The following is a 72,089-nucleotide window of genomic DNA, read 5'->3' as shown; positions in this document are numbered from 1 at the left end:
ATATTATTTGTGAGTTTGTAAAATCCGTGTATTTGTAATAACCGTTATTATAAATTGTATTGTTTCTGTATGTTAAAACATAAATTGTGTTAAGAAGTAAAAGTGTGTATATATCAATCTTGTTGGCAAATACATAAATTCGATACACATTAACATTTAATTAACCTCTAAATTAAAATTAAAATTTCCGGATATTTAAAATCGCGATACGGAACATCATCAATCAAAGACTTGTCCGAAGTGAATTTTAATACGTAATAATTGTTAATAACTCCTTTATGAAGGTTAGCTCTATTATAGTCCAACAAAAATAATAACGAGCATTAATTCAGACTCAATTTAAAATTTGCAAATATGGACCAAATATGTTAACTTGACTGCCTATACCAATGGTCTGTACTGATTTAAAGGATAAACTTAGAAGGACCTTGTTATTATATCAATGGTCTGTGCTGTTTCAAAGGACAAACATACAAGGACCTGGTTGTCGTGCTAATGGGTTACACCAATTTAAAAAATGAACGTACAAGGACTTGGTTTTGACAGATCGTGAAACATCAACTAGCTGTGAGAAAGATTCTCATTTTGATTGGGTAGTGTATCCAGTACTGAGCTTTGAAGTGGAGATTTCACACAATATTTTAACAGAAAAAGGAGTGTAGTAACTAAAGAGGTTAAATCTCATGAACCAAGTTGTAACAACATAGGGCGCTTGTCTCACAATTTGAGCGTCAAGGGTTCAAATCACCGTCATACCAAACATTATCGCCCTTTCAACAGTGAAAGCGTTTTAAAGTGATGGTCAGTCCAATATTCGTTGGTAAAAGATTAGCACAAGAGCATGGTGGGTGGTGATGACTAGCCTTCTCTCTAGTCTTACACTGCTAACTTAGGGACGGTTAGCGCAGATAGCTCTCGTGTAGCTTTGCGCGAAATTCAAAACAAACAAACAAAAGCATCTGGAGGAAAGCATAAGGAAAAGACTAATTTAAAACATGAACCTTCTCTATGTCATTGCATACGAATACAAATACTTAAACAACAATCCACAATGAATTTCAATTCGAAGTTTTCTTTCCTTTCTTATTCACCGAAATATGAAAACGAGAATGCTATTTTAGATTATTTTTTATAAACTTTTTATTGAAGCTATTCAGTTTTTAACTAGCTCTGGCAATGTAATTTTTTAGGGTTCGTTCCTTGCCTGTTAATGGAGCTTCAACTTTTTTTTGGTCTCTTGGTCATACCCAAAACTTAGAGTAAGTGAGTTGCATTAACTTCCGAAGAGTTATTTTACAATTATTTTTAAGTAAGTAAATCCAGATCTTTCTGATTTGGGACGCAAACATTTTGTTGACGTGATTAGTTTTCACGTATTCGTCATATTTATTAGACTTTAAATTTTTGAGATTGTATGTGTTCAGTATACCCGTAAATTTTCACATAATGCATGGATGTGTTTGCACTTACTTTTTACAAAAACTGTGAAAGTAAACAGCACACCGAGAAGTTCCTTTTTGTTTAGTGTAAATGGCTGTAAATCATCAATATCTTGTACTTCAGATTCGAAACTCAGCTGAATGAACTCTGCTATACCTTCCGAAGTTTCATGTGTTTTCACAAACAAGAAACTAACAAACTTGATTGTGTCAAATTAATAAGCTTGATTAGAATAGTATATATGTATTTTTATGTTATTACTACAATAGAGTACATCAGGTTAAAGTATATGTAATGAGACTCTCGAATAATCAATTAGGCCACATCATGAAATATGAGAAGATGAAAGATACATGCATTTTGAAATTATATGGATTAAAGTATTAAAATAAAAATGATTATTCCTCTTTGAAATGTTTTGTTTAAAAACAACCTCATTACAATTTCCCATCTTCAGTTGGTAACTCTTTATTTTGTGTAAGTTGTGTTTCTTATGCATACTAACATTTACGTGCTTTTCCTGAATTTCGGAGCTAGTAAATCATTACAACATCATCTTTTGTCACAAAAGAATTATAAAAATCAGATATGAGTCACTTATAATTGTAGATTTCATAAATGTTTTCACAACTTAACATATTTTGAGATTCTTGTGTGAACGAGGTAAAATACCTTAGTTACTCAAAATGTTTTAGTTGTATATTGTAGAAACCAAGAGTAATCGTGTTGATAACAAAGAAGGGGTTTCGCCATGAAAATAGGAATTAAGCATCAAATGTGTGAGAAATATGTTAAACTTAAGATAAAAACGCTTAACAAGACAGAAACTTCAGAAATAAAATACACTACAGAGGTAAGAAATGACAAAATTAATTCCGGACTGAATCTATATTGATAGAATGGAATTAACATAAGTTAGTTGAAGAGTCTAACGCGGAAAACACGAAGAAAAAACAGCTAGTAAAGACTTTAACAGACAATGTTAATTGACAAAAAATATAAAAATAGTAAATTAAAATTTCACAATAAGAACTGATAAAGAATGTTAACAGGTCAAATAGTGAATAGATTCCTTATTTTAAACTGATACATTGAAGGAAAAGATAGATAGTCAACAACACCCATCACCAACTTTTGGAATACTCATACCAAATAATAAAGAAACGTAATCTGGTTTTCGCTTTATGTTCACTGTAGAACTACTACAGCTACAGAACTAACGAATACAGGGTGCTTCAAAAAATGTAAACAGTTCTGAGAACTTTTTTCTTCCCTTGCAGTTGACTGAAACGGCAACGAGATTGACTATGGAGCAATGTTGGATGGTGCTTTACTCCACTTTGCTTCGATTGTTCGATCTCATCTTAACAGAAAATTTGAGCGATGATAGATTGGCAAAGAAGAATCTGTGAAATGGCCAGCACGTTCGCCAGATCTCAAGCCTTGTGATTTCTGGTTCTGGGAGGTATGGTAATGGAATGTGTTTATACTATCAAACCACGTGATGTACAAGACCTCCGACGGAAAATTGAAAGTGTGGTTGGAACAATACCCAAAGAAATGTGCCTCCGGGCTCTGTAGACCACCTGGAGATAATTCCAAGCATATGTTAACAATAATAGCGAACAAATGAAGAGTCTTTGACTTTTTGAAGCTATTAACATACATTTGGTATCATGTTATAGTGTATTATCCGTTCTTTTTAGACTAAAAACGATAGTCCTATATAAGTGTTAACATTTTTGAAGTACCTTGTACAGAAATTTGAATGAGAGAATAAAACAAGTAAATTCATTTGTACTTATTCATGAGAAACATTAAATTAGCTTAAATATTTCAATATTCTAATTTTGCTTTAGGCTTAGTGTAACATAAAGTGATATTAAACACTCAGGCCTAGATGCTGAGAATATGATTTTGACGATCTTTCAAAATTGTATTTCAACTCATTATTGAGAACCACGATTAAAATTAGATTGCTTGAAGTTCTAGATTTAATTAGAATTATGGGAGAAAAATTCGAGAAATGGTGAACTTGTTCTTTATGTTTTGTCTAGTATTTAGTCATTAAGTCCGTTGTGGGCCTGGCATGGCCAAGCGCGTAAGGCGTGCGACTCGTAATCCGAGGGTCGCGGGTTCGCGCCCGCGTCGCGCTAAACATGCTCGCCCTCCCAGCCGTGAGGGCGTATAATGTGACGGTCAATCCCACTATTCGTTGGTAAAAGAGTAGCCCAAGAGTTGGCGGTGGGTGGTGATGACTAGCTGCCTTCCCTCTAGTCTTACACTGCTAAATTAGGGACGGCTAGCACAGATAGCCCTCGAGTAGCTTTGTGCGAAATTCTAAAAACAAAACAAAACAAACAAGTCCGTTGTCGTACATCCTATTTAAGCAAAGACTGAAACAGTTGATACAGCTAAGAAAAGAACGAAGAAATATACATAACACAAAATATACTTTATTTCCAAAGTCAAGTTTATTCTTTTAAAAAGTTTAATTAATTATAGCTTCTTTATTACTACCTGTTGCGATTTAGATATCGTTCGTTGTAAAACTTTAATTCTGAAACAGAGAGAATATCTACTCAGTTCACAAGCCATTTATTTAGTTTTAGATCATACTGAGTATTTATAATTATTAAATTTTATTTTAATAAGTTTCTGCTATAGGGCTACAACTTACACTAAACACTAAGTTATTAAATTTCATCAATAAAGAGTGTGTTTTGTGTTTTTCTTATAGCAAAGCCACATCGGGCTATCTGCTCAGCCCACCGAGGGGAATCGAACCCCTGATTTTAGCGTTGTAAATCCGGAGACATACCGCTATATTAGCGGGGGCCGTTAATAAAAAGAGAAATTGAAATTTTCAATACGAAAACGGTTTGAATAAGATGTTAGAAGAAGAAACTTATTTACAGCAAGTGAAACGTCATTTGCTTTATTAAGCAATAGAAAATAAATTATTTTATTATAGAAGTTAATGAAAGATGTTAGCATTAAGAGAGTTAAACCTAGATAATACTGAAAGAAACTATTGGAAGATTTTAACACACGAGTGTAAGTGGACTATTTTAAAATTTTGATGTAGTGGAAAGTTCTAACTCTTGGGTTTTGACAGACAAATTTTAAAGAGAAGTTACTGGTTGTATTGAGATGGTTTAACATATAACATCATGAAAAGTTTCACGCCATGGATGTAAGCGAACTAATCTCTAGTGGAAGGTTTCATTATTTGGGTTTTATTGAGCCATTATATCAAAGAAGATAGTGAAAAGCTTCAACGAGCGGTTTTTGGTGAGTTAACACATAAGACAGAGAAAGGTTTTACCATATGGGTATTGGTGAATAACTTTATAAAGGAAAGTTCCATTACTTGGGTCTTGATGAGCTATTCTAACGTTAAAGATAATGGAAAGTTTGAGTTTCAACACGTGGATGTTAATCAACAGCTTTAAAAAGATGTTTCGTAAGATTTCATCATGTAGATTTTAGTGAATATCTTGAACACAGAAACTTGTGAAAGGTTTCAGTGTTCAACCCTTTTCTAAAACTGCCAAATATTTCAGTAGTCTAAGAGCAAACAAAATGTTTTAACACAAACAATACTATCATGTTTTTTCACAAGTCAATCTTTAGGCTATTTTAATATAAAAGTTAGTGGAAAATTTTAACATATAGTCGATAATGATTTTTGTTTTAGCACAGAATTTCATGGAACAATTCAACATACAAATATTAACATACTCTTTAAAAATATGAAAAAGTGAAATGTCGGCACTTACGAATTAATTTGTATTTTATCCTATCGGTACTTAAATAATATTACTATCCAGGAGTTAATTTTTTTTAAAACAACATTTAAGAAAAATATTTTACAAACTAAATCATAGTACTGCTTGGGCTAGAAACGATGAACTGGAATCCAAGACCGAAGCGACATCGCAATAAAAAATAAAATCAGGACGTGCTAATCTTATATTTTGGACTCTTTTTTTGTTAAATGAATCTAATAAAAATCATCTTAGGTGTGAACAAAGGTTGCGGCTAAAAACGGACTGAGAGTGCAACTTAAAAGAATGAAGTCATAATTTGCGGCCAAACTTGTAGTTACACTTATAGTTTTGATATGAATTTTACAGGAAATATTCATTCAATAGCAAAAGTACTCAGCTTTGCTCGCGTTATTAGGTTGATATATTCCATATGACTATGAGTGTTTTCTGAACCAATATTACCATAAAAGTATATCATATATACTTTTGTTGCTCTTTTACGATGTCCCTTGCTAGTACAGCGGCAAGTCTACAGATTTACATCTTAAAATCAGCGGTTCGATTCTCCTCACTAGGATCAGCAGATAACCCGATGTAGCTTTCCTATAAGAAAGCACACACTGCTCCTTACGGGAGGTGGTGGCCTGTTTATAAAAGTAACATTCCCTCTGATTTGTCATTTGATTTTAATCGTAAATAATAATAAAACAACAAACCTATTTTAATTAAGAGAGAGAACCTCTAAATTAAAATACAACTGATAAATATGTATATATTTCAATTTTCTAGTTTATTCACTTCGTTTTATACTTTCAATACATTGGCTTTTAACATGAATGATAGGTTATATTTTTATTGTTAAGGTATATGATATAAAAGCCATTAAACGCATCGTTACTAAAGTACATTGGCTTTTCTATATATAAGATATTACTTTTATCTGTGTTTTTTTGCCAGATTGCCTCATCTAAATAATGCGCGTTCACGCATCTACGCAAGCACGTGCGTGTGTGTTTGTTTGTCTGTGATTTATATCTATATAATTTGTAATGTAAAGAACTCCATCTTTTCTAAATGGTTTTCGTTAACATGCTGTATTAGAATGAGGCACACGCTCAGGCGCGTACACTCGTGGGTAAGATAAGTAATAATAACCAAGCGCACACTCTCAGGGTCCACTTAGTACAGTTGCAAAAATGTTAGTAGGTTCTTTTTTATTGGAACTATGGTGGTCACATCTTTCCTGTATGTGGTTTTTCGCTGTCTTACGACATAAAACGATGTGCTTGTGCACATGTGCACGCACATGGATGGAAAGTAACACACAGATGCACAAATTCTTGGTCCACTCAATATGAATACAAAATTTAATGTTTCAAAGTTCTTTCCTCTTGGAATTATGGTGGTCACACACACTCAGACACATTCTTTTATTATTATAGATTTGTTAGCTTAGCCGTGTATTTTATTTTACCCACCATCATGCGTCAAGCTGAAAAAAAACTGACTGGACTGGTTAACTAATGTAAAGTTCTTATGACTGTTATACGTGTAGGTGTGACCATCAATTTTTATTTCATTCCTTTAACTCGCAGAGGGGACAGGCGGGATAAGGCATTCGACCCGTAATCTGAGGGTCGAGAGTTCGAATCCCCGTCGCACCAAACATGTCATCTTTTCAGCCGTGGGGGCGTTATAATGTGACGGCCAATCCCACTGTTCGTTGGTAAAAGAGTAGCCCAAGAGTTGGCCGTGGGTGGTGATGACTGCTACCTTCCCTCTAGTCTTACACTGCTAAATTAGGAACGCAGATAGCCCTTGAGTAGCTTTGCGCAAAATTCAAAACAAACAATAACTCGCACAGTCAATTTGTTTTTGGCTCCACCTTTTTTTTCACACCAAAAGTGTTTTTGATTAAGTATCACGACTCTTTGTTAACACACACCAACAAACTACAGCAAGTAAGAAAGTGACACTCGATAGTAACACACATTAGCCTGAGGACTGCAACCATTTTTTTTTATTTCTAACAGGCCTTTCCTTTAGAATAAAACTCTATAAAGCAGTATTAATAGTTTCTTTCACAGTAACACCATGGAATTTAAATAAAAAGTTTTTGTCTTCACCTGCATGACTCAGTAGAGACATGTCAAACAAAATTATTTACGCTAAATGCTTAAGTTAATATCACATTATGCTAAACATTTTTTAATTAGGAGGATTTTATAAAATTTAGTAAAGTTGTACTGAAAAGTTGGCAATGAATAATCAATATAACAGTCCACTCCTTTGATTCTTTTTGAAAACTTGAACTAGAAGTTTTAGTTTGATTGGTCTAACTAATAGTTCTGTAACTACAAGTTCTTTCACGTTACAGTTTTACTGCTATAAATAAGTCGTCTGTATCCAAATAACAAAAATCTTAAAAAAAAACTATTCAATTTTATCCTAAGTGAAGCTGTAGTAAAGAGTTAGACCGATAGCTCGCATGAATTTTTCATCAAATTTGAGGGATTTTTTTGTTGAATAACTTTGTACATGTAACTTTTAATTAAACCAAGTAAGACTCTTAATTGTAAGTTGTAAAGATCTATCGGTGTAAGTTGAAATATATCCATAAAAGTTAAATATGTTTTTGTATGAAATAAGGTTTCTGTACTTTTGATGCAAAGAAAACAGAAGGAGGAAACTCAACAAAAATTTAAGATATTTCAGGTATTATTTAATGGATTTATTGTGATGTGATGTGTGAAGCAAGGGTTAGTGATGCACATCGACTGAAAATTCATGATAGTTTGGGCTAACATAGCTCGAGATAAAGAAGGTAGAAATCATTAAATTATCAGTGTGTCTTGTAGTAAGTAGGCTGTTTTGGCCTTACGACATATAACCGTGTGTCCTGATTCCAAGCATGTTGAGCCTCATCTCCTTCTTACTTACTAGGAATTCAAGTGGTAAATTTTTGAAGTTCCTTGTGGACTAAAAGTAAGTTTGCAGAATTATAATGCTATAATCCACGAGAGACAGATCGCCTGTAATCCACTCTGTAGTTTTGTGTTCAAACAACAATGACAAACTAGGAACTTTGGAATTAAATAGAAATTTAATGCTCAATATTTCATCCAGATTAATTCTATTTATTGTTAATACGCTACTTTATACTAATATTGACATTTTCTTACAGTTTCTCTTTTGTAAAAGACAAAGGAAGAAAAACTGAAGACAAATTTTCTTTTATGCTTGTTAGTTTTGATTTGAAGTTAAGCACAAAGCAACACAATGGACTATTTGTGTTTTGCCCACCGCGAGTGTCTAAACACGGATTCTAGCGTCGTAAGTCCACAGACATAGTTCTATGACAATTATTTTTACCAACAATTATTTAATGAATACATTATTAATTCATTTCATGAATTATCTTAATTTTGATTGACTCACAAAGAAATTTGCCGACTGACTTGACCGCCAATTTCTGCCTTTTTTGTTGATAAAGCTTGATTTCGCAAAATTTATTTATTTAAGTTAACTGTGGGGTGGAGTTTTAGTACTTACCCCATCATTTTTGACAGGCTATACGCCAGTAACTATCATAGTTTCTAAATAATTATCATTGCTACAACAAAGCTCATGATCAGCAGTACCGTTGCCTCCAGAGGGAATAAGTATTGTTGTTTTTTATGTAACTAATCATACAACTGTGAAACTACCTTATAAGTTTAGTTTTACTGTCATGAGGGCATTTCTTCTTCTTTCCTAAGAAACATTCTTTCTTGTCTATCCATGCTCTCAATAGATATGTAGATAAAGTTGGCTGTGTTTCCAGGGGCAAAATGTTTCTTTGCTTTTTTCAAGTTGGATGTCTTTGAAGAGCCATGTGTGAGTTTGACTTCTTCCTTTATGATGAAGAGTGCTAGCTTAAGGTATCGCTGCAATGGTAATGAATAAAATAAGCTTCTAATGTGTTTAGGTATTTCTTAATCAAACTTGGCTGTTATCAAGAAGATTTTCAACCTTTAAAAGTACTTTTGATTAAATCCGCTTCACTTCACTAGCTTAAAAGCCCATGTTTGTTATCCAGTACTAGGTGTTCTGTAATGAAAAGACAGAGTAGTTATTTGTTGGAAAAAAGGTTTTTTGCCCTATTATTTATCCCTATAATAAAGTTTTTAGATTACCTGAGATATAAATTTCGTTACCAGAGGTCTTCAAATTTTCTAATGTTTCCTAGTACAGTTTCTCATAACTTGTTTGGAATAATGCTATTTGTTTGTTTGAATGTATAACATTCTCTTGGCTTTAGATGTGTACATGACTAACCTATGTTCTAGTTGGAGTTGTTGTTTTTTAAAATAGACAGTCTGTAAATAAACTTTACAACTGTGTACTAGCTACTGTTATTTATCTTTAATTTTCTCAATAACCTATCTGAAATGATAAATTTTAATTGATACACCTAAAAACACACTTAAATATTATAGTAAATGTCCCAATAGTTTTATAACCATAACTTTATATTCCGCTTGAGTCATAATTATATCAACTTTTTAACAACTTTTTATTTTTTGCTGTTGTATACATCGTTTAACAAATACGTCTGGAACACAGTAAATCTGCAAATGTTTTTTTTTTTTTAAATAAATGGCTTCCATTGAAGCTCTCGAACTTGTTTTGAAAAGTTGTTAAACATTAATATTTTCTTGAATATCATTTCTCAAAAATATATAAAATGTAAATGTGTTACAATGATCTTGAAGGTCAAATATAAGTTCTTAAGTGGAGTTGTATACATACCAACCAATGTTTGTTTGTTTGTTTTTGAATTACGCGCAAAGCTACTTAAGGGCTATCTGCGCTAGCCGTCCCTGATTTAGCAGTGTAAGACTAGAGAAAAGGCAGCTAGTCATCACCACCCACCGCCAAATTTTGGGCTACTCTTTTACCAACGAATAATGGGATTGACCGTCACTTATAACGCTCCCACAGCTGAAAGGGCGAGCTTGTTTGGTGCGACGGGGATTCGAACCCGCGACCCTCAGATTACGAGTCGAACGTCTTAACCTACCTGATCGTGCCGGGCCACCAACCAATGCAAACACAGTTTTCTACAGATTACAAAGAAACACAGAACAACACAACTATTTGCATCCTCACAATTTTTTTTGAAATGTACCGAAAAATTATAAAACAATTTAAACAGAAAGCATAAATGTATTTCTAAAACTTTTATTGGTGCTATTTCACTGTCCACTTTTGTGTAATTTCTCATACACCTTTTAGAGCGATGTTCCAACAGTATTTTTCTTTATAGTGAGTTTGAAATGAGACATTTACTAAATGTTTAATATGTTTGGGTTACCTTTGTGTTTTAATTAAATTTACCATCCTTTTTCTGTACAAAACAAGGTGGAAAGAAACTTAATTTATAGTTTCCAAATTAAAACTGCGTACTGTTAGTAAAGTGAAATTATAATCGATAACTTTTGGAAAAAATAGAACAAATACCTAATAACGTAATTAAAGATCAATAAAATACTGATTTCAACAATATTTAACTTCTGATAACTTTAGCAATTATTTACTTGCGACATTTTTTTATTGAACATTTGTTTTGTCCTATATGTTAGTCAATTCTTATTGGCAGTTTGCTATCAAACGTTTCCCATCATGCTAAGCGTAAAAGGCATTTGATGCTGCTCGAGTGTCTCATGCATTCTCGTATGAAACTTCTCAACATCACCTCCAAAATCCCTAGTAACCTACTAAATATGTATATAAGAAGTTTAAATAATCACCATTAGTTTTTCTTTTACAAGTTGCATTTACTTCACATACTATCATTTCCAGTTTAAATTTTAGTTTCAGCAATCTGAACAGAAAGTCGGTGCTTATTAAGTTACATTAAACAAGCCTAATTCTAACGGTTCTGGTAAGTGCCTTAAGATTGTATGATGTTATTTACTGTGTCTGTATTATCTCACACTTTTTTATGTACGTTTTACAGGTTGTTCTTAAACTTGTGCAGTAGAATGTAGCTTCAAAGATAACGAGATAAGATGTGAGATAAGTTCAGTGAACATGATTCTTGGCAACAGTATAATAGAAATGTAACTGTTGTTTTTATTTTAGATAACCCAAATGAGGATGATTCTAGAAACAGGAAAAAACTATTGAATTTCAATGAAAAATAACCATGAAATCCATGCTAGTTATCATTTGTATAGACCAGTTGTACATAATTCTACACCTTATTAGTAATCCTGGACAAAAATAATTAAGGAAAGCAAATTAAGCCCCTTAAAATAATTTTTCTACAACTATTATTTTTACACGCTTTATTTACAGTTTTAATTAAATAGTATGTTATTTAAATGTACACTAAAGTTCATAGAAATACACCTTAAAGTAAGGAAAACTTTTTAAATGTTCGGAATATAACACTTTTTTTGAAGTTACTTTGGGAACCTTCCTTATTATACTCTCTATGTTCATAAATATCCATATAAAGCTTATAAATAAAAATATCTCTATTTCTTGAATTCCTGTAAATGTTCTTATCGAGTAATCATGTATTTTAAATTTCGGAAATCCTGAAAAAAGTATTTTAGTTGAAATCTTGCATGTATTTCCAGTTTAATTTATCTTAAACAAGACCTAGAAGTGTATTTTTTTTAAAAAAAAGACACTCTTTAGATATGAGATTGTCATGATTTAAAATTATTGGATTCAAGTTACCTGAAAAGTCTCTTGAGTCAATAACAAAGGTAATATGGCAAGATTAAAAAGTGTTGTAAGTATGTTCATGAAATTTAATTTAATATACTGTTTACATTTTGTATAATTTGAATGTACGTGTAACCCTAACATCATTATACGGCTATTTAAGATATTTAAATGAAACCAGTAAAATGACGATTATTAACTTTTTATAATACCAAAGTCACAAAATATATTTGATACGTTTCGGATGCAGTAAGAATACACTAATAATACGTGTAACTCATAGAGATCTATGGAATTAATTAAAATGTTTCGATAGCTATCTTTGGTATGTAGTAAGAATATCACAAAAATATTGGAAACTTTGTGAAACGTTTAGAGTTCAATGATATTCTCATAATTCAAGTTATTTTGCGAGACCTTTGAAGTACAGTAGGAATATTCTGAAAATTAAAGTACCGTAAAGAGTCTTTTGCAGTTCAATAAAAATATTTTGAAAATACAAGTAGTCTTGAGGACATTTTATAGTTAGTAAGTGTATGCTGAAAATTTTACTGATCTGGACATAATGTTTTTATTCCAATTATTCCATAATTTTTATGCAAAAATTAGCTTATTTTCAATAGTAGCTTTGTAAGCTTTTATATTGAAACAGGTAACCTTTCGAGATGTTTGGAGTACAGAAGGTTATCCAAGCAGTATCGGAACAATATGGAATGTGGTGAGGCTATTCTTTTAAAACCAGTAACTTGTATGATTCTTAGAACGCAAGAAAATTATTCATATAAATGTTATAAATTTTCAAAATGTATAAATGTCGTGAGGTTACTGTTAGTGACATATTCTAGGTCTCTAAAGCCCATTGTGAATAAATGAATCATATCCGAGATTTACAAACTTTAGCAGCTAATTTTCATAAATGTGTTATTTAAATATCAGTATGTAGTGAACTATCTTCTGTTCCTCTTGGAATGGAAATTAGTTCCTTTCACTTTGCTATCTAGAGTAGAGGTTAGCTCGTGCATTTAAAGCTGGCAAGGTAATATTTAACAACTAGCTACCACAGTTACATCAAGAAGAAAACTTTTATGAATCTACATCTTACTTTTCTATTACCCAGTGATAAAATATTTGAATATTTAGTGGTAAATATGAGACAATTTTGAGTACACATATTTAACGTTTTATGCAAAATTAAAACCTAAATAAAAATATATCAAACACAGTTGCCTAAAAATACATCTATATCCTAATGCCTTATGTAGATACTTAACATAATGCTCTGTTTTGTGCGTTTTTGTACATGCTGTCGTACAAATGTCTAATATAGTTTTAATAATCCTAAAGATTTGTGTACACAGTAGATGTTTAACCTAATATCTAGAGCTGCTTGTGTACATTTGATTTAGACTGTTAAGCTTAACTTTAAAATAAAATTTTATCTTTAATGTTTCAATAATATGAAACATATTAATTCTACATATTTTGTAAATTTATTGGAATCAACTAAATAATCTTCCTACACTTCAAGAATCTCACGAGTTACTGGTTTCAGTTAATGGTATTTCTATATTCTAATAATTTCATAAGTGACTGGTTTCAAATAACGAACTTTATTGCCCTTCACATTCCAGGCAAATTTTCTGATATTACTCAACTTACTTTACCTGAAAATTCAGTATGAATAAACGTAATATTTTCAGCCGGTTTAGCGCAACGTACAGAATCGTACTATTACTCAGGAAAACATTAAAGGGTAAAATCTTGCTTTAAAGATAAGTTTGATAAAGTAGATCGTGTTACTGTCGGATATTATAGGCATATAGTTTAGTTAGTTAGTTATCACCATTAGATTCCATCAAGGAACATAGGGTCGCAATCGCTTGCGGATTCTTCAACAGGTATTTAAGTGAGTAGGTTGTTAGCCCAATGCACCGAGCCATCCCTAATTTAGTAGTGTAAGACTAGAGGGAAGGCAGCTAGTCATCACCACCCACCGCCAACTCTTGGGCTACTCTTGTACCACGAATAATGGGATTGACCATCACCTTATAATGCCCCCACGGCTGGGAGGGCGAGCATGTTTGGCGCGACGCGAGCGCGAACCCGCGACTCTCGAATTATGAGTCGCACGCCTTACGCGCTTGGCCATGCCAGGCCATATAGGCATATAATTTGCTGTTAATTAATTTTTAATTAAATATTTTACTACAACCGAAAGTCTACCTTGCATATACAACCTAGAATAATTTCGATATTACACTTTTTGAATCTCTAAATGAATTTTACTAAGACTAATGTTTTCAATATAGCTTATTTATTGTTCTCGTTAAAGTTTGATATTAAATTAATGTTTTACCTTATACTCATACTAATTTTTTAAAGAATTTTCCATTAAAAACGTTCCATGTGAAGATTTTCTTTGCTATTGTTTTAATAAAAAACTATTAGTCATGAGCAAGTATTGTTTGTTTCTTTGAATTTCGCACAAAGCTACTCGAGGGCTATTTGTGCTAGCCGTCCCTAATTTAGCAGTGTAAGACTAGAGAGAAGGCAGCTAGTCATCACTACCCACCGCCAACTCTTGGGTTACTCTTTTACCAACGAATAGTGGGATTGACCGTACATTGTAACGCCCCCACGGCTGAAAAGGCGAGCATGTTTGACGCAACGAGGTTGCGAACCCGCGACCCTCAGATTACGAGTCGCACGCCTTAACACGCTTGGCCATACCGGGCCCATTAGGAAGTAAATTTAATATAATCTTGGTTTATTTCATTTAGAAGACTTGTATTTTTCATTCTTAAAGTTTTTGAATAAATTGTATTTATCATTCAATACTTATCTAAGCATCTAAATCATAAATTATTCTTCTGTAATATTTGTTTGTTGCAAGAACAAAAGTATGTAAAAAATGTCCTTAAATGTAGTACAAAAGCTTAACATAAAATAAATAATCATCTTTTAATGAACTTCATGTTTGTCTCAATGTTTGTTGTAGAGTAAAAACAGACCGAGCCCGGCATGGCCAAGCGTGTTAAGGCGTGTGACTCGTAATCTGTGAGTCGCCGGTTTGCAACCCCGTCGCGCCAAACATGCTCGCCCTTTCAGCCGTTGGGATGTTATAATGTGACGGTCAATCCCACTATTCGTTGGTAAAAGAGTAACCCAAGAGTTGGCGGTGGGTAGTGATGACTAGCTGCCTTCTCTCTGGTCTTACACTGCTTATTAGGGACGGCTAGCACAGATAGCCCTCGAGTAGCTTTGTGCGAAATTCAACACAAACCAAAACAAACCAAACTGTTCGGGGAAGTGAAGAATGAATATGTAAGACAAAAAAGTCTTTAAATGAATCTTATAATATTTACAATTGTAAGCAATCTATTTTAAGTGACAAGTAAGAGGCATTTTACAAATTTAGGTATTCATTTATTAGGTATTTGGGATAGGCTTTAGACTGTGTTTAAGGTGCATGAAAGAAAGTAGGGGTGGTATAAAGTATTGGTAAAAAACATTGCATTTGGAACAAACAATATTCTCTTTATTAGTTTTAAACTGATTGCAGACAATGTCACGTGAGAGTAAAGATTTTATGTGAATAACCGTGGAACAGAAACGCTCAGTTACGATATACTTATGTAGGGTTTTCGAACTTTTCCTCCACTTGGTAAGTCTTGTAGACTTTGGTATACCTTCTGTATCTCAAGTACATTAAGACGTATGAGCTAAGCGTTGGCTTTTATGTCACATAGGAGTTATTTCTCCCTGTCAAATTATTGTGTTATCATAACATTCTTTCTGTTAATATTTTTCTTGGGCCCGACATGGCCAGGTGGTTAAGGCGCACGACTCGTAATCTGAGAGTCGACGGCTCGAATCCCTGTAGCATGAAACATGTTCGCCCTTTCAGCAGTGGGGGTGTTATAATGCTATGGTTAATCCCGCTATTCTTTGTTAAAAGAGTAGCCCAAGAGTTGGAGGTGATTGGTGATGACTAGCTGCCTTCCCTCTATATTTACACTGTTAAATTAGGGACGGCTAGCTCAATTAGTAGTCGTGTAGCTTTGTGCGAAATTAAAAACAAACAAACAAATAATGCTTTTCTTTAAATCCTAAGGTAAATTATAATTGAATAATCTGTTCCGATTATAATTTCCTTTCCACATAAACTGAGCAAGTCATCTTCTAAATTATTTTGATAAAGCAGTTAAATATAATACTGTGTACCAGTAACTGTCTTTGGTTTGGTACTTCTCAAAAAACGGTTCTGATTGGGTCTCTTAGACCCTTAATATTGGTGTGATCACTTAACTGAAGTGTACTCCTGGACTCGTTGTTTTAATATTTCAGATCTAATGCTTCATATTGCTATTATCACTTAAATAAAGGATATTTATCTGAAATCGCTGTTCTAACGGCGTAGCTTTAACGATTGGTATTATTAGTATCAATTAAGTATTAATCAAACAAATTCCATTTCAATGAGTTTATCTAGAGTTTTCATTATGGGCGAGGATAAGAAATGTCCTTTAAAGTTTAGTCCATTTTCCATACAGTTTGAGTCACTAAACTGTACCAGATATTTCTGTGTAATAGTCTAATTGGTTACTGCCAATTTTTTTTTTTAAAAAGTGAATTTTAATCTTTTTAATTATATAATATTCTTTTGTGTAATTACCGATCACATGACTAGCTGAGCTATATTTGAACATACATTATGACAGAATAGGGTTCTGCTCTCATTATATTAAGGTATATAAGCTATACTACATTAATTATTTTGTTACAAAATGTTCTGGTACTGTTTTTCATTAAGTTACTCTAAAATATATCATTAAAGTAGATGAATGACTTTCAATATTTATTACTGTTTAATGAGTTCATTTTACAAATTACGAAAATATTGTGGAAAGTAGATGAAACATACTGGTTTTTAGTTTTAAAAATGTATCTGACTCAATCCTTAATGAGATGAACATATAGTGATCGGTAGTTAATATTAACATAGTAGTTTGTTTATTTAAAAATGCAGTATCATGTGATATTCTTGCCATATAGCAAGCAACCTTTGAAAGCTTAAGAAACATTATATATAAACTTTATTTTGAATATCAAACAGAAAATGACCATATTTGAAAAAAACGTTGAATTTGAATGGTTCTCAATGTTCAAGTGACCTGAACAGCGAGTCAGAGAAACTTAACATTCATATGTAGTTGTTCTTCATTTGAAACTACTGATCAGAGGGAGGAAGCTGTTATATTAAGAAATGATGAATGCGTTCATGAAAACATCTTGAACCTTGTACAATTTGACTCTCGGTTCAATACGTTAACTCTTAGACCACTCCCTGGTGTAAAATAACGGTATCAATAATATTTAGTACGTTATTACTATTATGTAGCCTGTGTAGTGAGTGTTTTCTTTGGTGGAATTGCTTAATAAGCTAGACGTAAGCTTTTGCTTGAATTCGCTTATTTGAAACTTTACGTTCAATGTGAAAGTAAATATAAAGGGAAATCTAGTTATAAATTCAGAAGACAAGTTCAAAGGCTAAAGATGTCAGCTATGCAACTTAGTTTGTTTAATTTTGAAGAAAATTGTGTTGGTAGTTTTTAAATGTTTTTTGCTGTTGATGAGGAAGAATATCAGTTCTATGTTGAAAGAAACTTATTACGTTTTATTTAAAATATTTATACGATTAACAGAAATTCGTGGAAACTAAAAGCCAGTGGTGGGCAAGAAATATTTCTTTTGCTTTTAATTTATTTTCGATCTAAGTTAGTCCACTCCCAGTTAAAAAATCTTCTCTAAACAAATAAATCATCTGACGATAAAACTGATTATAAAAAGTTAAAAAGTTTAATACAGAATATTATTATGAAAACTGGACTAACTGAGATTCAGTCAAAATTCATTTAATTTCACATTGCATAAATTAAGCTCAGATGTAATATGCTGTCAGGAGAGGCTAGATAATTCTTTGTTTCTATCTAATCAGCGTTTTCAATTTTGCAATGTTGCAGGTCAAATTCTGTTTATATATATATATATTGGAGAAAATGACAAAAGGAGGAATGCTTGTTCAAGACAGCTATGATCTTATTGATTTGGATGAGTACAACAGCACCAACAACACAACACCTTGGTATGACTACGACCCGTACGAGAGTTTCAAAATGTTTTTTCTAGACGAATTAATACCAACTAGCATTGTCTACGGACTCACTCTTATCATTGGCTTGACTGGAAATATCCTTATTACATACACAGTAGTGCACTTTAGACATATGCGCACTATCAGTAATATTTTCCTTGTAAGTTTGGCTTCCGCTGATCTACTCTTAATTATCTTCTGTGTTCCCGTAATGGTAAGTGCTATGAATTTGACATTTTTATGTTAGTTTCTGAAACATTTGAAAGAATAAACTTACGTATTTCTGCACATCACACAATATTTGTGAATAAGATGTGGACAGGAATTACGTGCTAAATTTTCTTTTTATAAACATGGTACGTTTCTGTCACGCAAAAAATTAATTTAAATCATTATTAGTCTGATACATCACCATCTCTTTGTGATGATCATAATCTATTAAAAAGTTAACTTAATTCGTAATAGTGAAAAAAAAGTTTAGTTCTAAAGCTAATATGGTAAAACGAGATATCAAGTTTTTAGTGTTCACATAAACGTTTAAATGATATATTTTAAATGGAAATGACACTGCTATAAAAATTCAATAAACATTTCTGGATTAGTAATGGATATAAAAAAAACTGAGCTTACTTATCAAAATGTAAATTACTATCACATAACAGATGAGCTGTTAACTCATTAAGTTAAAGATTAAGCAAGGCCTAGAGCAAAATTTGTTCTAGCTGTACACTTGGGTTATAAATACAGCACTAGAAAATAGAACTATGTGATAAATCTCTCTGAAACTAAAGTTATCAATTCTAAAGCTTTTAGTTCATTATAATGTGTTATTAGAGTTACAATTGTTAATTATTGTATACAGTTTACTTTCTGCTACAAGAAGTGTTAAGTATGTTTTATAAATAGAACCTCATAGATTTAGTTCAAAATTTAGTCTCTGATTTTTAGAAGAATTTGTGCAGAGCTACAGAAGGGGCTGTCACTGCATAACTATTGCTAATTTTGAACTATCCGTTTGTGTATTTTGGCGAAACATTAGTGAAGGGATTTCTGCGCTGAAAGTCGATAACTTTGAGCTAAAAGGGACAAGACAGAATAGATTGAGGGAAGCAACTCGACAATACTCATCTCCAATGCTAATCGAATCACCGGATTTGATTGTTACTTTATAATGCACACATGGCCCTAAAATTTGATGTGCGACTAGTCAACAAAGAGACGAGAATTTTGAACCCTGAGGTTCAGAGCTGATTGCCTAACTACTAAGCCACATGCAATTCTTTCACCATGAGAGTGGAGAAATTTGCATTAAAGAGGAATTAGACAGTTACGGACTCCTGAATCACATTACAACTTAATTCAGGACAATAACTTATATTTTCAATGTTAAGACTATTTACAATCATGAAAAATAGGTCACGGACATTACAATTAAGATGTGAATACATATGGTACTGTTTACAAGAAAAATAAGCAATGATTTACAGTAGACTAAAGTTCAATCTTTTAGTCTTACCTCGAACTCAACGAGTATTTTCATGAGAAAAAAAACTGAAATTATAATAGCCCATTTAGCCACAACCCTTTCCAATTCCTTGACACGGCTACAATCAAATATTGTGCACTTGAGCTGCTTAAATACGTTATGAAACACAAGTCTGCTCGTAGTGAAGAATCTATGGAAAACTTATCAAAATATATGATTAAAACTGAACTCATGACCCTTCACAAAAACTTTTATAATAAAAATTGCAATGTCGAGCAATACTGCTCGATCATGGATACTAGAATAAGCGTAACTCACGACAAATAATGTAGTTTCAAAATTAAGACTACGAGGTCTGTTCAAAAAATACGCGGACTGACGTCAGAAAACAAAATGTACTTTATTTAGAAGTTACAGGTCTGGGACCCCTTCAAAGTACTCTCCTCCCCAACGCACACACTTATCCCAACGGTGTTTCCACTTGTTGAAACAGTTTTGGTACGCTTCTTTTGTAATGTCATCCAGCTCCTTCGTCGCATTTGCCTTAATCTCGGGAATCGTCTCAAATCTTCTTCCTTTCAAGGGTCTTTTGAGTTTGGGGAACAAGAAAAAATAGCAAGGAGCAAGATCAGGTGAGTATGGAGGGTGGGGAAGAACAGTGATCGAGTGTTTGGCTAAAAACTCACGAGTTCTGAGGGACAAATTTCGCAGCAACGCGGTGCATCTTCAATCTTTCGGTCAAAATCTCGTAACAAGATCCAACTGATATCCCACACTCTTCAGCAAGCTCCCTGACAGTCAGACGTCGATTGCCCGCACCAGGGTGTTGATTTTGTCGACGTGTGGGTCGTCAGTTGACGTGGAAGGACGTCCAGGACGCTCATCATCTTCAATGGACTGTCGACCATCCTTAAAACTTTCATGCCACTTGAAACATGCCGTACGCTTTATAGCAACATCACCGTAAGCCGTGTTAAGCATAGCAAAAGTTTCAGTCGCAGATTTTCCAAGTTTAACACAAAATTTCACAGCAAGTCGTTGCTCCTTCAGGTCATTCATTTTGAAATCCGCCAAACGAAAAAATCGCACTTTACTTAAAACCGCGTAGCTAATAAACAAATGAAGATATCTGCAATCGGGAAATGGCGTCGTAATCAGCTGATCTGTGCAAACCTAGCGACACCAAGCGGATTCCCCTGGAACCAACTGGAGCCGCGCAATTCAAATAGTCCGCGTATTTTTTGAACAACCCTCGTATATTTATCATTACTAATGTATGAAATATGCATGTGATGAAATATTACAGTAAATATGTTTCGCTAGTTTAAAAAATCACTCTTGTTAATAATATTGTAAAAATTTATTATCAAATAATATAGAACAGAATGATGTCTCATTAATTGTACATACAGTGGGCTTGTAAAAACATTCAGGGAAAATTGTAAAACTGAGAAAATATACTTTTCCTTAACTTTTAATTTTATTTTTTCCCCCATGAAGGAATGCTGGTTTATGTGTTTGTTTTTTAATTTCGCGCAAAGCTACTCGAGGGCTATCTGCGCTAGCCGTCTCTAATTTAGCAGTGTAAGATTAGAGCGAAGGCAGCTAGTTATCACCACCCACCGCCAACTCTTGAGCTACTCTTTTACCACGAATAGTGGGATTGACCGTCACATTATAACGCCCACACGGCTGAAAGAGCGAGCATGTTTGGTGTGACGGAGATTCAGACCCGGATTACGAGATGAGTACCTTACCACCTGGTCACGCCGGGCCAAAGGAATGCTGGTAATTGAAACTTCTTGCCAGCCAGAGATTTTGTTTGTTTGTTTGATAATAACGTGATACGTCGTCCACAAGCACCGTGTGTTTTTTCAACGTAGAACAAAAATTGTATATTAAAATTGCGTGGATATGATATACTTGTTTTTACGAGATATTTACTTTACGAATGACGTGAGCAAGGAACAAAGTAGTTACAGTACAAATTTATATACACAATTTCATATATGAAATTCTACATTTTGTCGTATTCTTTTTCATATTCAAAGACAAAACAAAATCCAGACACATCAGACTGTTTCTACAAAAGAATTTTATGTATGTATTGTTATTCATGATTTGTTTGTTTTGTTTTTTATATTGTATACTTAATTTTACTGTTACTATGTCAAGAAAGGAACATACTGGAAAATATACTAAGATGTTTTGAAGATATTTGATTAGGTGTTTTAAGATTAGTAATGATGTTTTATCTGAACTATTTGAAGAAATTTAAAATGAGAAAATTTTAAAATCCTGGTATAAAATGTTTTATGTAAATACAAAAGGCCTGGCATGGCCTAGCGCGTTATGGCGTGCGCTTCGTAATCTGAGGGTCGTGGGTTCGCGCCCGAGTCGCGCCAAACATGCTCGCCATCCCAGCCGTGGGGGCGTTATAATGTGACGGTCAATCCCGCTATTCGTTGGTAAAAGAGTAGCCCAAGAGTTGGCGGTGGGTGGTGATGACTAGCTGCCTTCCCTCTAGTCTTACACTTCTAAATTAGGGACGGCTAGCACAGATAGCCCTCGAGTAGCTTTGTGCGAAATTCCAAAAAAACAAAACAAAATACAGAAAGACACCTTCCAAATGAAACTCTTGAGTGTTCGAGATGAGCAAAATGGTCTCTCTTGGTTTTCAGTTCTTTGTAACTTTGTTGGTTTTAATGGTAATGTGTCATACCCTTCTGTTATAAGCATTATAACTTCGCAATTACTCAGATATTGTAAAATTTGTAATAAATTACAATATTTTATCAGTAATGTTGAAATACTGATACAAAAATTAATAGTTAATGGATTTAATAAAGAATCTTTAAATAAAATTATTAAACTATTATGTAAAAATATATTAAATAATAAATATAAAGAATTAAAAATTAGAGAAATTTTACTAAAAAATTCTAATAACTATTTTTAGTTATGTATAAGGTCATTTAACAACTTGGTACTACTTCATACAGATGTACACCTTGCCCGCATATAAGGGCTTGTTTAGAGCATGATATTCACAGTAGACTTAATAAATGGGTATTGGTTGGGTGCTATATTACTTATTATAAATAACTAGATGGGACTCTTCATACTAGTATAATGGGTTTACTGGGCTACCAATTAGTGCCTTTCTGTTATAATGGAGGCTGAAATGCTATCTTTAAGATGTAAAATTTAACTTACTTACACCCAAATTGTAGTACCTTATTTTTTATTATTTTAAAATTAATTTTTCTTTACTTTGAAGAACAGTCACCTTCCTACAACTGTCAGCAGGCGGTGAAGGGTGATTTGATGTGGGACGCTGTGGACTTGTGCACCCACACCTCGCTCACCTAATTGTTATTTCTATACCTATTGCTACTCCTTTATTTTATTTTTTTATGTGAGACTGGCGAATGGAAGTTAAAACTGATAGACGGTGTATCCCCATTGCAATGTGGGTCCAACTTTTATATTCCACATAATAGCTTGTGCCCTGGGATCCTTTTATTTAGTGCAGATATTTTTTCCTTATTATTTTTAACTTACTTTTGTTTCGGCGTGTTTTGTAGGCTATGAGAAACTAATATAATTTCTCAGAGGATTGGATTTGCTGTTTTCAACGCAGTCCTTCCTTTTGATTTTGTTTACTTAGCTTTATTAGTATTAGTTTTCAATAATATATATATAACATTAATTACTTTAATGTTCTCATAGTTCTGTTTAATTGGGAGTTTTTACATACACTGCAATTTTATTTCAGTTTCTGTATTTCTTCTACATATCATATCAGACTTATGAGTAGCAGATAAGCCCGGTTACATACATAACGGCCTGGCGTGGCCAGGTGGTTAAGTCACTCGGCTCGTAATCCAAGGGTCACGGGTTCAAATTCTTGTCACACCAAACATGCTCGCCCTTTCTGTCGTGGGAGCGTTATAATGTTACAGTCAATCCCACTATTCGTTGGTAACAGATTAGCCCAAGAGTTGGTAGTGGGTTGTAATCACTAGCTACCTTTCCTCTAGTCTTACACTGCTAAATTAGAGACGGCTAGCGCAGATAGCCCTCGTGTAGCTTTGTCCGAAGTTCAAAAACAAAACGTACATAATGTTGTCTCTTTCTTACAAAGTAGTTGGCACTATTAAAGTTGTTTGTCTTTTATGTTTTGTTTCCCAAATGTTTTCTTTTACCTATATATCCACATCTATAATCACAGGATTTTTCTGATACCTTCATATTTCTCTGGATTAATACAATAAAAATAAAATATGTTACTTAAATAAAATAGCAATATTATTGCTGACATGAACGTTTTTCTTTGTTAGCGTGATGGGAGGAGTACAGATAGTACATTTTGTAGCTTTGTACTTAATTACAAACAAACAAACTTTTTAGCGATGTATTAATTGCATTTCATTGTGTAAGCCATTTTAATAGAGACAAATGACCTCACAGAAACACTTACTTTTTAGTGAAACATTCTCATTACAAAATCAGAGGCTTGAAAGGTCTAAAACGACTTTAATTTAAAAAGCCATTCCTTTTTCAAAACTAGATCAATTGCATCATATTTAACAAGCCAGTTTCAATACCGAAGAAATGAAATGATTATTAATGAACTTGTTTGATAGAAAATTGCCTAATTCTAAAAAATGCCGAAAACGTATTTTTAAAAAAATATAAGTATCACAAAAGAAAAACATTGTGTTCTGTTAAGTGTAAAGTAATATCCTGGACATCACCATTGAATCAATTGTTTTATTTCTAATAATGTTAAATTTCTTTTGTCTTATGTATTATAGCTCATCTCCGACAAATTTCTAATTTATTATGCTGCGCGTTACAATTTGAAATGGCTTAAAACTGGTGTAATTTGAACTTAGAAGTTAATTGGATGTTAATATATATGTGAAATTTATGATATTTTTGACACACAGTTTTCTTTCTTAAAATAAATACATTTTGATATACAAACAATAATACAATTTAGTATTAGTATGCAAATAGTTATTATAATTAATAATTTATATACAAACATTTCAGAATCTTACAAACGATATTGAATCTTCTATCTGGTCTGGAACTGAATATTTCATCGATGGTTCACGATGAACGAACTAATTTTGAGTTTATATTGGAACAGTTCACTTAATATGTACTTTTCCACCGTTGAAGTTGAACGATTTGTAATGTTAGAAATCTGTAAACGTTTATGGTCAGATATCTCTAGTTTTCCGTTTAATAAGCATTCATCACAATTATAGTTTTTAAGATTTCTAGTTTAACAACTGTAGCAAACCAACAATATTATAAAGCTGTTTTTTTGGGGTGTCACGTTGATTTATAAACAAAAAGGTGGTTCTAGACATTTCTGTTGCTTTCATAAAACACACATTGTTGATTCTTACACTCGATAATCGTCTACAAATTTAGGGAATAGGCGGAACCTTTGCAATACACGATTAACAGTGTAATTTATATTGAGTTTTTAATATAAACTTAACTTACACAAACGTTGACAGTGTCGACAGTAAAATAAATATATAACAGTAAATCCGTTACGCATGATAAAATAAGCCCAGTCGATGCAATAGCTAAGTTTAAAATTAATTTGGAGAACTTGACCAGAAGATTATTGGGAAAGTGTGTGTATAAACTGTATATCAATAGATGGTGTTTAAGAAATCTTTAGTGATATTAACTGAAAAATAGAACTGATGCTGCATGTGCACTAATTTTAATAAAAAATTCTATAGAAATCGCTTTCAGCAAATAAAGCTAGAAGAAAATTATAGAACACTTTCATCGGTACTTGCCCGTACTCACAATTAATTTGTAAAACATTGAATAATGATTATGTAAAAAATTAAAGATAGAACACTTTCATATTATTTACTTAAATATAAAGCTTTAAGGAAATTGTTATATTAATCATGTGTTTCAAACTAAATAAAAAAACTAGAGTAAAAAGTTAACACAAAAACTTGATTTTTTATTTCAACTAATCGATTTACAAAGTTTATGAAGTATAAGTTTTGTTTGCCAATTTACACATACTTAATACACAATCAGTTAATAGATAAGTTTTTCCGGAAAAATATTATTGCAAAATATGATAAACGTTCCAAATAATATAAATATATACATATTTTTTTTTAAATATAAGTTATTGAATTGAAAGAAAATTGTTACTATTTCATCTTCTGTCATCTTAAAACTTTTATGTATTTATGTATTGTCCCCTATGCCATCGATTTTTTTGTAAGAGAACGGTATATTTTATTACAGAACATAAAAGAGCAATCAATTATATGCGTGGGATGTTACTAAAATCAGGTGCTTAAGAATATTCATCTCCAGGTGGAGAAGAAACAATATATAAAACTATCTTCTGTTCATTACATTATACTCTTCAAATTTAATCATTTAATCTCACTAGTTTCGTCAAAGTAGATATGGACAAGTTTTAGCTTTCTAAACCTACTCTTCATAAACAGAAAAGAGAATGAAACGTAATAAATAATCTTTATGGAAAGTCAGTACGCACTTCGCCTTTTATTTATGTTTATAGCATACTATTCACTCAAGACAATAAAGAATGTTTCCCTTTCAAACTACAGCCAACTCGTTAAATTCACCTATTTTATACAAATGATTATTTGCGGCTGAGTATGAACTAATGGTTTCGTGCCAGACTACGAATATCGTTGAACGTGTTCCACATTTTCAGACCGTGAGTACATTATAAAAGTGAATATTAATTCCATTTTCAGTTAAAAGCAACCATTTAGTCAGCGGATAATTTGACAGGTTGTTCTCCCTCTTTGGTCAGAAGTAAAATTTGTGAACTGCAATCCTTGAACCATAAAATTTTCTGACCTGACTATTAGCCTAAGAACTTTGACTTATCTGTAAATCACTCCTCCCCTCCAGTGGTTGGTCTAAGGGCTTATAACGCTCTAAGTCAGGTTTTGATATCCAGGATAGGGGGAACGTAGTAGCTCATTGTGCATCTTTGTGCTTAACAAAACACAAACAAACAGAATTCCATCACTGTTGTAATGGTTTGGAGGAAAACATGTCACCAGACAACGGTAAATCATTTAGAACACATTCGAACAGATGCTCCACTTAACCAGAAACATTTTATATACACAAAATCAATCACTTTGTACTTTTCCACGAACATCGTTTAACAGATCCAAGGTGGCCTAGTGTCCAAAAAGGACAAATAACTTAGAAGCAAATTTCATTTAGCAATATTCTGTTCTTAAACAATTTTTTTCAGTAGTGACATAAACGTTGTTTTGAGTAAACACTTTTACTAAGTTCACTCACAGTTTTTGCCAACTTATGTTAAACATATCTTCAATCACCAGCAATCTTGAGATACCACAGAAAAAAATTGTAAAATAATTTCATTTTTTATTACATTACTAAATGTTGATATTTATAAGTTCTCAAGCAAGTAAATTATTAATAATTTTGTAATGCTAATTTTATAAAGAAATCAAAACACTAAATTTCTATGAGGACAATAAGTTAAGTATTCTTCTAAAATTTTCTTAGGCTCAAAAATATTATAAAAACCTTAAAAACTGTTATGTTTCGTATCGTATATTAATTTCATCATTGTGTGAAAAAAACCTGTTGGAAATTTTGTTAATGTTCGAAAGTGGATACTGTACTATTATGTTTATTGTTAAACTACGGAATTAGAGTTGTTAAAAACAGCACAAGCATCTTTATTAGATTTATAATAAAATACTGGTTTGGATGATTCACGGGAAGCTTTCATATTTTTATTTCGTACGTTATTGTCCTGCTCATTGGTCTTAAATTTGCCTTTTTTTTGTTTTTTTTCAATAGCCCGGCATGGCCAAGCGTGTTAAGGCGTGCGACTCGTAATCTGAGGGTCGCGGGTTCGCATCCCGGTCGCGCCAAACATGTTCGCCCTTTCAGCCGTGGGGGCGTTATAATGTGACGGTCAATCCCACTATTCGTTGGTAAAAGTGTAGCACAAAACTATATTAGGGACAGCTAGCACAGATAGCCCTCGAGTAACTTTGTGCGAAATTCCAAAACAAACAATGCTTTTTCTACTTCTTTTCTAATTGATTTATCACAAGGTCACTCCTTTTCTATTTGTTTATGACAAAGTCATAACGAATACCTTGCAGAAAGGAAATGAAAACTCTAAACAAATACTGTTAAGCGCACATGAAACGAAAGAATAATGTATTCCAAGAATTGGTTTGGTTTGTTTTGAATTTCGCGCAAAGCTACTCAAAGGTTATCTGTGCTACCCGTCCCTAATTTAACAGTGTAAGACTAGAGGGAACGCAGCTAGTTATCAATTCCCTCCGCCAACTCTTGAGCTACTCTACTAACAACAAATAGTGGGATTGACCGTAACATTATAACGCTCCCTCGACAGAAAGGGCGAGCATGTTTGGTGTGACAAGAATTCGAACCCGTGACCCTTGGATTACGAGTCGAGTGTCTTAACCACCTGGCCATGCCAGGCCATATTCCAAGAATATACTCCAGAGGTGTAGATTTACTGTAAATTATTAACTAATAAATAAGTTAATAAGGTTGTTTGCAAGATTTCTTGATGTTTTCTGCACAAATTGCTATTTTATCTTGGGAAGAAGTTAGTTAGTTGAAAAGTGGTACAAAGCTTACAGACTGGCTGTCTGTAAAAGATCTGGAAAGTTAAAGCTACAACTACAAGCTGGCTTGGTCAACGTATTTCTTTTTGAACTAGCCTAAAGTTATTAATAGAGAGCAGTATTCCTTGAACCAGTTCTATTCTAGAAAATAAAGTAGAAACAAAAGAAAGTGTGGTTTTGTGATGCAATTTAATTCGAAATTAGTACAAGAAACTTTAACAAACTGCAGTAATTATTTGAACAAAATGCAGTCTATTCTTTGACCAAGAAAGTATATTAACCATAAAATTGCTTATATTCCAGAAGCAAACAAAATAGATCTTATTTTCTTCCTCAATTTCATTAAACCAGTGAACAGCTATGGTGATATGTAATGGTAAACTTAATGATTCACGTTACATGATGGAATAAAAATATACCCCTATAATTAGAAATATTTGTGAAACATAAAAGATATCGTTTCATACATGTAACGAAATGGAATAATTATTTTTTATTAATCAATATAGTTTTTGTTTGCACAAATTTAAACACTAAACTTGATTGTAATGTCGTTAGTGTTACATATATATATATATATTTGTTTTGTAATTGCAGTATGCCAAGCTATTTTCCTATTCATGGACATTCGGAGAATTCTGCTGCAAATTTGTATGCTACATTCAGAATGTATCATCAATCTGTTCTGTGCTGACATTAACAGCTATGAGTGTTGAAAGGTGAGACATTTTAATTACTATTAACGATTGAGAATTCTTCCTTTTTTCTTCGATTACTTGAAAGGTAAGACGTTTCAATCATCCAGATCAGTTTGAATTTTGTTTTTTACTTTAACAGTCATGAAACTGAACAGTAAAAAAAAAATTGCTTCGGATATAGTTCGATGTTTATTTTACGACATTTTAAGCGATGGCCTTAAAGCATTTGACATTTTTTGTAACATTAATAGCAATTAGTTTGATTCCAGACCACGAAAATGAACCAAAAATAAAAGATTAGGAAGGTTTTCTACTCACCTGAACCCTCAATGTCCTTTTCAAAGGTTTTCATTTGGAAGCCATCCTAAAAAAAATATGTATTTTTATAAGGTCTGACAAGAAAAAGACAATAAAAAAAAACAATCACATAATCTTGGTGCAATGTAAATAAGAATGGTTAATTTGTAAAGCTGGTTGAAGTGGCGTATGATGAAGTCTTTATATAAACTGTAATTACTTTCAGCCGAACCGTGTGTTTTTTCTTTCTGCTGATCCCACGAAGTACCGATCCGAAATTATAATAAAATCTCACTATACACGTATTTCAAGTTATAAATGAAAATCAAACATTCAACAAGAGTTATTAACACGTATTAGATGTTAAAGATCTGAATATTAAGGTTTTGACTTCTGTCTCATTTTTGGTTATTGTTGTTTACCAAAAGAAATCAAACAAATGTAGATGTAGCGTTCAGTGAATAAAAACTGAGGAGGTGAAGCAGCATATACCTGAAATCTGTAATAAAAGAGGAAATAACATAGCTTCGATATTTTCCCAGTGACATAGCGGTATGTCTGCGAACTTAGAATGCTAGAAACCGGGTTTTGATACCCCGTAGTGAGCAGGGCACCGATACCTTCAATATTTTATTCTAGCTTAAAATGTCGTACTCTGACTTCTATGTTACCACTCGTGATTTCATATTAGAGTGCCGAAAATCTTTCCATTGTAATTTTCTTTTGCGTTAAGTAACTAATGCAACCTGTAACATTAATTTGGACTAATCACGCATATTTCTTGCTGTTGTTGTTTTGAATTAAGTACAAAGCTACACAATGGGCTATCTGTTCTCTGCCCACCAGGGTATCGAAACCCGGTTTTTAGCGCTGTAAGTCCAAAGACATACCGCTGAGCCACTGGGGGCACATTTCTGGCAGTGCAGAGAATTTTTACGGTTACTTACTCTTAACTTTAAAACTTGTATTTAGCAAAACGAAAAAATATCCTTCATATTATACTCTTGAGCACACACATATTCAGTCTAAAACAAAACAACGATTATCAGTAAAATATATTCTCGGTTCCACCTTTGTTGCTTTAGAATGTATGACTTATGGATACTTAATATATAAATATTACATTATATGAGCATGGACGCCTCTCACTTCATGCTATGTAATTTACTTGAATACAACTAGCAACTAGTCTGTATATTAAAATTTGTAATTTTCTTGATAAACGAATAAAAGTAAAGTTTAACGTTTATATTTTGCCATTTTGGTATCACAAGTACAATCACTTCATACAAATGTATTTACGACTAAGCTTTAAATAAACTTTTAGAATAAAAAAAACTTACTAATGCCAACTGAACACCTGTAAGGATCTGAAGGAGAAGAAATTTGAGCCAAATTATATTTGTATGTACTTTTACGATGTTTTTAGGCGCCATCCCAATTATATTGATTGAGGACAACTACGTTTACGACTACAAATGTAAAACATAAGACATCAGTTTGCCATGACATTCTCAGGTATGGATTTAGAACAAAAGTTTCATTTTGGCATTCATAATATATATATGGAACTTAAAATGCTTCATGCGGCCGCTCAGTGATATAGCAGCAAGTCTTTGGATTTACAACGCTAAAATTAGGGGTTTGATTTAATTCGCTGGACATAGTAGACAATCCGATGTGGCTTTGTTATCACAAAGAAAAACACACGTATACACACACTCTTTGTGTGATATTCAAAACTGTGGGAAGTAATACATTTTGTCGTGACATGTTCAGGTATAGATTTGGAACGTAAAACATTTTGTAAAACTAAATTTCAATTTTGAAATGAAAGAAAAGTGTGTTGTGACATCATCGCCTACGAGATTAAAAATATTGTTTTGAAGAGAACTGTAAAATTCTAAAATTACAACGTTTCATCAGAACATTTATATCTACAAATTCGGAACGAAGAGGCATTTCAATTGCCCTATTAAGAACTTCGAATTTTAAATATGATACGTTGTTTTTGTTGTAGCACTAAAAGCTTTGGATGTTAAAACAGCAAAATACGTTTCTGTCGAAAATGTATTCATTTTGATTTTGAATTTTAATATTTCTGAGCAGCAAGTTAATAATTATAAGTATTGATAGACAAATTTTATTTTTGTGACATTAGCAGCTCTGATTTTGTAATGGTAAGAAAACTATGCTATCACTCTAAGGATTAATACCGTTCCAAGATAATTCATTTGTATCTTCACAACGACATATTAGTGATTGCTGAATAATATACTATCGTATTGAGGTTCATAAAAATAAACATAGTACCATTTAAACGGGATGGGCGAATGTATAAGTCTAGGTATAAGTTAAATTTCTAGACTTCGGCAGAAGTAACGTACATGACAGAAAGACTGTCATCGTGCGTAAGAAGCTAAACCTTTTTCTAGAATTAACCGTGCATTTCGTTACTAGAAATGTCCTCGTGCAAACTAAACTGAAAAAAACATTGTAAGCTATACTTGTGATTGCTAAAATGTAATATATCTACAATGCTTAAAACTTTATCAGCATTATTTTGGTATATTTTGACTTCGTATAACATCTCGAGTAACGAATAAGAGACAGACCTGCGACGGGAATTAACATTCCCTATTGTTGTATTGCCAAGTTTAAAGTATACTTACCTTATGTCGTTACCTTATATTAAATATTCAACTTTCGTGCTTGCAGTTTCTACTAAGATACAACTGATGATGCTGATATACGTGTAGCAGCATAAACTAGTTTCAACGTCTTACGCTAGACTTTCACATTCGTTGTTACTTCTCTTAATTTAAGATAAGAAAGCTGGGATAATTTCGTTTAAAGATGGCAATTTCTTTGTCTATTTAAGGAGACTTACGCAAAGATAGTTGAGGGATGATTATGTTAACTGTTCTTTATTTTGAAGTGACAAACCAGATGAAAAGAACCTAGTCAGCACCATCTACCGCCAAATATCGGGCTTCTCTCTTATCAACGGATAGTGAAGTTGGTACTCACATTATAACTACACCATACCTAAAACAACCAGTAAATTTGTTGACGAGATTTGAACCGCCCTATTAATTAGGTCACGTCAGACCTTAAAGATGACAGACTCTAGTAAAATTGTACTAGTTGAGAATAATAAATAATTGCATAGTGAGTTTTCAACACTTAAAATATATTTTTGTTGAGAGTGTCGAAAGCGGTTAAACAATTCTTAAAAAAAACAAAAACTCTAAAGTACTGAAATATGTGATTGAAATACTGAATTTGTTTTTGTTTGCTTTGAGATGTTCATTTAAACGTAATATACTGCAAAATCGGAAATCTATGGTACTGACAAAAAATAAATCGTCAGGTTATAACTTGCCTGTCTCTCGCTAGTACAGTGGTAAGTCTACGGATTTACAACGCTAAAATCAGGGGTTCGTTTCGTCTCGGTGGACTTGGTAGATAGCCCGATGTGGCTTTGCTATAAGGAAAACACACAAACACACACTGTTATAACTTGCATAAAATTAATGTAAACATTAGCATTATAAAAGCCTCCTATTAGCATAGTGGTATGTCTGCGGAATTACAACGATAGAAATCGGGTTTGGTGGGCAGACCACAGGTATCTCACTGTGTAGTTTTATACTTAACTTCAAATAAAGAACTATTAAATATAACGTATGTGATATGTTTATTATTGTACAAAAGTGTTTGAACAAGCAAATATTCTGTCATTCTTTCTATTTTATGTGGGTAATTTTTCCATACATTACAGAATGTAAATTTCGACACTATGGTAATGCTTTACTGATCCATGTTGATAAATGAATGAACCAGTGTGAAAATACTTTTCATTCCTTAGAATTACCATATAATTGAAACAATAGTATGTCATAAGGGTTCTACTTGAATGAACATACTGATCAAATTTAGGGTCTGACATAGTGCAATGTCTTAATTATACAGAAATAATCCAGCAAGGAGCTAGCATATAGTACCGGTATATTCTAGAAGAAATCAATTCGATAGCACTCCACAAGTAAACCTTGAAAAAAACAGTGTTTAACACTATATGTTAAGTTTTGTGGTCATGCTGTGGCCCAAAAAAACGTAGAGAAATGTCAAAAGAGTAGAAAGTTCAAATAAAACTTTACGTGATGCTAGTTGGACTCTCCGATGAATTGTTCCAGACTTGAAATGCTCTCCATAGACTGTCATGTACACCCCAGATTGTATGACCGTAACAGGTAAATTTGAAAGAATGAAATGAAGAGGCAGAACACCTAAACTTAATGATACCAATGTTCAGTGTCTTCGTTTAAGCATCCTTCGGGACAGACGAAAGACTACCACTGATCTCAAGCATGAGATAAGCCACCATGTACCAAACAAGTGTATATATTTTCAATATCAAGAAGATTCAAAGAATATTTAGGTGTGTATCAGTTGAAAACTTTACTTCGGTCTCCAAATATTGCCAAAAGAGAGAAATTTGTTAAAAATACAAACTGGGCTATTGATAATTAGTGCTATGGACTGATGGGTCCAAGTTTGAAATATTTGGTTCAGAACTTAAGTTGTACGACCGGCAGAAGAAAGGTGAAAGATACTTCAACACATAGCACCTATAATGAAAAATGAGGAAAGCAACATGATGGTTTGTAAGTGCTTTTTTTTTGAGGCGACAGGAGTTATTTGCAGTATGGATGGAATAATGGACCAGCGCAAGTACTGTCAGACACTGATCCGTCATATGTTCAGTGGCTTGGGTTTTATCAGTAAAAAGATTATACTACCAAGAAAATATTCTCCAAAGACACTCATCCTATTCATGCAGAAGTGACTTTGTAAAGAAAGAAGCTGCTAGTCATTAAAATGATGCAATGGCCCCACAGAGCCCCAATCTTAACGCAGTGGTGCCGATCTGGGATATTACAGATAAAAACAAACAAACTTGAAAAATCAAAAGTTACTTTCAAAGACACTTTCTGAGAGTGTATTAAACATTTGGAGTACAATCTTAAAAGAAACATTAATTAATTATATATTAACGATGCACACAAAATTGACACAAAATATTATGCGTGCTGAACTCATGTACTGCCACTGCGTTTCTGTTGTGCTAAATATGAATATTAATAAAATCTTAACGTTATATCTATGATTTGCTTCACATTGTTCTTTGAAAGTAGTTTAAAATCTAAAATTTTAGTTTTTCATACCACTATACTTTAGAAATATGTGACATAATTGCAGTTTTATTAAATTGAAGAACCGACAGGATTTTATGAGTAACTTCATTTTTCATGCATCAGAGGAACAAAAGCAGATGTTATAGTATAAATAAATAAAGCTTGCTTATCAGTAGCCATGTCGACTGTTTCATTCATTTGAAAAATTTCGAGTTAGTAACTTTAATCTTTTTGTTATTTTGTGCTTTATCAAATGTTGTGGAATATTTCACCCTCTAGCAAGGAAGCTGTCGCTAAAACATATAATTGGAATGCCGCAGACCTTAACACCACGCATTATAGGTTACTGAAGAATTTTTCAAAAAATATTCACTATTTCAGTCAAGCAGTGATGAAAACACTTTGTTTTCTCATCATCTTGTTGAATATGTAGAGAAAAACCAAGACTGCAAATTACATTATTATTGACGTACACGTTGCCAAGTGTATTTTGTAGATGGGGTTTCATCAGAAATTTAAATTGGTGCTGTAACTAAGTAAAATGTAGTTGAATAATATTTCAGTTATTTTATATTCAATAATTAAGAAAAATGTATACCACATAATATTTTAAACTCTTTAATGAGACTGCTACGAGTATTATCAAATTATAATTATATTTTTCATCACATGGTTTGTTTGTTTGTTTTTGAATTTCACACAAAGCTACTCAAGGGCTATTTGTGCTAGCCGTCCCTAATTTAGCAGTGTAAGACTAGAGGGAAGGTAGCTAGTCATCTCCACTCACCGCCAACTCTTTTACCAACGAATAGTGGGATTGATCGTAACATTATAACGCCCCCATGACTGGCAGGGCAAGCATGTTTGGCGCGACAGGGATGCGAACCCGCGCCCCTCAGATTACGAGTCGCACGCCTTAACACGTTGGCCATGCGGGGCCTTAATGACATGGATCAAACAAATTACAACAAATATGATGAATCACCTTGTGATAGCCAATATTAATAATAAAGTTGTTATAATATTTCTGTTTAATTTTCCTAAGAGGATTACTAAAATACTTTGATTCGTCCTAGTACAGGAAATGCTCTTGTCTAATGATCTAACTCCAAGTCTATAAAGAAATAAACTGAATAATATAGGAGTGCCAGCGTTCTGAAATAATTCTGCTAACAAAACTAATGACAATGTTAGTTGTGCTGTTTCACAAACACTGACAAGTTTTTTTCATGGTGAAATAAGTATGAAGGAAATTTTCATTCGTATTACAGAAAAATGTAAAGTTTTTCGTTAACAGTAGTTTTGTAAACGCTGATATATCGCTATACTTCTTTTATAAGCTGTTATTCGTTCAAAACTAACAATTATACTAGTTTAGTTCAAAGACTTGTGAATATACATTTTTGTTATTTAAGAATCACGATAAAACAATGATGCGTTTAACACATACTTGTATTTCTTTATTAAAAAGTACAGGTGTGACATAGTGATTAACATGCAGACTGTGAACCCGATGATTCTTGGTTGACACCAGTTACCGCATTCCCAACTTCTGTGCCATAGGTGTGTAATAAGAATGTTGGCCAAGGAACACCCTTCCGTTAGAACAGTATTAGTATCGATGGTAGATTGTATTTGGTATTCTTTTCTTCTAGTTTATCATTTCAAAATTATGGGCGGTTACGTATGTATATCTTTAAGTGTTTACAAAACATTACAAAAATACGATATCGTAACACTAGTAGAGCTTCTGATGAGTAATAAAATCTAATTAACTGTATAGACCGACAAATTTGGTATTTTTGGTGCACAAAATATAGCTAATAAAAACCGAAAAAAATGGTTTCATACATTAATTTACTCTAACCCTACATAAAAGAGTGCAACGGATGTTGTTTTTTTCTTATGGTAGCAGGATTAGCATCATGCCATTTTTTTTCTAAATTACAGGTTTCGTATATCATGCCTTTACTGATCACAACGGTAAAATTGTCTATCTGGCTCAACACGTTATTCTTAGTTGTTGTTTTTCTCCTTTCTTAGTTATATAAAACGTGTCATCATACTATATACAGCTAGGATACTGATGTATTAGTTATTATAAAAACGTCATATTAAGGTAAGTATTGTTGTATTAGCTTTTGTAACAAAACATGCCATCACATTACATACAGTTAAGATATTGTGTTAATTATTGTACTAAAGAGTCTCACCGCGTCGAACATAGCAGGAATATTCTTATGTTAGTTATTGCAACAAAGCATGACACATAACATCAGCTGTGCTTATGATATTGTTGTTAACATAACAAAATATCATACCATATCACTTACAGATAGAATATTTTTATGTTAATTATTATAACAAAGTACCTCACCTCTTAATACCGATATGTACAGTGACATTCTTAGTGTTTATAGTTTCCCGAACATCTGTATATCAAGAGATTTTTACCAGTCTTGTTCACGAACACTTAGGTTTTCTTCTTTCATCACCGATCTTACAATTCAATACATTTTTTGAACGTTTATCAGTTTTTCATATCTCACTTTTCCTTCAGGCTCGGCATGGCCAAGTGATTAGGGCGCTCAACATGTAATATGGGTGTCTCGGGTTTGAATCCCCGTAAAACACAAGAAACATGTTCGCCATTTCAGCCTTGGAAGAGTTATAATGTTATAGTTCATCCCGCTATTTATTGGTAAAAGAGTAGCTAAAGAGTTGACAGTGGGTAGTAATGACTAGCTGCATAAAACTACTAAATTGGTGATGGCTAGCATAGATAGCCCTCGTGTAGCTTTGCGCGAAATTCAAAACAAACACTTTTCTTTCACCTGTCTGAATATTTACCTCGTTTTTGGTAACATTTTCTTTTGAATTTCTTGAACACTCTTGGTTATGTTCAGAAAAAGTTTTAAGCGTTTTTGTCGTATTTTAGTTTTTGGGAACGTTCTTCTAATTTTACTTTGTTTTTACTATTCTTATAAAAGTGGATCTGTTTTATCATAATTCGAACCTTTCAATCCATGAGATTTATAGCCATTACGAGCTGTCAATTTAACATTTAGCAGGAATTCTTAATTTTTTAATCATAGTATTGCAATATTTATGACAACATCAAAACTTAAAATATCTGTGTAGTAAGTTATTAAGGTATATGTTTAGATCTATATTGTGTAATATATTAGTCTGTGTTATTCACGTAATAATTATTTTGCTTTCGAGCTATGAGATAAATATATTTTATATAAATTACGCCTAAAACATATTTTAATTTAATTTATTGAAGCTTCGATTTCAATCTTGCGCCTGTGTTCAATCACACTCACATTTTTCTAAGAGTTAATCGCGATCTATGTCATAAAAGATGTAAAGGAAGGTCTTTTATTAAACTTATAGCTTTTTTTATAATTTAAGATGCATTTACTTGCTGTAGTTAGATATTCTGGAAGCTGGCATGTTTACAAACTAATAAAAGTTTTGTTCTTTAAACACATTATCAAGACAATAAATCCATTTCTCATTTCTTATTACGAGTATGAGTTTAAAATTATTTTTAAATGTTACAAATTTTTCTTATCAGTACATAATATTATTTATTATTTGTGTTGCTTGTTCTATCACATTATCCTAATTTCTTCTCACTGAGTACTTATCTTTCTTTGCTTGTTACCTTCGGCCTTAGCAATGCTCAAAAAATGCTCATTTATACAAGCCATTAAATAGAAGAACATTTAATATTATTGGACACTTGGTCACTTCAGTAAGGTTCATTTGTCATCCAAATAGCAGGATAACAGTTGTAATCGTTACTTTTTCAGAAGTTTTCACCTCAACCGTCAATGACATTTACTTGCACTATTAGCATTTCATCTCAACTTCTGTGCCCACACATGGTTGTTAAAAGATGTCTCAACACATTTGCAGTTGGTATCTTGTCAAATGTATTCATCTATAATTCCAACACAGAGTAAGAAGAATTTCATTTTTCTGGCTAGTATGAATTATTGATTCAGGATCAGTTGAAGGTAAACATTTCTCAGTCATACATTGTTTTTGAACTATAATTTAATGAAAGGAAATATCTGCTACAATTTTACAATAATTTTGGGTGCGCATAGAGGGAGATCTTTTTAAAATGTATTATTTTCTTACTATAAGCTAAAAACAGATCTATCACAAAAGCCATTGTTGAGTCAGATTTAATGAAAGGAAATTTTTCCTACTAGTACATTATTTTTTTATTTTTATTAAAAAAAATCTATACTGAAACATCACTAAGAACTGCGACTTCGGCTAATCAGTTATTAAGGGAAATTATTAAGACTTTTCGCAATGTTTCACTTGTGGATGTTATGAGTTATCGGCCATATACTAATACTTTTTTAGATAACTATATACATGCAATAAGTAGAAATTGTAAGTAGTCAGAATTCTTAATAATTTTGTTTAATAACGTTATTTATAGAAAGCAGTCTTGGCTAAGGCATAGTTAATAAGAAAAAATAACCTTTATATTATCTGCTAGTTCGTATATAAAATTGTATTTATTATTCTATACGATATTAACTAGCCACCACTTTACTAATTTAAAGCCTGTTTATAATTTACTTCATAAAAATACTTGTTGTTTTGCACCAGTGAAAGAGGGGTGGCTTCATAGCGAAAACAATTCATTTCATTGATCAAAGTTTGTTCTCTTAGTTTTGATCACCATCATCGTCTTCTCAGTGGGAAGAAGTTTGATCATATTTTGTATACACAGAAGAAATGAATGGAAGCGACAGAGAAGCGGAGAAAACTCTGCATGTTGTATAGAAAATTAAGCAGGAGGGACACTTTGAAGATGTGTTTTCCTAATATATATTAAAATATGCTAATAGTTAGCAGAATCTTAGTATTTTACATTAAATATTCAAATTGGAAAATAAATAAAATTATCAAATTTGATAATAGTTTTCTTTGACATGTATAAATCTCATAAAAAATAGTGTTTAGTTTCAGGTTTAGTGTTTTTGTTCTCACAATAAAGTTTTGCAATTTTTGATGGTTTGAGTACTGAATGACATTATTTTTAAAGAATGCATAGCTTAATGATATCTGCTTCTTTTGAGTAAATCCTGTTCCCCACTGGAACAGAAATATGTCTGTGGACTTACAACGATACTAATCGGGTTTCGATATATGTGATTGGTAGTACACAACTGGCTCCTTGTGTAGCTTTGTACTTAATGAAAAACAAATACTAAATCTATGCATTATTAAATATTTGTATTTTATCCTAAGAATCTCTGTGTTCTTAGCCTACTTAATTCTAATGCTTTTACTTTAGCAAATTTCTATCTTCTTATCCAATTAAATTTCGATGTTTATTTTGAATAAACTACATCTTTCGGTTTTAAGAAAAAAAATGGACATTTAAAGATGTCATTAAAATTAAGCAAATATTTTTTTTTGGTAATGCATTTTCAATTTAACAACATTTTGTTTGATTGTTTTAGCAACTTTGGAATAAAATAATGATGTTATTAATAGTAAACGTTGCAGAACGGTTCAACATCGTAAAAACATATTAATAAATTTCTATGACGAATCTTGTGATACGCTAATCGAATTTTCTATTTATATAATTTATTTAATATAGATATATATATATGTCAAATCTTTTATTATGTTTGGTAAAGACCTACTAACTGCATCACAAAGTATTTTAGTACAACAATAAAACAAGTTTTTTTTTGCTAAATCAGTTAAATCTCTACTAAATCTTTTAATGCACCACTGAGAATCTTTTGATACAGCTGTCAAATTCTACGACCTCTTCAGTGACATTAAGTTCTTTGCTACTTAACTCAGTTGTCCTTGTACACGGCTTTGCAAGTTTGCAAGTAAAGTGTACAAATAAGTTCGTGTTTCTTTATTTTCACAGATACTATGCTATCATACATCCAGTTAGATCTCGCTATACGTGCACTACCAGTCAGGCTCGCCGACTAATTATCGCCATCTGGATTGCTTCACTGACGCTCGCAGCCCCTATAATATTCATTCAGGTAAGAATTCATAATGTCCGAAAGATAAATAAACATGGAAATTGAGTAAATGCTATTTAAACTCACGGAAGTTTTAGATAACTAAGTACATTGAAGGATAAACAGCTTGATAGCTACAGAGAGCTAATAATGGATAGAAATACAGCATATAAAACAAATTTCTTGATAAACACACTGATGGAGGAGTCAGAAATCAGACAGATTGTTTATTTCAGCACAAATCCATAGAGTGGGCTATCTGCGCTGTGTCTACTGTTGGGGAATGGGTCTCCGGATTTTAGCATTATAAGTCCGTGTACTTACCAGCAACTTAATAAGGGAGAAAGAGATACACGGATTACACACATATAGATATAGAAAATAAGGAAGTCAATAAATAAAAGCAGGCACAAATAATGACCTGCGTTATACAGTTAATTTTTACCAGTTGTTCGTGTGTCTACATGTTATTTTGAACTCTGTTTATTTAACTCACTATACATTCTATTTTTTAATGCTTTTCATTAATTATATATCCTTTTGAGGGTTTTATTTACATTTTTTATAATTTGCAAATTTAAGGAAGATAAGTTAATATAGTAGTTTTTCAATAATTTTACATATTAAGATGTTCATTACTATCACTGAAATTATCAAGTTATATCGATTTGCCCCAATTGTTTCGTCTTGTGGGTATATCTTACATATTATATGTTTATTCTTATAAACCGTAAGCATTAGGTACGCATATTCGTAGTTGATTTTTGGCGTCGTAATAATGCGTTTATTGAGAGATTGATAATTTAATCGGTAAACACGTATGTATAGACTAATATTTTCATGTATCGGTCCTGGATGCACACTGGTTAAAGTCAGTAGGATGAATCCTTTAATAAATCTATCTATCTTGTTATCATTTTCTGGGTTTAGCTACTAGAAACAAACTCAATCCAAAATATTTTCAATAAACGCGACTTCCTCATTTTCTTTAAGTTTTTATTAAAATAATAATATGTTGAGATATAAAGCTGGAAGCAATCAGTTTAGCTGCATTATTTACTTTCTTGCATTCTTACGTTCTAAATTCTATTACAACAAAAAAGTAATAAAAGAAAGAAACTAAAGATCGTGTACAGCAAAAGGAAAAAGAAACACGAAGGTTTTTATAAACACGACAACTTACTTTTATTTTTTTTAAAAGGCAGAAGGTTTTTCAAGTGAAACGCATAAGGTTTAACGAAGGAATGGTAAATAACCTTTCAAATTTAATGACAGCATCCGAGAAAAACCAGACCGACAAAAAACAAAATTATAACGGTGATATTGTCACCTATCGAGCGACGGAAAGTGAAGACAAGATGATATAAAAGGGCAAACAAAAAAAAAGTATTTTAAAGAATCAGCAAGGATGATTTTTAGCTAAGAGTGTTGTTCGAAAGAAAGTTTAGAGAGAAGAAAGATAAAAATGATATAGATATGTTCGAAATTATTACAACTTAATACTTTTAGGCATACATTTAAACCAGTTATATCAACTATTCTATGATTCTATATAGTGATGGTATAACCGTGAAAATATTTTACAGGATTTCCTGCGACTCGAAGTGAGATACGCTGATTCATTTTTCAAAGTAATTTCTTTGATAATTTCTTGATTGTCTTTAATATTTTATCTCATGTAAAATTAAATATTATGAAATAATTAAAACTATCAATCATTTCTAATATTCATGACAATTTTTTCAATTGGAAATTTAATTTAAAGCTCAAAATTCCATTATTAAAGCTATATACTTCTTAAACAATGACTTTTAACTTATTCCTATTCGACTAATTTGTATGAATTTTAATAATGACTATTAACGTAAACATTCTTAAGCGAAAAATATCTGCAGTTTACACATATTAGTTTGTTTGTTTTCAAATTCGCGCAAAGCTACACGAGGGCTATCTGCGCTAGCCGTCCCTAATTTACAGTGTAAGACTAGAGGGAAGGCAGCTAGTCATCACCACCCACCGCTAACTCTTGGGCTACTCTTTTACCAACGAATAATGGGATTGACCGTATTAATGTGTATTAATGCTCGTACCAGCCGTTTTATAATACATTTTAAAGTAATCCTTCTTTAAATCAGCATTAAAAACAAACCTAAAAAAATTAACTACCCTAAATATTGCCTTCAATATAATCACTACAACAAAATACTTAATTCACCAAATTAAAGCATATAAATACTGGCCAAAAGGATAAAAACTGGTAAACTTTATAATCTAAGAAACATCATAAGGTCTTTAAAAATTGCCACAGCTTTTAACGCTTTTGCGGACGGAGTTTTAGAATGAAATCATAACATTTTACCATCAGTACATTGGAATTTGATGGATGTTTTGGTCGTGTTTTGAGAGACCTGGGAAACTCAGGTGCTATTCTGGATATCTTCCTCCTTTTTTGACAATTTATTTATCTGTAATTAAAAGCTAAACGATATCAGGGCTCAAACACTTCTTTGGTAGCTTACAGTGGTCCTACATCCCTCTTGAGAGTCATGTTCGTGGATTTAAAATGTATATTTCTTAGTGAGTTTTTTGCTATTTCTTTTAAGTTGATTGTGTAACAGTTCCACCCTTTAGTTCTGTTGGCAAATCGTCACAGTGTTTTCCGAGCTACATTATCAGACGCGGATTTGCCATAAATATAGTTTTAAATACATTTATAATATTTTATTCTAACTAATATTTTTATGATCTAGCATAAGTGGCAGTTTTTTATGATACATATCAAGTGAAAAAAGATATTTAGGTCTATCATCATCATGTATGATTTAACGACTTATGGCTGGTGTCTATGTGTTTTGATCAATTTCGATAATAATACCAAGTTGGCCTTTGGAACATTTATTAATCTTTTTAACAGTATTCAACTATTTGGTTTAGTTATGGTTGGAAATTTGTGGCAGTCCATTGAAGAAGTAGTGAAACTTTTCTTTATTGCCACCTCGTCTGAAAAAAAAGAAAAAAAGAAAAAAAGTAATTCTAAAATTTGAATCTCTTAAGGGTATGCTGTCTGCTCAGATGATAAAGACAATACAGTTAACACCTCTTCCTGGGAAACATCTGCCCCAGGAGCAAAATACTCTAAATAGGTGCTTGTCTCATTCATTTTCTGTTTTCCAAAAAGTTAGATAACTAGTGAATAACACCTGTCAGTTTCCATTTGTTTTATACGGAATCATAGAACATCACGTCATACAGTGTTGGAAGATATCTCTATATCATAAAAGCGGGCGACAGTGCATTTGTTTTGATTAAAGCCATTTATTAAGGTGTCACTTAATCGAACTAAATTATCTGTGGTTTGTTGAAATGATTTCCTAAAACCATGATGTAATTTAGGTAATTTTGACGTTATTTCTTAAACTCTGGAGAGCATATTGCTTATTATTCTTTCTAAAATGTTACCTTTAGAGCTGATCAGGGTGACTGGACAGTAGCTTTGTAGTTTATTCGATGGTTTATCTTCCTTTAGGAACGTAAGTACAATTTCTTCCTCCTAAAAAGCTAGGATATAACCTGAGATTAGAAATAAATTAAACAGTGCTGTTAAATGGCCAAATAATCCCTCAGTGTCCTTATATACCGTCTTCTCCCGATGTTTCGTTATGGTGTGTTTTATAGACGGAACGACTTATATTTTTGTGACTGTATTTGTAATTTTACTGGCATAATCGTTATTGCATGTAAGTTATAAATTTTGAGATTAATATTAATACTTGTAAGTTATAAATTTTGAAGGTTAATAGAATGAGCTGGAAAGTTGGTGTGTAAATGTGTGTATTTTGTAATACACTCTCATTTACTGTTTTAAAATAGTAAGTATTCATATCTTGTTCATTATGTTTTGAATATGTTTCTCAATTGTTCTTTGGAAACTTCTGCTTCTTGTATATTTTTATAAACTATTATTATTTCTTGGTATTGAATAGGTTTTGTTAGTGTTATGAGTATTTGTAAATCGTTTCAACTACGTCCAGAAATTCTTTGATTCTCTATCTTTGTTTAATTGTAAGTATCAAAAATACTATTTATCTTATGTTAACTGTTTTATTTCGTTTCGTATTTTGTTTTTTATTGCGTTTATCTGGTTTTGATGTGTGGTTCTGTATTGTTAATGTGTATTCTTCTTAGGTACTAACGTTCTTTCATGATATTTATTATTTATGCATGTGATTTCCATCTTCTGTGAATTGTTTTTCTTTTGGCATAGAATGGTCGGCAGATTTAGTGAGGCACTCAGTAATTGTTTTGTTTTACAGTAGTCTTCTACATCCGATTATCTCGATTTATTGTCGACTCCAATATTTGCACGTTCTTATAATTTTCAGAAAAGAATTTTGGTCTATCTATGGGCTTATTACGATGGGGTTCGAGATCGAAGACATACCCGATTGGTAAATGATCACTGTTTAAATCATATCCTACATTAAAATTTGAATATTTATTACTGAGATTGAAATAACTTGCGCACAAATCAAGGATGTCATTGGAATTGTGTCAAAGATGTGTATGTAGGTGTATCATAATTTAACAACACACAGTCACTATTTTCTGATAAGTTAAGTAATATTCTTTCATTTCTAGTCGTTGTAATATATCCAAACGCTACATGTTTACTATTAAGATATTCTGCTACAATGATATGTTTGTGTTAATTTAGTTTGTTTAATAAACTAATATCTCTAGTTTTAGAGAAAGAACATTAAATACCTGCTATTCTAATGCATTCATTTCTTACTGAGCGGATATTAATAACTATACATTCAGTATTTCTCAGATATCTATAGCTATACATTCACTATTTGTTAGGTGGATATATCTAGTTATCCATTCACTACTTTGTTAGCTGAAGATCTATAAGTATACATTTTTAGGCGAATATCTATAGCTGTACATTCACTACTTGCTAGATGAGCATCTGTACCTATACATTCATCACTTTTTAGGTGGATATATATATATATAGCTATACATTCAGTACTTGTTAGGTAGATATCTATAGCTATACATTCATTACCAGTTAGCTTGATATCTTCAACTGTACATTCATTTCTCGTTAACTGGATACTTACAGCTATACATTCACTTCTTGTTGGCTGAATATATATAGCTATACATTCACCATTTGTTTGATGGATATATCTATAGCTATACCTTGAGTACTTGTTAGTTAGGTAGCAATAACTATACATTCATTACTTGCTAGGTAGACATCTACAGCTATACATTCACTGCTTGTTAGTTGGATATCCATAACTATACATTCATTACCTTTTAGCTAGTTACATGTAGCTATACACTCACCGCTTGTCAAGTGGATATTTATAGAAGCAATACCACCTTTTACACTGATGCATTGTAAATTGCAGGTGCAAAAAACCCATTAATTGTTATATTATATATAAAATTATAGCTATGAGATGTTTCTTGGTTATTGTGGTAAGTAATGTGGTGCAACAATTTTGTTAGTTATTAGGTTTCCAGAATTCACTGACGAAAGAGAAAAACAGGTTTTTAGCAGCTTCCATTAAGGGGTTATTTTCTGTATGTTTTTGATATGTCAGTGTATAGTTCGTGGTTTTTATTTGCTGATCGGTTATGTTTGGTTCTTTCTGTTTTTGTCTCTTTTTTTGATCAAATATTTCTTCATTACGTGGTTAATTTTGAACTGCTGTGCCATATTACATTGTGGTTGTGTAGTTGATGTCTGAAGAAATGGTATTGTTGTATGTGTTTGAGTTATGTAATTATTCCTTTCATATTATGATGTTTGTCGTAGATCTTTGTTTTGATTTGTTTGTATTTAGAACAACCTTTCTAATTTATTGTATACTGTTGCTTGCAATAACAACAGTATGCGTTTTCGTGTTGTTTTGCAAATTGTGTGTTATGATGATCTCCACGCTACGTGGGAGAGGTTTACAGGCTGGCGCAGATGTTCGTAGCATTGGCAATTGACATAATGCGTCACGACTACAGCAGGTGTTTTTGATTCTTCGAGCTGAAATGTCTGATATAAAACTCTGGACATCCTGTGTTTCATGTGTATTTGCTTTATTATGTTTGTTGGTTTTAGTGTTGTACTTTCGTGAATGATATACTCTACTGTAAAAGTTTATTCTTTATCAGTTCCACTTCTAAGTTAGGTGTGTTTACTTTATCACAAATATTTTTGTGTTTGCTTCTATTCCTGGAAAATGAACGATCATATTATTTGAATTAAAAGAGTTTTGGGCCCATTCTTAAGTGGGCTTGTTAAGTCATCCGCCTTTGTCCTCCTTTACTAAGTGTTAGCGACGATCTTAATGTGAGGTTTACAACGGGAAAAGTCCGCGTGCCCTAATGGATAAGGCGTCTGACTGCGGATCAGAAAACTGAAGGTTCGAATTCTGTCGCTGACGATGAGTTATATATTTATAACTCTAAAACAAGGGGTTCAATTCTCCTTCATAAGCACAGCAAATAGTCAATGTAGCTTTGTTATAAGAAAAACGCACACTCTACTTAACTTTTAGGGCCCGGCATGGCCAAGCGTGTTAAGGCATACGACTCGTAATCTGAGGGTCGCTGGGTCGCATCCTCGTCGCGCCAAACATGCTCGCCCTTTCAACCGTGGGGGTGTTATAATGTATCGGTCAATCCTACAATTTTTGGTAAAAGAGTACCCCAAGTTGGCGGTGGGTGGTGATGACTAGCTGCCTTTCCTGTAGTCTTACACTGCTAAATTTGGGACGGCTAGCATAGATAGCCCTCGAGTATCTTTGTGCGAAATTCAAAAACAAACAAGCATTTACAACGCCTTATTTCATAAAGGCTCTTAATAAAAAGATAAGTAGAAATAATTTTAAATATCAACGTTAACACAGTATTGATCAAAAGTACAAGTAAATCATAACTTGGGACTATTACTAATATAGATAATGAGATGTCCTGCGTAATTTGGATGGATTTAAGGTAATGATTTTCCTTAAGTACGGTGAACTATGATGTTTTTTTTTTAGAATGGGAATTTATGAGTAACTTTTCTTAAGTACAGTAAAATATAATAGCGTTTTTTCTTAAGTAATGTAAACTACGATGATTAATTTTCTTAACGCGATGTATTTATAGAGATAACAAAATGTGAAGTAGTTATGGGAATTAATTTTTAATTACGAGTATAAATTATGAATTATTTCCCGGAAAAAAATCAACTAGTTGCTAAAAAAACAAAATTCCAGGACAGTTTGAAGCATTTTAGCTATCTGAGAACAGCGCTATATTTTCTAAAGTTAAAATATAAAATTTATCATTTTTTAAATAATTATTTTCATTGATTGAGAACAAATTTCATGGTTCTCTGCTTCAGAAAGGAAATCCTTTTGAAGTAAATCGTAAATCTCAAGCGCTGAGCCGTAAAATGAGATGTATAAAAAAATATTACGTTAAAGAAAACTTTTATTTGACTCAAACTTTCCTCATCCATAAGAATGCAGCGGATGAGAAATAGGAATTATATAGGTTGTCAGTTTACTTGAAACTTTACACTGATGAAATGGCAAAAAAAAGTTCGATAAAAAGTCACAGTACTTTGTCGATACTGTGACAAAGTATTTGTCAGCAAGACCTACAAGTGCATTAATACAGATTGGAACCACTCGAGCATACGTCCTTTCGTCATCTGAGCGATCCTAAATACATTTCCTACCTTGTGTCACACATGCTAGTCAGGTTTGTTTATTTATAATCATGCACAAAGTTACAAAATGAGCTATCTATGCTCTGCCCACCACGAGTATCAAAACAGGGATTCTATTGTTTTAGCTCAGCACACATACTGCTATGCCACTGAGGGGACGCCTCGAGAGGAAGGTATTCTAGCCACATAAGTAGCGTCTATTGAAATAAATAGTAATAATGTCATATAAGTAACGATTTTTGCGTCATTCTGAAATAAAAGTAAAATGGTGATATAAAATTATTTCGTGATTAGAGAAAACGGTTATTAGAAAATACCGATAGAAAATAATATAAAATAATAAAAAAACGTGTTTATTTCTTAAATATTTTTGAGATAAGAAATAGAGCGCTTATTTGTTAAAAATCACCTGTTTAAATTACGAACAATATGAAGTTTTGAAACATCTATTTGTAGGATAATAGATTTATTTCTATATAAAATTTAGTCTCTAACGAGACATGATCCCGTACAGCATTTAAGATACAAATGCGATTAATTGTAAGTTGATATTGTTAGATATACAACATGAAAATTATTTGTGAAAAACTCTATACTAAGTTACGTTTTTAATGCTTTTACGCTGAGTGAATACGTTATATTCATTTGTAAACCTTTTCTTTAACATCAGAATTGATATACTAAAATATATTGTTGGAATGATATAGAATTGTGACTAATAATCAATATACGTTAATAATTAATGCGTCTGTTTCCTTATTTTAGTATAGATACAGAGGAACTAGACATGGTTAGACAAGTAAATCATTTAATTTAATATATGAATATATCGAAATAAATAGATTAGCATTAAAAAAATCTATAGGTAAAACATATCCTATACGTATAAAACGTGAAGAAACAAATCACCCTAATGCTTCGTAGCTCATATATAGTTAAGATAAATACACTTTCAAATAAAATACATAGGTCTAAGGTAGTTTGTTTCCAGATTTTCTTTGAGCTACGCAAAAGTTATTAGCGCTAGGAGTTCTTACTTTTACAGTTGCTAGATTAGCGAGAAGGTAGGCGGTTAACAGAACCAGCCGCCAACTTTTGGGCAATTGTAATCGATTAGTATGATATGATTGTCACTTTTATAAATGCGTCCATGGTAATACGAAAGAGAACGCAAGTTTTTTTCGTACAAAAGACAAACCGTTGTCTCTGGAATCCATAAACGGAACGATATTATTGGCCTACCCTAAAATATATGTTTATAGAAAATATGCGATATGCATTGTGCAGTATCAATGATTCATCTAAATTTATAAGAAAAGACATGTCAGCTCAACTACTGTTCTTGGAGCTGCTTCCTTCGTAACTGATCTTGCTCATTTAGGTGGTTGTAATCCCGCTATTGTTCGACACAACAATTTTAATTATAACAAATTTCTGCAAAGAAAACAGCAGACAAGAAATAAAATCTAGGTCACACAGATTGACAAAGTTCCTACAGATCTTTCTATTGTATATAAATAGCTACTTCCAACCCCTCATTTAAACAGACAGAAATCCATTACAGCTGTGTAAGGGGAGTTAACAGTTATGTGGTCGAAGGGAATTATTATGATTCAAATTTCCTTGGTCACTCATGAAGCCAGTTATAAATATTGAAATTTGAAAGAAAATTGTTGAACATCTAGTTTTTGAGCCTTCCCAAACTTTAAATCATTTATTAGTCTTTATAGACCATTAAAAAACTGACGGATTAGGCTTTGATAAAATATGCAGGGTACTCCCACCTTTCCTTAAATTATTCACCAAAATTTTCCCATCACCATACAAGAACAACAATCACACATTATACATTGTACTACGATAAATAAGGTTTAGAGAAGCCCTAAATTACAACGAATATGGAAATATATTTTAATTGTTCCAGAATTTGTTTATCAAAAAATTATCTTCCTATGAATACTTTTTATACGTATGATGTTAAATGACTCAATACTTTATTAGCGCACCAAATCTTTTAATGACATTCTTCTTTATAATCTGAGCTTTTAGATTTTTATTAAATCTTTAATGTGTTACCAAAAGATAGACAGTCGCTTTTATGTCAATTATATTTAGTAAAATGTATCATGTGTTAAGATTACGTCTTTATTCCAAGGCTATGCATGTAGACCTACTTATTCGTAATAGTAATAAATTACTTTAATTACTAGAAGTCCAAGGTCTTCCTAACATAATCTTATCATCCAAACTTTGACATATAACTACCCAGCAGAAATTGATGAAGTGTACTAGATTTATCTGTTTCATGAAATTGTCTTACTCAAGTGGCTTTGTAGTAAGTGGAAACTTCTACACACCCATTGATATTTTCATAATTACATCATATAACCTAAAGAAAAATCGACTTAAACGACTAGGCCTAAGGAGTATGATAAAAATTCTACCTCAAAGTTTAAACCTAAAAAATAATTTCATGTACCATCATTATTTGAAGCTAATGTTTTGGAGAAAGGAAGAAAGAAAAACATTTTTATACACAAAAAAATACTTAAAATATTCATGATAAATCTAATTAAGGCATCAGTGATCTTAATCCTTATATTTTAATTAGGTTTTTCATGAAGATTTTAAGTATTTTTTTTTATAAAACATTTTTCTTACTTGTTGAAAATATTTTTCTTTTAATGTGTTGATAACATTTTGAACCTTCTAGAGGGCAGGCTCGAATTCCACTATTTTTAGACAGTCTTAAGTTTATGCATATACTTGGCTTGACGTAGGCATTTCAAAGAAAGGTAGTAAATTTAAGGATAGCTAATATCACTTATTCAAAAATAATGCAAACAAGATAGTAAGGATGACAACTGCATCATCTCTACGTACTAGCACAGACACACAACGCAGTAGAATGTTAACAAATAAAAACTGAATAAATTAAATTAAATTTGGTTGAATAGTTTTATATATATATATATATAGCTACATGTTAAGTATTGCCTATGCTGCTATATATGGATGAGGCAAATTTCATCTCTACTAACTTGTTTCCATTGTTTTGAAAGACTGATATCAGCCATCTCTACACTTCTTTCACTTTTAGAAAATATTATAACCAAGTTCTAAATACAATGAAGTTCCTGCGAACTTAAACTTCACAAAACTTATTTTAGTTTTAATAACGGATTTTCCATAATTCAGATACGTAAGTTTAGAAACTGATTTCAAAATCCTTGCAACACGTAAAGATTTTTTTTACAAATAGGTAAAGAAAACTCTTACTTATATCAAATCATTATTTTGTGTACCACAATGAACATTTTTTATTATAATGTTTAGGTTTTAGAACGATCGATAAGACTCTCACGTGTTGATTGGTTTATAAAAGGTTATAACCAGTGGTTGTCAACATTTTAATTATAACAAAATATTGTTACCTGATTTCAATGAAAGTGATTCACTTAAGTAAAAGTACATATTACGTTTTGTGACAAATCTGTACGTGATGAAGAAAAAGTAATATCATTTTCAGATTAAGCGTGCAGGAATTACTGTAGAACAAGACAACAAAACTTTCTCAGGATTTTGCTATTGGCTGGTAAATCCTGTTTCACCCTGTACTTTAGTTTTTTTAATGGAACACCATTTTTTTTCAAAAAAAGCTAGCTTCAACAGTTAGAAATAACATTTTTTTACACTAGAATTATATTTTGTGTTAATTAATATTATTTATTAATAATCTTATTATAGTCAAGTTTGCGATGTATACGTACAAAACTTAACAGCTTAGAAACTTCCGCGTCGATCATCAATCATAATTGTGTAATATTTTCATAACCTGGCATTATTTTTGCACCTGACAATAAATGAAAGAACTGAAATTTCCACAAAACTGACATGTTCCAGATTTAACCAATAAACACTGCAAACAAATACGAGTAAGTTTCGAATTTAACCATTAAAAATTACAAAATGAGTTTAAAATATTTTTCAATTGTTTTTCTTTAGTGAAAACCTCATGAAAGTTTCAATAGTAAGGTACTTTTATTAATGAATGTGTCTAGAAAGAAATACTTCAATGAAATATAGTATGTGATCTTATGTTGTGATGATAGCTCATTTTTAAACTAAAATTTCAAGAAAATCTTTTTTTCATGAATTGAAAATATTATTGGATGCCAAGTACAATTACATTAATGTAGAATAGTTAGTAGATTCCAGAAAAGGCTGCAGGCTCAAAAACCTTCCTGAGCAGGTGATTCTGCTAGCGTTTATAAAAGCGAATACTCTGTTTGAAACTATATCACCTCAGTAAAATTGACTGACACCATCGTTTCGATTTTTTAATTACCATGTAATAAAAAAAAGAAAGCAAAATAAGAAATTCAGACTTTTTGCCATGATATTTACAAATATTTACAGAACTTGTGACAATCATCATATAAATATTGCTGTAGAAACAAACACTATATAGTATTGTAAAGCTCTCATAAAGTATTGAGAATATATTTAAAACATCATTTCGATAAACAATCGAGCAATCCCTACACTGAGAGTGCTATCACCAGTTTTATATTCAAGACAACAATATCGGGTCATAGTTTGTTTGTTTTTTCAAGCGGCACAGGCAAACGGAGCGTTAACAAAAGTTAAATGACTGTGGTATATATTAGATGAACATATAAACACATCACAAAATGGTTCTCTGTATCGAAGAATTATTTTTCACTTTTCAGATGAAAACATTGTTTCGGAATAGGTATGATTTGGAAGCTCATTGCTGTTCTAAACACCTTGTTGTGCAATGTTTATTTCTTCATGGCGGACAATGGAGGCATCCGTTTTGAAATTTTATTCCTCTTAGTGAACCATAACAATCTCGATATACAAATATACTTCCCGTAAAGAGATATGGCATATACCATTAGAGATCTAGCTTTACTTTCTACGGCAATGCACTGACGAATGGTCGGAAATTAGTTTAGATTAAACATATAGGCGCTAAACAAGTTGCCCATAATGTTATAATCCGCATCTTTGGTAATATACTGATACATTAACATTTACAAATCGTTATGATAAAATTCGATATGGCTTTTTTATAACTTTAATCACATTTTAATACATGGAAAATAAATTAACAACTTCAGAATGTGAAAAATAGTCTTTCATCAATACCAAAGTTATCAAAAATTACTAAATACAATTTGCATTGGATGATAAACTTTATGCTTCACTACCAAATAGTCTGACTGGTTGAATATAATTTGGTCTTTAAAACACAATGTAAATACTTCTAATGAGCTTAATTCAACATTTATAATTTTTTATTAAAAATAAAATACAACTTAATCCATTTATAATTTAATCATTAAACGAAAAAATTACAATGATAAAACGAATATTAAGATATAGTTTGATTTATATCATAGAGTGAAACTTTAAGAGAGCATTTACTTTATGATCAGTTATCGTGTTCGTATAGTATTTGTTATTATTTAAGCAAATGAAAGACAGTGTTTTAATTATTTGAGTCAAAGTGCCGAAAGTATTATTATTTTTTTATATAGCAAACTATAAAGGTTAGATAATAAACATACTTTAGAAAGCTTATCTGTAAACCTAATAACTTCAACAGGGTGTGTTATAGACGGTTTAGTGTAGTGATTTACATTAATATAGAAATTTTATGTTTAAACGTTCGGTTCACTCAGCAGATAGCCCAATGTGGCTTTGCTATAAGAAAACAAACAAACATGTTTAAACGTTCTGGTGTCATAGAGCTAATTGGAGTACATAGTGTTTTTCTATGAATAGTTAACACTGGAAGTTTTTCATTCTTTTAAAATCTGAAACTTGTAGATTTACAGGTATGATATGAAGGACACTTTTAAGAAGCATGTTATTAAATATTTTTATATATTACGAAATGTCTTCATAATGTATTTATAATTTTGTTTATTTCTCTCAAATTTTAATAAGTAACTGGTAAACTCCCACAACATCCCATATATTTAGCTGCCATCTTTTTTATGAATTAAAAGGAAAGTTAGAATTAAAAAAAGAATATTAGTGTAGTTATTTTTGGTAGAAATAGACAACCACATTACAGGTCCATCTAGGCTCAGCTGTAATGGTAGTGAATATACTTTTATAGCTCACAACCACGCTATATGACCATGTCGACTGACTTTAATAAGTGGATAGAGAGTGATGAGTGACTTGGATTTAAATATGGCTATCTGCAACACATTGTTCATTTGTTGGTTGTTTGTTGAGCGTTTATTATAATAAATCAAGTTAAAACAAAACGATTTCATAATTTGGAATAAAAGATTTAAACAAAATTAAAAGAGCCAATGGTCTGTAACAAGTTAAAAACACGAGGAAGTTGGACAGTGTCACTATCACCAATGATACTGTTCATTGTCAGGGATAAACGTATAGAAAAGACATGTCAAAAATGGTGCAGCTGCTCATGGTCGTAACAACAGCACGACAGTAAAATGTGGGCTATTGTGAGTTGAGTGTCACAAAAGTCACACATTGGTGGATCAGTTCGAAATAAAATAAAAGTGATGAGTTGAAAAACTACAACTAATATATAGCTTAGTCAGGACAACTTCCTCCTTCTGATGTTTTGGGAAACAAGATGGTCAAAGAATAACAGACGGTTTGATCTAGAAAAGCTTGTTATGATGTTGCTCACTCCAAGATTACTGCCAAATAGCGTAAAGATGAACATTCACTACAGGAGTGTAGACTATATATGGAATAGGCGCTAGAGCAGACAGATAGATGCAATGTCAGCTGACTCATTCCCACGGATACCAATATAGCCAAGCATCCAGAAAAATCTGATCGGATAAAACGAGAAGATGAAGAAAAATAAGCCAATTGTTTTAGAATATCGACGAAAACAGGGTGAGAACTAATACTAAGCGATTTCAGGGTCAATAGAGAGCTAAGAGGTTCACTGTTAGTAGTACAATTGGTGTATTACATAGATTCTACATGATCTAAAGCAAGAATAATTGCATACAACTCTGCATTGAGCACAAAAATTGAAGAACTGATCATGTGAGCCACCGTCGAGTCACAACAAACAATGGCACATCCTAAAGAATCACATGATTTGGAACACGCTGTATAAATCGGAATAGAAAAGTGGTTCAAAATATATTTGGCAAAGAGAAAACAATACTTTCAACATGGAGTATCTGCATTCCTTAGATGCGTCAAAGAAAGGTCAGATGCTAGGATGGTAATAAGGTATTGGGGGGATTGATCAGTGGAAACAGCAATTTCATGAATGACACACGAAACACAGCCAGCTGCACCTGGATATGAACTCCAAAGGAAAGAATGGTAAACCATCTACCAAAAGAGCATAGCCCATTGAGAAGGAAAGATACAACCTCAAGTGGGATTCTGTGGTAACGATCGAAGTTTAACTGTATACTGCAAATAAAGTTGCAAATGGTGGAGGTAAAGATGACGTCCATGTGACTCAGTTTAAAAACTCTGGACTGGAGAAGTGTGAAAAGCCCCTTTAAAGAGCTGAAGCCCAATATAGTGAATATTGTCCAGCATTTTCAAGACTGAGGTCTAATATGAAGTAAAAGAGGGAACAATAGTCGGGAACATAGAACATTAATTCACTCTCCAAGAAGTGGAAGAGAGAGCATGGAAAATGTTCAGTGCTGTCGTACACTTGACAGATAACTCCGTGATGTGAGGAATTTAGTCAGCTTACTGTCAAATATACTTTCCAAAAACCGTGGGAAATACAAAAATCACCAAGATGGAGATCGAGATTAGGGTGTATTACTCATTGACGCCAAAAATGCTTCCAAATGGTTTTGGAGAAAGAAGAGATAAAACTGTTTGCTGAGATTTACTTCAACAAGCGATTGAGAGCAGTTTAAAGCTGCATCTCTAAAACTTCATATTTGACGAATGACACAAGGTATGGAAGTCATCAACATAAAAGTTGTCCTCAGTAACTTTCGAATTCAAGAGGAGATCACTTTGTTTTGCATTAGATGTTTCCACCAAGTTATCCCAAGGAAATAGCTTCGTGAGTGATGTAGAAAAACCAGTAAGTCCCTGTAATTCATTTTGACTGAAAAAGTGACATTTGCTTTAATTGTTTGTCTGACAAAGGATATAGTATATAAAAAATAAGATGCAGTTGTAGGAGGAGGTGGTGACTTCTTTTCAAAGTATTCTAGACGTGGTCATTTACCAATGAGTTGATTTTATTATTTTATTTTTATTTGGATTTGGGAAATACAGCTTGGAAAAGAAATGTCCAGTATCCACTGTCCACACCCACTATGGAGTCCTATGATGGGATGCACTACAATACCAATCAAGGACACTGAAGCAATACCATGGTTTTGTGAGCACAATACTCAAACACCAGCACCAGAAAGAATGTCAGCAACATTCATTGAGAATGCTTAACACTGGTACTTTGATGACTCTAGCCTAACAGGATCAGCTAGTTGACCATAGTGGAGCCATCCCAAGGCAGACCGTGTACAATAAATCAAGATTAAAGTGGTTTGTTGGGGTTGAACCCTTCAACCAACAGGACACTCTCCTCCCCTTCACGGCTCGCCATGCACGACAAACGTGTAGGTGGGTGTTCAGATCCCAGAGAATGTAACTTGCAAATACGTAACTTTCTTTGGGAGATCTCTTCACCACGTACAAGCAACCACACTGAGGAGACATTTTGTTAAACAAGGATGAGAGAGAAAAGGGCGTAAACAGAGGAGTGAGGAAAAAAGAAAAAAGTTGAAAGAAGAGTGTGAACGTGAAATACAAGCCTAAAAACTTACAAAGAAAGTTTTTGTTTCAGAAGTTTAAAGAAGTTAAACGTGACACTGGAGAAGCATATTTCAATTTATCGCACATTTACAGGAATACTCCTCTTATATTGCCAAATGTGAAGATAGTTCATGATCACATGCTCCATTGACATGCTACTTTCCTAAAAGTGGAAGAACATCAAAAGACATGTAGTAGATGACCTAGCTGGCAGAACTTTTATGAAATGCAAACCACAAATAGGATGCCAACAGAAGTGACAAGAAGTCAACAGACAAAACATAGAAAACTTTCCATACTTGTTATAAAATACTGTATATTGTGAGTGAAAATCTGTCACCATCAAACAACTGCAGAATTCTCAACATAAAGCAGCTGGAGCTACTTATAAAGATGGCACTGGCAGTAAACAAGAAGAGAACGACTGTAGCCATGGATGCTGCTGCCAGAGGAAACAGAATATATAAGTAATTTAATTCATCACAAGAGGGTAGCTGTTATGTGTTATAATTAAGCTCAAACGGGCCTCCAGTTTATTATGTTGCATATTTTTATTTCAAAATGTAATTCTAATTTGCAAATTAATTAAATATTGATATATATCAAATTTTATTTTTCAACAAGATTAATAAATACAAATTTCTTTTTTAACACAAATATATTTTAAAATACAACTTATATTTTTTTCTTATAGTAACAGGTATTAAAATTAGTTGTAACAAAAATTTGAAACTTACAAACTATACTGAGTCTTTTATCTAGTTGGAACTGAAAATTTTATCGACTGTTCAGGATAAGCAAATTTCTTCTGTGTTGATATGCGTACACTTCATCTCAAAAGAAACTAGCGAGCTTCTTCACTGAGAATATGTGGGATATGCAATGAACTCATGGGAATACTAGCATTCGAAGTTAATTCACTGAAGTTAAACAGTTTGTAATGTTCTTCGTCAAATATCTGTAGTTTCAAGATTGATAAGCTTTAATTACAATTATAGTTACCGACGATTTATAGTATACCGAATATAGCAAACTGCCTTTTGGTGCATTAGTTTATGAACTTTAATGTGAGGTTCTACAGATTTGAATTGAACAAACAATACACTAGTGTTTTGGTAAAAAATATATTGTTGTCTCTTACACTAGAGAATCTTCTACAAATTAAGGGAGTAGGCTAGAATTGTGGATTACACATTTACCATTACGAGTTACATCTATTTCTAAATATAAAGTTAAATTACACAAAAGCTGATATTGAAATACATATGTAATAGTACATCCATTACAAAGTGCTATCACCATGATTAAACAGTGCATGACTGACGGCTTTTCTTAACAAGAATAAAGATGGACATTCGATACTACATGATGACCCTCAATATACCAGGTAGTAGAAGTTTGGAAGAACCAGATGGAAAGGAGATTGATAATATATTTGCAGTCATCACAGAAGGTTAAGAAAAGGAAAGCTAGAAAACATTGAGCTCCTGAAATTCTCAAAAGGCTATATCTCGAATGTAGGTATACATGAACTGAAGGAAGCCAAGAAGAGAGACCCTTCATTGTATAAACTATGAGACAGTTCTCAGGAGAAAGTTTAGCTCAAAACAAAATAAAACCATACTTACAGAATACTGGGCCAAAAGAGAATGCTGTACTGGATCTATCAAGGCAGTTCTAGTCTGAAAGTTACACAGTTGATAGTACCAGTATAATACAGGACTCAAGTGTGAAAGTTAGCTAGTGAGTCGATTGTTGCAGAACACCTAAAATGGCAGACAGAATTACCAACAATTTCATTCAACCAGGACTCATAACAGATGTGACCAAATTTTGAAGGTCATGTGTCAATGTAGCCAATGTGTCACTGGGTGAAATGTCTCTCATAGAAGAGCCACTCAGGAGAATACTTGGGAGGTTCATTAGACAATAAAACCTGTGTCAGACAAAGACAACTGGTATTTACTGATAGTAGTCGACTATGCAGCATGTCACCCATAAGCCATAGCATTACCAAAGATAGAGATGGAGAGAGTACCAGAAATTTTCCTAGAAGGTTTCAGTAGAACAAACATTCCAAAAGAAGTCATGAGTGATAGAGGGACCCATTTAACCTCAGAACTGATGTAACACGTATGAAGATTCATCAGCTCTAGGCAGATTTTTACCTTTCTTTATTAAAGAAAATGCTAAAGGCAACATTATTTACTTACTGAGAAGTTCCACAAGCAATACAGGATTTTAACTTTTTAGTTACTTTATGAAAGAACAGTGAGCAGAACAAAAATGATCCAAAACTGAGAAACAAATACTTGTTTGTGTTAAATCTCAGAAATCAACTGGAAGAAATCTTTAGACAGTTTCATTGAAGCTCAATGTAGTCAAAGTACTTTTATGGTAAAAAGGTCAAGGATAAACGTTTCAAGGTCGGACAGAATGTCTTGGTTCTGAAAGCCACGGACAATAACAAACTCACCCTACAGTAGAAAGAACTTTTTGAAGCGCATAAACTGATAAACAGAATGAGCAACAAGGTGAGAGTGGATGGGAAGACCAAAATATATCATGCCAATCTGTTGAAGTGGTAATTTGAAAGAGAAGACCTAAGGGGTGAAGCAGCTGAGGCACAAATGTACATTTCAGGTGTATCTGTAATAGATGCAGAACCAGAAGACAATTACTTTGTCATAGAATATGACCACCTATTATACCTAAGACTTCTAAGTAGAGATGAGATATACAAAGATGTTAACATTACTGAGAAAGTGAATGGCAAGCAGAAGAAAGAGCTACAAAATATACCGTACTTGTATGCAGATGTCTTTGCAGATAGGCCAGACAAGAGAGATATTGTGAAACATAAGGTCGAGATCACAAAGGCAGATGGCAAGACCACCTCAAGAAATTCTGAGAGGTATTCCGGCGAGTTAAATATGTTGTCACCAATGTAACAAGGTATTAACCACAATAACTATCGGTGTTACTATACAACAGAGGGAGCAATATTATCTATTAACAATGTCAACACAAGCTACATTTGATTTTTTAAGTCATCGGTGCTACCATTAATGTAACAAAATTTTAACTACATTAACTATTATTTCTACTATTTCTAACTTTGAACGGCATCGTATTTGCTTTTATGTTTTTGACCGTGGCAAAGTGAAAGGAACAGTGTTGTGATTCTTAGTGATATTCTCAGGCAGTGAGTGTTGTAACAATAGGTTCTACAGGAAATTGAATGAAAAGCGTGGCCTATGAATTTTAAAATATGATAATGTATAATGAAAAGACAGGACAACAAAGTTTGTATGAAAAACATTTTTTTTCTCAATTTACAAAGTAAAAACACAACAAAGATTCCACCAATGAGACATGTGTGTAGGACGTTGGACAATCAGTTTCCTTCTATTTCGAGAGTTTAAAAATGTACCTTTATATAGAGGATATTAATTTTACGATACAGCTTTGGTTACAGTCAAATCTTCAAGAGCTGGATTTTTACCCACGTTACCTGATCATCTTCATTTATAAAAATAAAACCATTTTATTTCGTACTTTTACACCTTTACACGGTTCATATGGAAATAAACACCATTAGGTAAAATCGAAAATAATTTGCCAGCAATACCGACCATGAGAAAATCTAGTAATACAGAGAGAAATTGACTATAAGAATAAGTGATGACGCAAGAAAAAGTTCGAATCCGGTTGTCTGCAAGCTTTTCGTCAACTCTTCAGTCCTCACATCTAAGTTTAAAGAATTTTAAAAATTTCGTAAAGAATGAAATGTTCGCTTCGTTAAGCTAAAAGTGAAAATGCGTATTACGTGTTTTTCCAAATCGCACATATTTGTTTAAACTGCAGTTATTTGTATTGGTACCAGTATAAATTATTTTAAACTGGTGTTTCATTTTTTAGAAATAAAACTCGTAATGTTTTTGTCAATTTATATAGTAATAACACAAAATTTACCTATTTTTAATTCCCTTTGATCTCCATTAATGCTATGGTTCCATTATTTATATCTATAGGTTCATTTGGAAGTTGGAGAACGAATTACAGCATATTGGTGTGTCCGAAACTGGTACAATCCAACGTTTTGGAAAATTTATGAAGTATACATGCTTATCTTGATATTAGTTGTACCTTCTGGTGTGATGGGCTACGCTTACACAAGTATATGTAATCAACTTTGGGTTGTTGTGAAAGAAAGAGCTGACATGACATATGGAAATATGTGAGTTTTTATGTGATATAAATGGTTAGATACAGAAGATAGAGAAGAGTTAAATTGATGTCCTCTTAGGTGTATGTAAACTCAATAAATAGATCTGGTGTTAAAAGATGGGCGAATTATTTGTGTTAATAAAATAAAAACGAAAATATATAAATATAGATATATAAATAGATGTGTAAGTTGGTTAATTAATATATAAATACGTCAAAGATTTACTGAACACCTGGTAGAAAGGATATTCAGTAACAAGGGTGAATTTATAAAGAGATAGAGTGAAAAAAACTAGGTAAATATATTTAGGGATTGAGAGATAGAGAAATGGAAATATTAATATGCGCTGAGTATACAGCTTAGTAGACAAATGTGGATTAATGAACAACTGAATGGATACCAGTTAATGATATTAAATGTATAGAAGTTAAATGTTAGGTAGGTAAACGTTTAAGTGAGTAGACGGTGATTGTGCGCATGAATATAAAAGGTGCAAATTAGTAGAAGCAATAATAAATGGATGATTAGATGTACAAACGTACAGGAAATTAAGATAATGTTTAACACAAATTTTAGGCCTATTCATTTTTAATGCTTCATCGGCTTTCAGCAATAAAACCATAAATTTTAAGGTATGTTTATTTTGGAGATTCTCGCAAAGCTAAACAAAGGCTATTTGAGCTAGCCGTTCCCACTTTTGAATTAAGAAAATAAAGGAAAGGCGGCGTTTCAGTAGCTGCGTCATCACCTCTTGGGCTACTCAAACCGAGTAGTGGGATTTGATCGTTACTCTTATAACTCATCCACAGTCCAGACGTGCTGAGCGTGTTTTTATGTAACGAGACACGAATAGCTGAGGGCCTGGCATGGTCTAGCGCGTTAAGGCATGCGCTACGTAATCTGAGGGTCGCGGGTTCGCGCCCGTGTCGCGCCAAACATGCTCGCCCTTTTAGCCGTGGGGGCGTTATAAGTGACGGTCAATCCTACTATTTGTTGATAAAAGAGTAGCCCAAGAGTTGGCGGTGGGTGGTGATGACTAGCTGCCTTCCCTCTAGTCTTACACTGCTCAATTAGGGACGGCTAGCACAGATAGCCCTCGAGTAGCTTTGTGCGAAATTCCAAAAAAGTAAAAAGTAAGTGAACGAATAGCTGACATTCATATTCATTCACGCTAATCGTATGGCTACGCCAAACTCTGTTCAATGACTGAAAATTTGACTATATGTGTGATTGAACCGACAACTCAAGTTCTTAAGAATTGATTTACAAGATTGCCATATTTCAAGAATAAACATAAAAAACATCCAACTTTCAAAAGAGTAAGTTTTATCTCATTTAAACCAAGAGTGTGGATTGTATACCATCAACAATGACATAAATATTATATTTTCTTTATATCTCTTTTAAATTTACATTGCTGTACCGTAATAATAGCATACACAAGAGGAGCACTCAGTAGAGCGATGATCATATTTGGTTCTTATAAATAAATACGAAAATGTGCACCGTATATCCATCATTATCATCGGATACAAACAATGTTTTTCAGGACAGTGAGTCGTGAAATTTTACATATGTCCACCAAGTTTAATCAAAATACTGTCATTTTTGACTGTGTCATAAAGCAGAAATAATAGAAAAAATCGACTTTATATTAACGGATAGGGATTTTTTTATTTGTATGGTCTTGGTTTTCAACCCTCTAAACCTTTTTTCTAGACTTGGTTAATATGTTCGTAAAATATATTGCCTGACTTGAAAGACACAATGTACATCAGAAGATATTTACCCTATTAACAAGATACTAAGTATCATTCCTGTGTTGCATGTTTTGCCACAAAAAATTCCCTCTAAGTCGTACATTTTAAAAATATCTAATACAAATTATTGAAAGAACAGGTGCTGAAAACTTTAATGTTATATTGTGTTGGATAAGTCCGTTTTGAGACTTCAACTGTCTTGATACGACGGTATTCTATGCCTGATTATATAAAAACTCAATGGGTGCACTGTTGCTAGGAGATTTTCAAGTCTGCACCTTCGTTTTGTGCTTAATCTTGAAACAATAACGATTAATGTAAGCTTGCTTAAGCTATTCTACTTTTGTTATTTGGTTCGCTCTTTTAGCGTAAGAAATATATTTCCATATTTTAGTAGGGAAGTTTGTTTAATCATTTCAAGAACACAATTATTATTCCTGTTAACCTTGTGATTGTTTATAAGTTTTAGTATGCGAAAACTGCGTAATTACATCTATCATTTGCGAAAAATAAATCATGTGAGCCTATGTATTTTGTTTGTAATCAAACTGAAATGTAAAGTATTTTAAAATAGAATTTTCTTACGGATCAAAATCACACTAATGTCTAATTGACACAATTAAAATAGACATAGAGCAAAATCATTACATAAGGCTGATAGGCTCATAACATATACATTTCTTTATCAGAAGATAAATCAACAAAATTTATGTTTGTAACAACTTGTGGTTAGCCAGTTTCAATATACATAAAGCGAACGAAATGAGGAAAAAAATGAGAAGGCGAAAGTTTCTCAGTAGCACAGCGGTATGTTTGTGAAATCACACATCTATAAACCAGATTTCTATACCTGTAGTAGTCAGAGCAGAGAATGTCAATCGTGTAGCTTTATACTTAATTCTAAACAAATATAAAGTGAAATAACATTAGAGCAATTAAGCTTTTACCTTGCTAAGAAAAACAAATGTCACATTTTATTTAAATTCGAAAGGTTTTTGGATAGAAGAGTTTTAATGATATCTTAAGTTCTTTCAGGTTCTTCAATCATATATGTATATTAAAAAAGAAAGAAAATCATTATAGAAATACTGAAACTATCCTGGAGGCTTAATTACCTTTCCTTTCCATTATATTACGAAAACTCTTTACATAATGTGCATTAATTAAGAGGATTATTACGGACGCGAGCTTTTACACCCACCTATGTTATAACTACATTTGAATGGGGTTCTAACTTTTAGGAATTTTATTTGATTTCGTTTTGAACTTCGCACAAAGCTACACGAGGGCTGTCTGCGCCTAGCCGTCTCTAATTTAGCAGTGTAAAACTAGTGGGAAGGAAACTAGTCATCACCACTCACCGCCAACTCTTAAGTTACTCTTCTACCAACAAAGAATGGGATTGAGCGTGACATTATAACGCTCACACGAAAGTAAAGATGTTTGGCTTGACTAGGATTCAAACCTGTGGCCCTCAAATTGCGAGTCGAAGTTCTTATATTTACTTTTCCAAGTTCACAGATTAATATGGTTTGAAAAGACAAGATGTTAAAATGTTTCATACATTTCAGAAACGTATAATTCACATTAGGAAACATATTCCTGTGTTAATAAATTCAACACAAGTTTTTATTATCACTATTTAGAAAATCTGCCACTACTAAGTACTAACAAGTGAATATTTATTTGTCAAGCATTTTACAGATTACATATAATCTATCATATCATATGTAGTATCCTGTAATAATGGCTGATAACAATTGCATCAATAATAATAATAAAGTGGAAAAAAACTGAACTACAAACAATGCTTCGTTTTCAGGATTTTTATGCAAAGCTATTAAAGTGATTAGCTACGCATAACCATTCTTAACTTTAAACTGATGTGCTAAAGGTAAGATAACTAACTACTCAGTTGCACCCACAATCAACTTTTGGGCTACTCTTTTTTCACTAAATAATGCGAGCTACTTACACTTTATTTTCAACTTTTGTCATTAAACTCAAAAAGTTCCTATCGTAAACAACCATATACAATAATGAATTCATCTTACGACACCAAATACAAATTTCAACTCTATTAATAAAGGCATTCAAGACGTGTTGTGTGTTGATTGACCCCATTAATAAAAGCTATATGGCTAAGAGTTTCCCTTATTTGAATTTATTTTTTACCACGTAATGTAACTTTATATCAGCTTATCTCTGTTCATACATATTGTCATAAAAGTGTCGATAGTACTTATTTTAATTTAAGAACTTTCCAGAAACGAATAGATGTAATATCGTAAGCAGCTTTCTTAAGATGCTAAAAATGTTTTATAGACTTTGTTTAATTTTTTTTTGCCTTTTTGAGTGTATATGGTGTGGAATATTATATTTGTCATATATCAGTTTCTGTGGTACTACAAGAATTTGGATTACTCTGTTAAAGCAAATTAATTAACTATTAATTTGTGATGCACATAGATATTACTTTATTTGAATAGAGCAGCTGCGTGTTTTAAGAGAAATAGCTGTAACATTTTCCCTCACAGTTTTATTACCCTTGTTAACTGTGTATTGTTAATATAGTAACCTGGAAAGGAAAGATGAGGGTATGAAAAAATAAATAAATAAAACAAAATCGAAATGATAATAATAGCCAATGGGCTACCTGATTCCACCTTCCACTTCACTCATTCGTGAACTTTGGTGGCAGTGCTTTTCACAAGACTATTCTGTGAACTTCAGAATATATATACTTTTCTATTCTGTAGCAAAAGGTTTCGTTTGCTTGCAAGTTATTATAAGAAAAAAAAAATAGAGCAGGATTAATGGTGCTGTAATGAAATTAAAATTTGATAAACTTTCTAATACTATAAAGAGTGTACAGTTTTATACAATTGTGATGTCATTATGACTTCAAAGACAATGACAACATAATTCTTGAAAAAAATGAAGACAAGAAGCAATAACATTTCCTATTAAAATTTAATATTTAGACATTATTTTTATAATAGTTTTGTGAAGAGCAAATAAAAATATTCAGATTGTCTTCTTCTATTAGCCATTTGTAAATAGATGTCAAAATTATCTCAAACTGAAGTTATGTGTTGGAAAACAGTTGTAGAGTTTTGCTATTCGCCATCAACCATTTCTCTTCGTTGTTGAATTGTTCATTACCATAAAAAAACAATTCACTGGCTACACTGTCAGACTTATCATGGCCATTTTATATCATTTTAATATTACGTATCCCATTTTACTTATAAGATGAGACTAGCGTGTCTACAAGTTCTCGGGATAATGTATTTCTCATTTCAATTATATGGGATTATTCCTGTTTCATCTAGCTTGTAACAGTGATTATCCGGGCGACTTGAAATAGCTGGTTTTGAAATGAGGATTACTGGACCACAGCACATAATTTTTTAGGGTGAATGTAAGAAGAAGCAAAGAAAATTAGAGTCGATACTGCCTAGCTGAATAGCTTGCGTGCATGTATTTCATATTGAGGGTAAAAGTTTAATTACATTGGCTCTGTTTTCGCTGTTTTAAAAAATGGTTTTACATACTTGTGAGAGTACCGATGACGAGTGTTTTATAAGGTATGGATGTCTTTGGAGTAACATGGAATATTCATTCATCTGCTTTAGGTGCAGCTGTCCTGAAATACATGTTTGTTACACAGTCGAGATGTGTGGCATTCAGCACAAAGTTGAGAATGTCAAAGCAGAATTATCTAAATGTTTCTTCGGTAACTATGTCAACGACTATAACAGCGTTCTCCTCTTACGTATGTCATAATCAATTTTGAAGATTTGATTTTTCTGTAAACGCGCGCTTGACTCTATAAATTATAAAGTTATCTATTATTTAGAAAAAAGAGAAACCAAATCCTCTCATTGAACCATAACTATATCTAAATGGACTTCTCTTTGTTTATTTATTTATGTTTACATTTCATTACTGCAATTATTACGACACTTTGCAAATTACTTTCATGGAAAAAATTACACAAATATAATTGCGTCATGAATCACACGGAAAGTACATTTTTACAATAGCATATATGATTATTTATATTGAAAACACACTAAAAATAATTGTCTTGAAATTCAGAAGGAGAGGGGAAGGGCTCTCTGGCTCACAGACTATAAGTCCGCAGTGAAGCAAATCTTGTGACTTTTTCTAAGTTTATAAGTCTAAATGTGCTACTGTTGGGATGTAAGGTAATTGAGTGGTGACAAAATATAACATTAATACAGATATATCATTTTATTTGAGGAACTTCGACATATTTCCACAGTATTACATCACCACTGTCTTTAGATCCACAAATAAAGAACAAAATAATGTATAACTACCTATTAAAGTATTCCATTGAAATGAGACGGGAATGTATATGTCACACATTAATCATGTTTTCTCATTTTAGTCTAATTTAAATCCTTCTGAAAATTAGTGTTTATTCAAAATTTTTAATAATAGTTTCCATAGTTATATTATTGCTATTTGTTATCTTCTGTATCTTATAGTACAAAACAGTGACTACATATTTCTGTTTTACTTACAAAGATTTTTACTATTTCTTATGATACTTTAGCTACATTTGTCGGTTTGTTACTTGCGATACAGCTAGTTCAGGTCATATTCCATTGTGTACTACGTCAGATGATAATGGTACAAAAATGAAGCTATTTTCTCTGATACAGGGGCTGTTCAATGGAGCTGTCAATTCGTATGAAAAGCAGTTTGATGTCTTCTAAAACAGAAGTAAAACCCAGAGCCATAGTTCACAGAATAAGAGGCGATAACGCCCAGGTAAAGCAGGTGAGATTGGAATCTAATGCTTCAGACTTTTAGTTAAGTAAACAAATGTATTTACTTCGTAGTTAAGCTTTTTCCTCATAACGGGCACGATTGGTCCTGTGGTATAACTCTGTATTTCGGAACGGGTAAGCTGCGTGCGAATCTGTTCTTAACCACAAAATATTTCTCAAATTTTAGTCTTCGAGTGCGTTATAATGTGACAGTCAATCAACTATTCGCTGGTAAAAGAGTAGCCAAAGAGTTGGCGGTGGGTGGTGATGACTAGCTGCCTTCCCTCTAGTTTTACACTAAAGTAGACTAGGAACGGCTACTGCAGAGAGCTCTCGCATAGCTTTGCGCGAAATTCAAAAATCAAACTAAACCGCAAATATACCGCTTTGCCACGAGAGGACAAATTAATTATAAAGTAAAGAGCTTGAATAAGTGAGCAACAAAACATGCGTTATTGTCTTGCTTATCCAACAAATCTAATACAATTTCAAGATTAAAAAAAAAACATAAAGATTATTTTATTTCTTTCGAAATATTTCGGTCCTGGCGTTCATCTTTTTCCTACCGAAATTGTGACATTCGTGTTAGTCGGGAAAAGCATGCTGGGTTATGGATTCAAGGTTTGAAGCACGACGTACCGCTTATCATGAAAATACAAAAGAATCACTGACTGTCAATCTCAGTATCGGTTTATTAGGAATAATGGCTAGTTTAGAAGATGATGTAACATCAGTGCTCTCATCAAAACATATGGAAAGGAATTGACATGAGCCAATATATTTTGTTAGATATTTTGCTCTGTTGTGTTTCCATCTTTAATATTCTATCTTTTACTGTGTTTCTATTCACTGGCAATTCTTTAATGTGCTGAATATATCTTTCTTTTTCTGGAAAACCGTCAAAAAGGAAAGAAGCTTATTTTAGCCATGATTCTTTAATATACTCCACATCATTAAGTGGTTTTCCATGTTGAGCAATATTGTTTGAAATCTTAAAACTAGCAGAAACTAAGTTGAAACTACCTGAAACAAACTTTATCAAAACACTTAACTGAATGTTGTTGTTGCTCGACTTCTTGAGATATATGTTCTTTTCATTCTTGCTCACTCTTATCACAAAGACATTTATGAACAGTTTCATAATGCCGCTTTACAGAGGAAGTTCTGCACACCATTGTTTCAGAACATAATATGCATAATACTTTATTACCCTCTTTGATCATGCCAAATATTTCAGTCCACGATTCTTGAAAATCTCTGTTGCTTCTCCTTTCATTTGCACTTTCTTGTTCCTTTTTTGGTTGAAGTGACGTTCTGACAAGCTGAAAAGGGTAAATACAATTTAAAAATATCTCACCAATTATATTAAATACGATAATTTAGCTTACTGTAATATAACATCAGGTGAAAACTTATGTCATTGACATAAAAATAAATCTATAATTAACTAACTGACCTAAAATATACGAATGCCACGCCAAATAACATAATTTTGAAAATATAATTCAACTATTTACTGCGAAAAACTAAATGCATATTAACTATTATTATCACTAAATATCTACTATTCACTTACAGACAAAGAGAAATATAAGCAGAGCGAGTAATCCAAAACGTGTCATCCGATGTCGCATGTTATCGCAACCGCATAGCTGTTCCTGAGTTGAAAAAATCATTCGCTGTCGAATTTGGCAACAATAGTAATCATTATATATATATTTATTTTATTATGAATTAGCGTTAGGGCTTAAAGAATCAAGAGACAGCACTGCATACCGCGTGTCAGCAAAATTTTGTCGCGTGCCATAGGTTCGTCATTACTATCCTAGAGTATCTTTGTGTGAATATCCGAAAATAAACAACTTGCTTCGTGTACACAAGTTTGTGTATATTACTTATATGTACATTATTTCATCCTTCAACTTGTAAATTCAATGAGTTTTTGTTGTTGTTTTTTCAGGTAATTAAGATGTTAGTGGCTGTGGTACTGCTGTTTATCGTCTGCTGGGCACCTATTCTTATTACGAACGCCATGACTGCTTTCGGCTATCTTCATCATCTGAACTACGGGTTTCTTAAGCCACTTCGCACTACTTTTCATCTTCTTTCATATTTCAACAGTTGCATTAACCCATGTGTCTATGGGTTCATGTCTCAGAATTTCAGAAATAGCTTCAAAAGTGCTCTACACACGTGTTTCTGTAGCAGGCAAGAAAATCAAAGACCATGTGCTCAGTCCTCTTTAAGTCGCACACGAGCTACTTCCATCAGCTACGGTCGATCGATAGCGCAAGTAAACGAAGGGTTTTGAAGTTCTGGATCTTGGTTTTAATGAGATTCTTTGTCTTTAGTATCCAGTTTAAAGAAGTCGGTTACTTTGATGAATTTATAATAATCTGCATGTGCCATGAGATTCTTGTTCGTACTAAGCAACGAAGAAATTAGGGAAAAAAGATACACGAGTAAAAAGAAAACGATCGCAATGACAGTATCCCATTCTAAGCATAATTACCAACAGAAACTTCAAAAACTAAAAGTTAATATAGTGGCATTTCTCATTTTGATGCGAATTTGCACCTGATAAAATAAGATAACCCAACAAAATTATAAATTATATTTATTAATTATCACACGAGTACAGTTTTAAAAGCTAAATGACAAATAACATGATAATAGTCATATAAGTAAGATATATGAAAGTATTTGATCACTTGAATAACATATTAAATAGACATTGCCACCTAAATAAGGCATGATAAATATAAGCGATATGGTGAAAAGGAATACATAAATATAGAAGTTATGTTATCATCTACATAGGAGTTGAAGAAGAGTAATCATAAATTAAATAAAACTTGGAAAGAAGCGTGTTTTACGTGTTTGTGTTTTACTTAACTTCTGTATTACTGTCTGTAACTGTTTAGATACTAATCGTACTTGTTGATCGAGTGACGTACTTTGAAAGGTTTTACTTGTAATACATGTTACAAGGTAAAACTAAAACTAGAATCAGTGACGCAGCGATCTAATATTTTCTTTTATTGGTTGTACCCTCTGCTGTGGACTGGTTATTTTATTGGTGATTGAAGCTGATTTAAAAACCCCAGTAATGTTATCGTTTGAGGGAAGTATGGCTATCTTGCTAAGCATGCAAGGGTTACTAGAACAATTAAAAGACAAGTACAGGAAATATATATAGGCAGTTTGAGTGAAACATACGAAAAAATAATAATATTCTGAGTAAGATACATGAAAGAGTTGTGGTTGGACAAGAACGACGTGCTGAAAAGATATATCCATTCGAGTATGACATGATATGAGCATGGTGGTCAGGATTATCCTATAAAATAAATTTTGTTATCATGGTAAAAACGTATTGAATAGGACTTTACAGACGTATAATCTTTCTCCTAAAACCCATATAGTCTTCTGAGTAGAAAAACTGGCTATTGTTTTATGAAAGACACAAATACTTAGACAAAACGTACAAAGGAAATATATTTACCAATGCACTATAGAGTTAATAAGAGAATAATTGTATAATGGTGGTACTTTAAATATGTTTTTAGTTATAATATAGTCTTCAGAAAGTATTTTATACAAACTGACGTTAAAAATTTCTTCAAAATTCCACTGTTACTTTTCACTGAGAAGAGTGGTTATGAATGGTGATTGGATTAATACTTTGAGTTACGACATAGCCCGGCATGGCCAGGTTGGTTAAGGCGTTCGACTCGTAATTCGAGGGTCGCGGGTTCGAATCTCCGTCGCACCAAACATGCTCGCCCTTTCAACCGTAGGGGCGTTATAACGTTACGGTCAATCCCACTATTCGTTAGTAAAAGAGTAGTCCAAGAGTTGGCGGGGGTGGTGATGACAAGCTTCCTTCCTTCTAGTCTTACACTGCTTTATAGGGACTGCTGGCGCAGATAGCCCTTCAAATAGCTTTGCGCGAAATAAAAAAAATAACAAAATGCCAGTTATGACATCAGAGGTTAATTGAAAGTCATGGTTTATAGCAGTAAAATGGTTGCATATTCTATATTCTACCTATATTCTATAGATGCCTCTTGGAAAACTAAAACAGAAAGCGGGTGGGAAGAAACAAAACTAAATTACTTTAGCTTGATAAATAGTAGAATCTTGTTTATTATTATTTTCTTACCTGACTGAAGCACTGAAGCATTAGGTTAAGATCAAGCAAATTCGTTTTGAATTGAAGCAGCTTAAAT

General features: G+C 32.5%; 1 protein-coding gene across 1 annotated transcript; it reads left to right on the top strand.

Moving 5' to 3' along the window:
• Nucleotides 1-17,992: 17,992 nt before the first annotated feature.
• LOC143244858 (QRFP-like peptide receptor) lies at nucleotides 17,993-70,705 on the top strand. Its single transcript, XM_076490279.1, has 6 exons — nucleotides 17,993-18,301; nucleotides 28,864-28,985; nucleotides 40,392-40,515; nucleotides 61,096-61,301; nucleotides 67,750-67,867; nucleotides 69,818-70,705. The coding sequence occupies exons 1-6, from the start codon at nucleotides 17,993-17,995 to the stop codon at nucleotides 70,166-70,168; spliced, it is 1,230 nt and encodes a 409-aa protein (XP_076346394.1). The 3' UTR covers nucleotides 70,169-70,705.
• The last annotated feature ends 1,384 nt before the right edge of the window (nucleotides 70,706-72,089 follow it).

This window comes from Tachypleus tridentatus, chromosome 2 (genome assembly GCF_004210375.1).
Source record: "Tachypleus tridentatus isolate NWPU-2018 chromosome 2, ASM421037v1, whole genome shotgun sequence".
Taxonomy (NCBI): domain Eukaryota; kingdom Metazoa; phylum Arthropoda; class Merostomata; order Xiphosura; family Limulidae; genus Tachypleus; species Tachypleus tridentatus.
The sequence above is the reverse complement of the archived record's forward strand: the minus strand, read 5'-3'. Positions and strand labels throughout refer to the sequence as shown.

What these genes read in the sequence shown, in the direction of transcription:
- LOC143244858 (XM_076490279.1), top strand. Translation starts at nt 17,993, where the DNA reads ATGACAAAAGGAGGAATGCTTGTTCAAGACAGCTATGATCTTATTGAT. An exon ending in ACAGCTATGAGTGTTGAAAG is followed by an intron (nt 28,986 to 40,391) that starts GTGAGACATTTT and finishes TTATTTTCACAG; the next exon opens with ATACTATGCTATCATACATC. An exon ending in ATAACGCCCAGGTAAAGCAG is followed by an intron (nt 67,868 to 69,817) that starts GTGAGATTGGAA and finishes TTGTTTTTTCAG; the next exon opens with GTAATTAAGATGTTAGTGGC.